The sequence below is a fragment of the Papaver somniferum genome, chromosome 2 (assembly GCF_003573695.1).
Source record: "Papaver somniferum cultivar HN1 chromosome 2, ASM357369v1, whole genome shotgun sequence".
NCBI lineage: Eukaryota > Viridiplantae > Streptophyta > Magnoliopsida > Ranunculales > Papaveraceae > Papaver > Papaver somniferum.
The window spans coordinates 126,449,720-126,521,808 of record NC_039359.1 but is presented as its reverse complement, the minus strand read 5'-3'; the positions used below and the strand labels follow the sequence as shown (position 1 = coordinate 126,521,808).

Genomic DNA, 72,089 nt, shown 5'->3' with positions numbered 1-72,089 from the left:
AGTAGCAGTAGGTGGAGATACGATACCATGTGAGTTAGGGTATAACTCAGGGTTCACAGATTCAAGCAAAGGAACTGATGATGGGTAATGTGAATTAGATTGATCTCCACTGAAGGAACGTGGTATGACAGACCGAGATGGAAAATTGATGTCAGAGGATGAAAATTGTATTGAAGACAAGGTACCTTGTGAATCACTTTGAATGTCAGGGAGTGGTGCAGCGGAAATATCAACAGGTATTGCAGGATTCGATTGTCCAGAATGATTCATTGGACAAGAAGATGATGGATTAGGGTGAGAAGTATCACTACGGAACCTTGGGGAGTCAAGTATAGAATCATACTTGGTATAGTCAGGGTGATCGTCTGACAGAGAGACTGACTTAGGAAGAGACATAGATAAGTCATTAAAAGGGAAAAAATTCTCATGAAATACCACATCTCGGGAAACATATGTGGTTTTGGATTCGATATCATAAATTGTGTAAGCCTTTTTTCCATAAGGATATCCAATAAAGATGACCGGCTTGGCATGTTGATCAAATTTGTGAATTGGTCTAGGATTCCTACCAAAACATAAACAGCCGAAGACTCGTAAAGAAGAGTAATCCGGAGGAGCATTTAAAAGAACTTCATGCGGAGATTTATTGGATAAAACTGGCGTAGGAAGTTTATTGATGAGATATGTTGCAGCTAATATGCATTCACCCCAGAATTGAATAGGTAGATTTGCTTGAAATCTAAGGCACGCGCCACATTGAGTAAATGGCGATGCTTTCTTTCAACGATGCCATTCTGTTGTGGAGTATATACACAACTTGTTTGATGTAAAATTCCATGTTCATGGAACCAAGATTGAAGAGCATTGGATTTGAATTCTGAGCCATTGTCAGACCTAAAGGTTTGAAGTTGTGGAATAAGCAATGTATTGATACCAGAGGAGATTCTGGTGATTTTGTGTCCAAATTGTTTGACAACAAAAACAAAGAAATATTTGAGAAACTTTAAATTTTCGGATTTGACTTGCATCAAAAGCACCCAAGTACAGCGAGAATAGTCATCTACTATGGTGAGAAAATAATTAGCATTAGTTAAAGATGTAGTAGAAAATGGTCCCCAAATGTCAGCATGAACCAATTGAAATGGATGTTTAGATAAAGAAACACTTTTATTAAATTTCAGGCGAGATTTTTTAGCCCGAGGGCATACATCACACAAGTGCTTAAACGAAGAACTAATGTAAGCAAAATTGCGAGCTAAAAAATGAAAACAATCCACATGTGGATGGCCTAGACGACAATGCCATTTGTCGAATGGCTTATTTGCAGCTAAAGAAGAAACAGATGGCTGAAAAGTGAAATGGTATAGGCCAGCAATTCGCTTACTCCATCCAATCTCCATTCTCGTGTGAAGGTCCTGGAAGACACAAGATGCATGTGAGAAGGTAATACAGCAGTTTGCTGAGCTTGTAAGTTGACTGACTGAAATCAAGTTGAATTTGAAACTTGGAATGTAAAATACATTGAGCAACGTAATAGTTGGAGAGAGTTTAACAATCCCAGTATGTGTTACTGAGATGTTAGAGCCATCAGGAAGTTGAACCATTATAGGGTTCATGACAGATGTGTAAGTTGTAAAACAGGATAAACTAGAACAAATGTGATGTGTAGCACCACTGTCAATGATCCAAGTAAGGGAAGTGCAGGAGAGAATCATACCTGCGCAGTTGGAATATGATGTTATGTTGGGTCCAGCATTGTCAGGATCAAGTAATGACATAATACGAGCATACTGTGCAGGGGAAATAGATGGAGCTGCTGGAATAGGTTCAACAGCGTGCATTGCAGGAGCAACAACAGCATAAAAGTGTGCTTGGTTTCTCGGCTTTGGTTGATTACTTGGATATCCATTCAACTTCCAGCAGGTCTAACGAGTATGACCATGTTTAGAGCAGTGATCACAGAATGGACGGAGGCGTTAGTTGTTGCTATTCCCATTGCCAGAGTTGTGGGAAGAAGACTGCTGAGATCTATACGAGTCACTGCGAGAAACATTCAACGTAGCGGAATCAACCTGAGGAATAGAGGAGGAGTTTATACCTTGTTGCTCTTCCTCCTGGCGTACAAGACTGTAGAGCTTAGCAGCAGATGGCATGGGTTCCATCAACAAATATTGACTGCGAAGGGATGAGAATCGATCATGCAATCCCTGAAGGAACTCCATAGACCGATCTTGATTGTGGTGATCAACGAAGTCCTTCCCAGCACCACAGATGCATGGTACCAAAGGTCTGAAGGAATCTAGCTGATCCTAGAGAGTTTTCAAGTGAGTGAAATAGATAGCTACACTAAGGGTTTCCTGCTTCAGAGAAGAGATGGACTGTTTCAGGGAAAATAACTTAGGGGCATTCTTATGAGAGAACCGGTGTTTGATTTCCAACCATTGAGCCCTTGCAGAGGGAAAATCCATGACGCTATATCGGATTACTGGGTCCACAGAATTTGCAACCCAGCTACCAACTAGGTCGTCTGCACGAGTCCAATCAAGGAGATCAGTTGGATCTTAGGGTTTTTTGATTGAGCCATCGATGTAGCCGAGTTTAGCCTTAGCACTTAGGTCTTTTGTGACTCCTCTTTCCCAGATGCAGTAGTTTCACTGTTGAGGAGGGGTGTGAAGATAACAGTTGTGGGGTTGTCAGCCGGATGCACATAATAGGGAGACGATGGAGATGAAGTTGAATCCTTCGATGTGTTGGAATCCTTCTTGGGTGAAGAAGATTTTGAATGAGAGGTTTGGGTTTCATCATCAAGTGCCATGATTGATCAGTTGGAGAAAAAAAAATTACCTAGCTCTTGATTACCATAAAGCAATCTGGTTTTGGGTTTTGTGTCTCGTACAACTGTATTGAGATTCTCTTCATTGATATGTATTTATACAATTACAAGGGAGTCAAGATATGTTGACATAACAGAAATACCAATGGAAAGTAAAATGGAAGAATAGAATGACTACAACTAAAGGCTAAAGAATAGAAAAGAATAGGGAATTACAGACTGTACAGTGGTTGAATATGTCGACATACAGTCTGTACAATGGTTGGATATGTCGACAGCTATACAATAGGATATGTACGTGTGAAGTTTAATAGTAATCTTGAAGCCAATTATATGTTGCCAGGCGTTCTCACCTAAGAATTTAGTTTCCTTTGGTTTCCTTTGTTTTACTCTTTTTCTATTCTTTTTAAACCAATCATACGTTACCAAATGTCCTTACCAAAACGCTCGTTTCACATACTAAAAAAAAGCCTATTGCCTACAAACAATCTTGAGCACATGAGAGTATCAAGCATGCAAAAGTATTTTAAGAACTCTAATGACGATATATGCAGTGTGAAATTGAAAGATACGTTTCTTTTAGCACCAATAATATACCTGATAAGTAAACACAATCATGTTTTTCTTTGTCCGTACTGAGATAACCACATTAGTTTTGACTTCTGATATTCAGAAAATGAACAAAAAAAGACTAACAAAAGAATGCAGCGGTATCTCGTACTACTATGTTCACCTTAAAATGCTTCAGAAGCAACACAAGATCATCACCAGCAGTAGATTTCTTTCGTCTTCTTCTTCTTCATGTCCTAAATTGAAAGACTGATGCTAATTTTTAGAGTAGTGGTGAGCTTGATAATAGAAGTATTCGAATCCCTGGCTCAGCACATGTGATCCTATTCAAGGAAAATACAAAAATTCAAAACATCACGAAAGAGATACTTCCCACACATTTGAAATCCCATTACAAATGCCTAACGTCAATCTTTTATAGATGTATTACCGACCAAGTACCAAAGTGTACCATTTTTTTTTTAGTTGTATGTAATTAATCCATTCAAAAGTGTTTCTAAGCATCTCCATAGATACTACTCTCATTGTCCTGCACAAAACACTCAACGATAGCATCCATAGCTGAAAAAACTAACCTATACTGAACTTTAGCTGTAGTTTTTCGGTGTACATATAGTCAAGTGCAGATAAAAATGGGCGCTAATATTGACTGAAGTTTGAAAGTGTGCTTGTTTGCAAGTGTGCCTGATAAGCAGACGCAATTTCAGTTTGTGCTTGGTCAGTCCGTTGTGGGAAGCAGTGTTTGAGAGTGTGCCTCATGACATGGCAGGAATATTGATGCAATCGACATATGGTTGGCTGCAGATGCCTGTTGCTAGGCTCAGCTTTGCAAATAAAATTAGCTCATTTTCTAAACATGTCTTGTTGCGTTTTACTTCAAATAGAAAAACACACAATTATATTCTTGGTACGTGTTGGGTTTACTTTCCAAATTTCTGCTTGCTCTACCACTGATAATCCTTCATATATCCTCTTTGAAGTCTGCAAATTAAATAAAACTTTTTTAGGCAGTCCTTAATCGTCTAGCTCATGAAAAAATCAGTCAAAGTTAACATGGAATGTATATCAAGGAAATTGTATTCAACGCAAACGATTTCTCAAAGCATTTTCATGAGGACAACTGCATAGAATGCAAACTATTAGACCTCTACGTACCAATGAGTTTCCCATTTATTGCAGTTTACTATCGTAATTTTTGGGACCTATGTAGTAGTACTCAACTATTTGTAGATTTAAATATCCTTAATCAAGGTTAGAGACTTGAGATTAGTGTGTTCAGAATTACACATGCACCTGTTTTTTCCAGCAAATTCTAGGTACACTATGAATGCAAACTATTGGAGATGTACATACCAGTAAGTTCCCCCTTTTGTTGTTGTTTACTGTCGTAATTTAAAAAAAAAAACAAATTCTAGGGTTTCACGAGAGGAAGCTCTGGTTTTTTCTCCCTCCCTTTTCTCTTTTGCGTTCTTTAGGTTTTCTTTTGATTTTGCGCTCTAATGGCGCAAAATCAAAATAACAATCCGCCTGTTTTAAGCGACCAGTTTGATGATCAAGTAAGAAGAAATCATACACGCAACAGGCGTGTCTATGTTCCAAAAACTAATGTTGCAAACCCTAGTTCATCCGCGAATAGGAATCAGCTTGAAGATGGCAACCGCGTGAATGGGAATTTGCTTGAAGATGGAAATCATGGCGTGCATAAGGAAGGCACATATGCGGCTATATTAAAGAATATATCACATGTTTTATCAAAGACTGATGCTGAGACGCTCTCTCACCCCCCAGTTCGTTCTACAACGAACAATGATGTTTTGATTAAAATCTCGCGGGAGACTCATGCTAGAATTAAGGTTGTGTGGAGGTTTAGTTTGGTTGGGCGTTTGATTTTTTTCAAAACCCTAAAATTCGAGGATGTTAAAAAAGAATTATTGAATCAATGGAAGCTATCAGGTTCGGTTCAATTTATTCCATGCAAGAAGGGATATTTTGTTATTAAGTTGGACAATGAAGATGATCGAAAACGAGTAAGCTATGATGGCTCGTGGAAGATTAAATCTGAAACTGGGTTCCAACAGCTTAAAATTCATCCATGGACGCCTATGTTTGATCCAGGGAAGGATAAGATTACTAGAGTTGCAGTTTGGGTTCGTTTCACGGCTTTGCCAATGGAGTTTTGGGATGAAGAGACGATTTTTCGAATGGCAAGGGGGCTTGGAAAGCCGGTTTCTGTTGATCCACGAACTCTGCGTCATGAATATGGTTACTTTGCTGCTACTTTGATTGACATAGATTTCTCTCAACCTTTGGGAAGGATTTTGATAGATGGTGAAGAGAATGAAGAATTTTTGTTCAAGATTATGAAATTTTAAACAGGCCAAGTTTTGGTGATTATTGCAAATCTATTGGCCATAAGAAATCCGATTGTAGAACAAAAAAGTATGATGATTTGAAAGACAAGGATGATGAAGAAACTGATCCTGAGATCAAAAAATCAATTGAAGCTGATATGGATGATCTTAAGAATTTCTGGCAAAAAGAAAGAATTCCTAAAAATAATGGTAAGAAGAACATGCCAGAAGATCCACCGCTACAACCAATTCTGGAGAAAGACCAAGCAAACAAACCTGGAGATGATCCAAAAACAATGAAGAATCTATCAATCCTTGAGATGGCTACTGGAAAACATACAATTTTCCCTGAGAATAGTGCTAGTAATGGTGAAAAATCGGGTGAAGAAGGTAACAGATCAGAAATGCACAATGATGGTGCGTCATTGTCCGTGCCGCACAATGATGGTGCGTCATTATCTTAGGTTCGCAATGATGGTGTTGTCCATTCTGTGCAACACAATGATGGTGTTGTTCATTCTGTGCAGCGCAATGATGGTGCCAACAATGATGGTGCGTCTCAGCCTGAGATGCACAATGATGGTGCGAAATCAGTTTTGCGCAATGATGGTGCAGAACTGCGGAAACCGTGCAAGATAATTTTCGCAAGGAGGATGATGCTAATCTGGAGATGCAAGAGATGGAAGCTTATAATATTTATGAGGCCATAAAAGAGGCAGCACGGCAACGTGAGGTTGATGCTGAGGTTTCTAGAATTCAACAAGAGATGGCTAAGACAAGGCTAGAGAATTTGAGAAAGAAGGTTTTAGAATTGCAACAGGCCGCAACTCAACCAAGTTTGGTTAATGTCATTGAAAGTGAACCTGTAGATAATATGGTAGCAGATTGTTCTCCAGCTGCTAGCCCAACTCCTATGGATGATCATGATGATGCTAGTTTTAGTGATGCCACTAAAACTTCAAGAAGATCTACTCCGGCTAAATCTTTAGAGAACCTAATAGATTTGAAACTGGGACCGAAGAAACTGATGAGGTAGTTATTGAAACTGATGATGAAGTTGCAGATACAGTGGATAAGGTATCAACAAATACTTCCAAAGCAGTTTAAGATAATGCAAGAAATTTGGAGTTACTTGCTAAAAAAGAACTGGATGAGCGTGAGAAGAAAGAATTGGCTGACAAGAAGAAAAAACCAAAAGTTACTAAAAAGAAGACTATTACTGTGGCAAATGTTAGTCAAATTCAAACACGAGGCGATAGATCTTCCAGACAGGGTTCGGCAAGCGCTTCGAAGAACAGAGTTAATTAATGCGTTCTTTTATTGGAATGCTCAAGGCTTGGCTAAAGATGGTGCAAGGGCCAAGTTGAGTGAGCTTTACCGCTTGCACAATCCTGATGTAATATGTATTGCGGAGCCGCAGGTTCTTTGCACTACACGTTTTGTTAGGAATTCAAATTTGCTTGATTTTTGTGAAGATGTTATTACTAATGAGATGAATGGTGAGAGAGGTAACATCTGGGTCTTTTGGAAGAATTTTCTGGCAAGGCCGAATGTTCTATCCTCTTCAAAACAAGCTATCACTTTGGATTTTTCTGGTGATTATATCACAGTTGTGCATGATTCTTCTGACGCGGTGGCAAGGAGATCTCTTTGGCGTCAACTGGGGTTGGGATTTATTTCTATTCTGTGGTTGGTGTTGGGTGATTTTAATTGTGTTCTTCACTTGGATGAAAAGAAGGGTGGAAGGCCGATTAAATAAATTTATATGAATGAATTTCGAAGTTGGATCTCTGACAATGGTTTGGTGGAAGTAGATGCTATTGGGAAGAAATATACTTGGTCTAATTGCCGGAGTGGCATACATAGAATCGTTTCTAAACATGATAGGGATGTTATTAATGATGCTTGGTATGATAAGTATGTTAATTGGAGATGCAAAGCTATGCCAAGAATTTTCTCTAATTATTCCCCTCTTTTTGGTTTTGCTTTTGACAGTCCAAGGCCAAATAGAGCTCCTTTTAGAATTCAGAAAATGTGGCTTTCTCATCCATCTTTTTTGGATTATGTAAAGGAAAATTGGAGTGCTAGGCTGGATGGTGCGCCTCCTTTTGTTTTCACGTCTAAGTTGAAGAGACTGAAGGATGCATTGAAGATTTGGAATAGAACTGTGTTTGAGGATGTCCAGTTTCGCTTAAAACAAGCGGAATTGAATCTTGATAAGGAGAATGATATTCTGGATCAAAATGTTAGGTGTGAGTTGCAATTTTTGAAGGTTGCCGATGCTAGAAAGGCTGTTGATGAGGTGCGAACTGAGTTGGCAGTTATGCTTAAGCAAAAATCGAGAACTAGTTTTTTGGAAGACGGTGATCAAAATACTCGATTTTTCCACAACATCATACATATGAGGAGAAGCCAAAACATAATCTCTGAATTGAAGATTTCTACTAACTCTACTTTGTTTTTGCAGGATGAAATAAAAGATTACATTGTTGATCACTACCGTGCAAAATTCAATGCTGGAGGTGTGCATATTGATCCAAAGTTGTTTGAATATGAGCATGAAAGCATCTCAGCTGCTGAAAGTGCTTTTATGGATGCTATTCCATCTTTGGATGAAGTTAAGGAAGAAGTTTTCGATTTGCGCGCGGACTCTGCACCTGGCCCTAATGGATTTACAGGTTCTTTCTGTAGAGTCTGTTGGAACATTATTTCTAGAGATCTTTTTAATGCTATTGCAAACTGTTGGGCGATGCGGAAAATTCCTAATGGCATTAACTCTAGTTTTATTGTTCTAATCCCAAAAAATAACAAATCTGATGCTATTAAGGATTATAGGCCAATTGGTTTAAGTAACTTTTTCTTCAAAATCATTACAAAGATTATGGCTACCAGACTTGGTACAGTACTGAATAAATTGATTTCTGAGGAGCAAGTGGCGTTTATGAAGGGAAGAAACATTCATGAAAACATAGCTTTGGCGTCGGAACTGATCAATGAGATTAGTGTGGAAAGGAAGCATGGTAATGTTGGCCTCAAACTGGATATAGCCCAAGATTTTGACACAGTTAGTTGGAAATTTGTTGTTGAGGTTTTTCGACAATATGGTTTTTATGATGCATGGTGTTCGTGGCTGCTTAATATTCTTAACTCTGCTCGGATTTCTATTATGATTAACGGTAGCCCTGAAGGTTTTTTCAGTATCACTAGAGGTCTGCGTCAAGGTGATCCTCTTTCACCTTTGATTTTTGTTCTTATTGAAGATGTTTTGAGCCGCAATCTCTCTAAGTTGTTTGCAGCAAGAAGTATGCACCATATGGTGAGCAATAAAGGTGTTGCACCAACTCATTTACTCTTTGGGGATGATATTCTTATTTTCTGTAAGGGTAATATTCACAGTTTGCAGCATTTGAAGGAGATGCTTGGTATGTACCGACTTGCTTCTGGACAATACGTTAGTTATGCCAAAAGCAAGTTCTATTATGGTGGTGACAAACATTCTCGTGTTGTTGCTATTGCAAATTTTATGGGCATGGAAAGGGCGCTATTCCCAGATAAATATTTGGGAATCCAATTAAAACCTGGTATTGTGCGTCATATTCATGTTCGGCAAGTAATGGAGAAGATTATGGATAAACTGGCAGGTTGGAAGGGTAAGCTCTTGTCTTTTCAGGCTCGGCTAGTTTTGATTAAATCAGTGATTTCTAGTTATTTGCTTCATTCCATGGCTGTGTATAAGTGGCCATGCACGGCTATCAAATCAGTTGAGAGGGTCATTCGAAATTTCTTGTGGTCTGGAGATGCTGAGAAACGTAAATACTTTACGGTTCTTTATGGTGATTTATGTCGTCATAGGCGCGAAGGAGGTTTTGGTCTTAAGAAATTGATTGATGTTAATAGGTCCATGCTTATGAAGTTGTGGGTTTCGATTCGTGACTCTGATAAGACTTGGGCCAGATTTTTGAAGGCGAAGTATTTCAAGATAAATGGAAACTTGATCGATTATAAATTGGGTTTTTCGGTTTTTCCAGGAATCAGATTGGTGTATAACTTCGTGCAAAGGCATACGCGCTCAATTATAGGTAATGGTGCTAATACTTCCTTATTTTTTGATAATTGGTGTGCTGATTTTTCAATTGGGCAAAGACTTGGCATTACTAAAAAGGGTCCTAATGATTTTAAGGCCAAGGTTAGTGATATTATTGTTGATGGCTCTTGCGTTATTCCTCCAAAGACTAAGGAATTGATGTTAAGATGCAATATTGATGTTGATAATTTGCCTCTTATTGGTGGTGGAGATGATTACAAAATTTGGGACTTGGACTGCAAGGGCGTATTCTCTGTCAAGTCGGCTAAGGCTGTCATTAGGGCACCTGCAGAAGTTTCACCAACTGCAGCTCTTTTCTCTAGAAGTGTTGTGCATCCTACCTTAAGCGTACAGTACTGAAAGTTATTTAATAAACAATGTTGCGCTACTGATGATAACATCATTAACAAGACAGGTAGGGAGATTCCTTCTATGTGTCGCTTGTATAGGGAAGATTGCGAAGATGTCAGCCATATCACTTGGATTGCAAAATTGCTAAGAAGATTTGGAATTGGGCGGCTGATATTTTTAAACTGAAACCAAATGAAGATGTTGTGGCCTCTTACAAGGTTGCAAAAGGGCGTAGTAGGATGATAAAGGATCTGTGGCTTGTTGCAAATCTTGCAATAGTTACGGAATTATGGAAGCTGCGAAATAAGGCTTATTATGAGAACATGCGTGTTCGATGGCTTGAATTTAAGGGACGGGTTCATCAGGTAATTAGTGATAATTCAATTAGAATGAAGGGCCACATGTACAACACCTTAGATGATTTGCGCATTTTGAATTTCTTTAGAGTGAAGCATAGATCTTGCAAGCACTCTGTTCCAATTGAAGTTACTTGGACGCCGCCTAATCCAGGTGAGCTTATGATCTGTTGTGATGGTGCATCACTTTGCAACCCGGGCCAAGCTGGTTCTGGTGTAGTTTTTCGTGATTCTAACTCGACAGTTTTGGGAGTTTTGTGCGTTGGACTGGGCTGGCAGACCAATTACTATGCTGAAGTTTGTGCGGTTATCTATGGCGCAGTTGTTGCTCAAAGGTGGAATGTCAAAAATCTATGCGTCAGATCGGATTCGATGAGTTGCATATTAGATATCCAGAAAGGGGAGTTGCCGTGGCAGCTAATGCAGAAGTGGAGAATGGCGAAGAGTTTTTACAACAATATTAGTTATGTTCATAGCTACAGAGAGGCTAATTTTTCAGCTGATGCCTCGGCCAAACAAGCATGTTTGTTGGCTGAGGAAAATTATGAGTTTTATGAGGGTAGGCCAGGTTTCATTCAGTCTGTTGAATGGCCTGGAGAGGTTTATTTTCGTTTCAAATAGGTCTTATTGGCGTGCAGCCTAACGGCTTAGCGCTAATATAGCCTAGTCCCTGTACAGTTTCGCTTTTTATTTTATTTTTTGTTGACCGAGTAAAAAAAAATACTGTCGTAATCTTTGGGACTCATGTAGAAGTACTCAGCTGCTTGTAGATTTAAATATCCTCCATCATGCTTAGTGACTCGATATCACTATGTTAAGAATTACAAATTGCATTTGTATTTTCCAGCATATCCCAGGTACACCATGAGTATGATTTTATACTCAGAATACCAATACACCGTACTTATATTTCTTTTTTTTCACTAATTATTTCCATACTGCAACATTGAAAAATACAAACCTTTTATGCAAGGCTCTGGTGCCATGACAGCACTTTTTTCACCCTTTCAGCCTTTCTTATCGGTGTTTCTCCATTGTCAATCTTGATCTTAATGCCACATAAAAAGGCTTGTTGATATAGTCTCAAGCTCCTAGCAATTCTACATGTTTCTTTTTGAAACTCTTTATTCGTTTTTAAATGGATATGTAACATATGTTTGAATTATGTCCGGCGAAGTAGTTTGTTTCTGATCTTAAAAAGAGAAATAAAGAACTTAAAAGAGGAGGTATTCATACGCTGAACTTATATCTTGGTATCTAATACGCTTTAGTATTATATAGTTTCAAAATTCCGTTTTTAGTTAGGTTTTCTACACTTTCCCGGTAAAGTTTTTGGTTCCTAGCGTAATATTGAGTCCTAATACGGTAGGTTATCGACTTCCAAATGCAATCTTTTTCAACGTTTTCCTTTGTTTACTCTGTTAATTAACCAATCATACGTTGCCAAATGTCCTCACCAAACTCTCGCTTCACAAAACTCAAAAAAGCCTTATTTCGGCCAATAGGAATAGAGGGTTTCCTCACCGTTTAATGTGGGAGCTTTATTTATCTAGGCCTTTAAGTCTTTAGATAATAATAACAACAAAACTAGTCATAAAAACCCGAGGTGACCAAACTTGTGGTACAAAAACCCCACTCAAATGTTGGGATTCATTAAAACTCCATCTTAAACAAAATTGATACAAAAACCTCAAATTTTTAAAAATTGATACAAAAACCCCAAATTTCAAAATTGGTTTCATCAAATTTTATGATGAAACCAAAATTTGGTATCATCAAATTTTATGATGAAACCAAATTTTGGTTTCATCAACCGCGAGTTACTTTTGTTTTGTTGGGTTTTTTGTGTTACTTTTGTTTTGATGAGTTTTTTGTGGACGTATAGTGACACCTTTGAGGTTATAACTTGCGGACCGTAATAACAATAGTAATATTATTTGTTTATATTTACCACATTAATAATAGTTGGGTTTTGTTTTGAGAGCAGCTTGTAGGTGGAGGTGATAAATTGCGAATTTGGATCTAATAATTTTAGTTATTGCTTGTTTTTATGGATTTATTTTTACAATTTTTGGTTAACGAATTAAAACCCTAAAATCCCGATTATAAAGTAGAGGCCAAGTTTCGTCTTGGACAGGCTAGGTGCCTCACACCTTCCTAGCTCGTATTTTGATTCCCGGACTCTTTCTCTGTTTTTGGACCAGTGTTTTTATTGGGTCTCAACTCCCTAAGTTGGATGGCGGCTTCCTTTATTAATAATTTTCCACGTAATTCCCATTTCGGATATTTAGAGATCCTAACCCATTTCGACGGCATTTACATGAAGACGAGTTTGATGATGCTAAAGTTTTTGAACTTCACGAAGAACTGATCATGAAAAAGATCTTCTAGTTCAAATGTCTCTTCAATTGGTTGGGAATCTTCTTCAAGATTTTGAGGTCATATTTGAACAACTTGATATTGATTCAAAGAAACTTGTGTTTCTGAAAAATGAGCTAAAGAAAGCATTTGATGAAATCGCCCTTGTCCGTTCTTTGGTTACTGATAGTGTTTAAGTTTGTTTTAGTTGTTCTTTCGTTTTTGTCTAGGAAACTTCTTATGAGAATTTATTCTTGTGTTTTTAAGCATGATAACTAGGGTTTGAAATAACCATTATTGTGAGTACACATAGCTTTGCCAACGTTTTCGTCTTTCCATGTTTTAAAGATTTATTTGTTTAAATTCTAAGTTATTTCAAAGATGATTTTTGCAGTATTAATCTTGATGATTTTACATATTGCAAATTGTTATGGGATATGTTATTTACGTCCGTGAACCTTGATTGTCCCATGTTTGTTCAAAAATTAACTCTATTATATTTCGGTATGAAAGTATTGATAAAAGATAGAATGAACTTTTGACTACAAAAGTTAAGCCTATTATGTCATTATGCAAATATTGTTGGAAGATAAGATGAACTTTTGTTTACAAAGATTAAGTCTATTATATGTCATTGTACAAATAGTGATGACAAATAGAATGAATCTTTGATTATTCTGCAGTATTGGTCTTTCCCTGATCGACATCTTTGTGTATGTACTGTGTTGCTCTGTAAGTTCTCTTATGTTGAGCATGACCAATTGAATTGATCATTTTCCTGGTGGTTAATTCAATTAAGATTTTTGGATACGAATTCATATGCTTATGTGATTTGTTAATGTCCAAAGAAATCCTTCTTTTCTTATAAAAGTAAGGTCGCTCTTGTTGTTCTTAAGGGAATGACATATTATGGGGAGAGTTTTTAATTGAACTTATACTTAATTGCCAACTTTTTGTGGGGAGTGCGGCTATGGAATATTGTAGGAGTTATCTTGTATCTTTATAAACTCCTTGATGAATAAACTAAGTTTCGACTATGTGAAATCATCGAAACAAGTTGGTATGTTGTTCTCTTTTGGTCATTAAGTATCTCTATGAAAATTTCACGAGGATCCCACTAGTTTTCGTACCTTTGCCAATTTATATTGACAAAAATGGGGAGAGTTAATGTGTAGTCCACACTTCAAATACATATGGTTTACGGATCATTATGTAAAGGGGATCAGTTTTCATTGTGAGATGAAGTATTGACTAAGGGGGAGTGATACATATCACCATAGTATTGTTGTCAAAGTTGTGATACAATTGAACTTTGATGATGTGTAATAATACTACGACACTGTATAACAATGATCAAGAGCAATTTTTTTCTCATTGTTATTTCTACGGATCTTCAACAACTATGATGATGAGTGGAACACATTTGGAATAATTGGAGTACTTGTAAGTGACGAAGATTTCGAGTAATGTTGAAGAACCATGGAGATCAAGCATTTGGATAAGAAGATACAAAGTTTATTTATTTTGTAATCCATATGTATTGATAGTTTTGTCACTAAAATTGACAAAGGGGGAGATTGTTAGAGCACTGCTCGGTCGAACTCGCAAGTGTTGCTATCTCAAGCTTTTTTTATCAATGTAGGTGATCAAAACTATAAGTCTTGATTTATATTATACTTATGGTGATGTCTCGGACTAGGATAGATTGTGTAGTTGAGCATTAGACTTCACGACGTTCATCAATTGAAGACGAAGAACTACTAAGGAGAGCTTTTGGAACTTCATCAACAAAAGGTATGTGGAGACTAAAACTCATCTATCACTTGGAAAGTATATTTCTACTTTATATCCTACATTGAGACAAAAGTCGTATTATTATATAGTATTCGATTATGCACATTTGAGATTTCGATCTAAGTTTTACTCGCTTACATATTTCTCGAAATATGTGTTGGTAAGCTTTCGATTCAACCAAGTTCATCTTATATTCTTGATGAAAGTCAAAAGATGATCATGTGAAAATCATCGAGTAACATCTTACATGGTTTGCGTGATACAATCATTTGGTGTAGACTTGGAATGTTTCGTTATGATCTTTTCAATAACTTGAAAATTGCTTTGATGCTAATATGTGTGAAAACGGCTATTGCCATCCTCTAAGAAAGTTTCAATGACTGAAATAGAGTTTAGAACCATTGGATTATGAACATAGTGTGCATTCTTGCATGTATGAAATCCATGACCGAAACTAGAGTATGCAGACACGTATGCGTACTTGTAGTTGTGAAATTCCGTGTACCAAGTACATATAGACGTACGCATACTTGCGTAAGGTATAGGTCCGGGAATTTTTGTTGGGTTTTGGAAGTGTACTTAGGTATGCGTACCCGTTCGCATACTGGCGAACCCAAACTCAGACCGGCTACTTAGGTATGCGTACCCGTATGCACACTTGAGTGATTAAAGCACTAAAATCGGTTTGCTCATGAACTAATACATTTATATATTAAGGAATGCATTATTTGCAAACCGTGGCTATAATGATCATGAATTGACTCGATTGAATCAAATCTATTTTTCTTCAATTGTGTTCTTGTATGCTTCTATGAGAATATAGCAATTGAGCAACTCTTTAACTAGTTTCATTTGAGTCATTTGAACTAGTTATGGTTAAGATGAATAAGGTTGATATGAGAGTGTTCATATAGCTAACCTCGGTTAACTACTATTGAGCCAACATGGTGTACACGTTCAGGTACGGTTACTAAACCTAAATGAAGGTACATTTCATTTGTGTATAACAAGCTAAGTTCAATCTAACAGTTGAAACATATTAGCTTGAATCTAATCAGGTTTTCATCTAACGGTGAATATTAAATGCTTTGTTACCAAGGTAACTTAGATTGCAATCCCTGATTTGAAAACTATATAAAGGAGAACTTTACCAACTAGGAAACCTAATCCCCATACCTCATGTGTGATAATAGTTGTAAAAGCTAGAGTCGATTCTCTTTAACCTTAGGTTTTTCACGAAACCCTGTAGGTTAACGACTTAAAGACTTCATTGGGATTGTGAAGCCAGACCCAACTATTTTCTATGTATTTGCGTGTTCTGGTCTTGTTTTTTTATCTTATTGAGTACTATATTCTCTAAGATTTTCTCGAGATTTAATCTCCGATAGGAAAAATAAAAAGTAGTCACAAACATATTCGTCTTATCGTTTGTGATTCCACAATATCTTGTTTCGCTACCATACGATTAAGATTATTGTGAGGTGATTGATTATACTAGGTTGTTCTTCGGGAATATAAGTCTGGTTTATCGATTGGTTCGTGTGCACCATAATTTATCAAAAGACTGAACAAAACTCGTAGGTATTTCTGTGGGAGACAGATTTATCCATTCCAATATACTTTTTTGTGTGAGACATATTTGTTTATCTGAAAAAGCGGGGGTATAACAACCACACCCAATATTTCTATTAGCAATCTGAATGGACAAACTCCAATATACTTTCTAGAGAATCAACTAGACATCCAGACTCAATCTAGATAACAAGTATATCAAAGAGTTTATATCTCAATCTCTCGATTTGATATATACTCAAGCAAATAGAAATCTGCGAGTCTTTATCAAATACTAGAGAGATAACTTGGATGGTACCAAAGACCAATATCCAAGTGTCAATCAATTTAAATCAACAACCAAAAGGTCGGATATTCTAATTGATTGAACAACGCACAACCTGTTATATTTCAATTATATAACCAAATATAATGCGGCAAAGAAATAAAACAGACACCAGAATTTTGTTAACGAGGAAACCGCAAATGTAGAAAAACCCCAGGACCTAGTCCAGATTGAACACACACTGTATTAAGCCGCTACATACGCTAGCCTACTCCAAAATAACTTCGGTCTGGACTGTAGTTGAACCCCAATCAATCTCACACTGATCCAAGGTACAGTTATGCTCCGACGCCTCTGATCCCAGCAGGATGCTACGTACTTGATTCCCTTAGCTGATCTCACCCACAACTAAGAGTTGCTACGACCCAAAGTCGAAGAATTTAATAAACAAATTTGTATCACACAGAATAGTCTATGGTAATAGATAAATCCGTCTCCCACGAATATACCTACGAGTTTTCTTCCGTCTTTTGATAAATCAAGGTGAACATGAACCAATTGATTACCCAGACTAATATTCCCGAAGAACAGCCTGGTATTATCAATCACCTCACAATAATCTTAATCGACGCAGCGAAAAAAAATATTGCGGAATCACAAACGATGAGACAAATATGTTTGTGACTACTTTTCTATCTTGCATATCGGAGGTATAAATCTCAAGACAATCGTTACGATCGTACTCAAAACGATAGAATCAGCAAGATCAGATCACACAACTACGAGAAAGTAGTATCGGTCTGGCTTCACAATCCCAATGAAGTCTTTAAGTAGTTAACCTGGTTTAGAGAAGAAAACCCAAGGTTAAAGGAGAATCGACTATAGCTTATGCAACTAGTATCACACGTAAGGTGTGGGGATTAGGTTTCCCAGTTGCTAGAGTTCTCCCTTATATAGTCTTTCAAATCAGGGTTTGCAATCATTGTTAGCTTGGTAACAAAGCATTCAATATTCACCGTTAGATGAAAACCTGATTAGATTCAAGCTAATATTTCTCAACCGTTGGAACGAAAACTTAGCTTGTTACACGCAAATGAAATGTCCTATTTTGGGTTTATGTAATCGTTCCCAAACATGAACATTTGTTGGTTCAACAATAGTTAACCAAATGGTTAGCCATATGAGCAATTTCATATCAACCATATTCTTCTTCACCATAACTAGTTCAAATGACTCAAATGAACTAGTTAGAGAGTTGTTCAATTGCTTAGATCTTATGTAACTACAAAAGACACAATTGAAGCAAAAACGGCTTGATTCACCTGAATCGGTTCATGAACTTTATAGCCACGGTTTGCAAAAGAATTCCTTAGTTTATTTAAACATGAGTTCAAGAACAACCGTTTTTAGATATAACCTACTCAAGTTCGCGGACTGGGTTCGCGGACTTAAGTTCACGGAAGGAGTTCAAAAACTCCAGCAGAAATTCTCGGGTTGAGAACTTCCGCTAGTTCACGGACTGAGTTCGCGGACTTGGATCACGCTACATTCCGTTTCTCTTGATCAACAAAGTTCGCAAAATTTGGTTCAAGGAATAAGGACTTATACATATATGTGTTTCCACAACAATACTTATATCCATCAATGGTTATATAATCTAAACTCTCATTTCAATCATTGAAACATTCTCATAGGACGTTATATAGCCATTATTCGTCAGAGCAATTTTCAAAGTGACTGAAACATAACATGACATTCGTCACTAGGTAAAAATGAATTTGGCTAAAGCGAAAGCTTACCAACACATATTTCGAGAAATAGACAGGCGAGTTAAACTCGGCTCGAAGTAGCAAATGTGTATAAACAAAGTTTATATATCAAAACAACTTTTGTCTCAAGAATAGGAGATAGAGTAGATATACTTTTGAATGATAGATAAGTTCAAGTCTCCACATACCGTTTAGTCGATGAAGTTCCACCAGTTCCTTGGGTAGTCCTTCGTCTTGTATGATGATTGCCATGGAGTTCTTGAGCTCAACTACACTTTTTATCCTATTCCGAGACCTTTAGCTATAATAGGCTAGAAATCAAAACTTATAGTTTTGATCACTAACATTGAAAAACATGCTTGAGATAGCAACGCATGCGAGTTCGACCGAGCAATGCTCTAACAATCTCCCCCTTTGTCAATTTTAGTGACAAAACTATTAATACATATGGAATACAAAAAATAAATAAATTAACTTTTGTAGGTCCTATTCCACATGTCTAATCTTCAACATTACTCGAAATCTTCGTCACTTCCAAGTACTCCAATGATCCCAAAGGTTGTAAGTTCAGCATCATCGTTGTTGAAAATCCGTATCTATAAAAACGAGAAAACAATAGTTCTCAATCATTGTTATACAGTGTCATATTATCATTATACAACGTCAAAGTTCAATTGTATCACAACTTCAACAACAATACTATGGTGATATGTATCACTCCCCCTTAGTCAATACTCCATCTCACATGGAAACCACTCCCCCTTATATAATGATCCGAAAACCATATGTATTTGTAGTGTGAATTACATATTAATTCTCCCCCTTTTTGTCAATAAAATTAGCAAAGGTACAAGAACGGGATCCTAATGAAATTTCCGAAAGAGATATTTCTTAACCAAAAGAAAGCAAAAATATCAACTTATTTAGATGCAATCATAAAGCCGAAGCTAAATGCATTCATCAAGGAGTTTAAAGATACAAGATAACCCCTATAATATTACACAGCCGCACTCCCCACAAATATTTGGCAATTAAGCACAAGTTCAAAGAGAACTCTCCCCCATAGTATGTCATTCCCGAAAGAACAACAAGAGCGACCTTAATTTCGAAAGAAAAGAAGGATTTATTTTGGACATAACAAATCACATACAAATATGAATTTGAATCCAATATACTCAATTAAATTAACCACAAGTGAATTCATGATTAATTTAACCGAAATTGCTCAACATAAGTGAACTTATGGAGACTCAAAAAGTCAATTAGATTAATCACAAGAGAACCCATAATTAATCTAATCGGAATACACAATCAAACTAATCACAAAAAGTAATCAATTTAATTGGGCATGCTCAACATAAGAAAACTTACGGAGAAACAACTAAATAACCAAACAAGATGATTACTTTAGTTGAAAATGCTCGACATAAAGTACCTCACGAAGCAATAACTAAGCCAAAACAATAACTCAGTCGATAAAGCTTAACATAAGACACTTTATGGAACAACACAGTATACACACAAAAACTGTGGATCGGAGATCGACCTAATACCGTGGAATAAGCAAGGACTCATTCTATTTTCCATCAACATTTGCACAATGACATACAATAGACATAATCCTTGAAAACAAAAGATTTTAACCTATCTTCCATCAAAAATTGACATAATAGGTTTAACTTTTGTATTTTTCAAAAGTCCATTCATTCTTTTATCAATATATGAATATCGACTTACGAAAGACTTTACTTCTGACAAGATATGGGACAATCATAGTTCAAGGACGCAAACATACATATCCCATAAACAATTGCAATATATAAAACCATAAAGATTAATACTGCAAAAATCATCTTCCAAACAAATTTAGAATTTACACCAATAAATCTAAAAACATGAAGATGAAAACGTTGGACATAGCTATGTTTAATCACAATAATGGCTATTCCAAACTCTAGTTATTCTTCTAACAGAAAAATAGAAGATTTACTAGACAAATAAAACTCCTATAGAGAATCATGATCTGAGAAACCCTAAACCCGATCAGCAACCAAAGATTGAACATGGACGAGCTCATCAGTTGCTATTTTCAATTCGTTTTTTCAAAAACTCAAGATTACTTGTTGCGATTCCGAGTTTTTCACGTACGACCTCAAAATATCGAATAAGATTTCCTACCAGTTATGACGACATCTGAACTGGTAGTTTTTTTTCATGATCAATGGCATGATGGCATGTTATGAAAAAAAAGATTCTTGTGAAACTTGATAGTCTTTCCCTTCTTGACTTCATCATCTTTGTTTCCTCCATTCATTGCACACACCAAAAATTGATAAAACCCTTTGACCTTTCAGAACAGTGTAACAAGAGATGACACACAAGTGTATAAATAAGTTCCACGGACAACCCTAGGAGGACTTATACACGTTCGTGTGGGTCAGAAGTTCGTGCAGTGGTGGTCATGGCTCTAAAGTGTGACCAAGGGGAAAGAAGGATGAGATAGAGTTTCAAGAAAGTTGGGAATCAACAATTTAGAGGAAGTACACACAACATGAATATTTCTCAATGGAGGATGACCATATCATCTTCAAGAGAAGGTCTGGAGCGAAGCTCAACAGATTTTCAGATCATAATAAACAAGAAGGAAAGTAAAACATACAACCTTGACAACACTTCTCAAGACACTTCTTGAGACTATGAGCATCCTTCTCTACTTACAAGAAGAATGCAGCATTGTGCAGTAATCATGTTGTGTTTAGATGAGCATTTTGCTCACCAATACTGACTGCTTCTTTTTCTCCTTCAAGAGGATTTACAGAAAAATCACAGGACATTGTTGAAGGAGTTTTATCAAGAGAGGAACTAGGAGTACCTGAGCCAGCTGCTTTCCATGAATTTTTGATGCCCCGTTTGAGTCTGTTTATGCTGACCTTAAGTTCTGAGACTCGATTATTGATATGTATGAAATCTGGAGCAAGAGTTTCGGATCTGCATTTTTTTCCAGGACGAGACAAGAAACTCATCCTTTCCTTTTTACTCCTATGCCTTTTTCTCTTTTCAGAGTTATTTAAGAAGTCGGTTTCTCTACTGCCGCTCTTCCTTCTACCATTGTTGGCACTTTTCATTGTCAAATCACAATTACGAAAAGACTTATCAAGGTATTTTTCTTGATTGTTGAAAATGCCTTTTACTCCAACAATATGAGAAACAGGTTTAATAACTTCTTTAGACACCCATGCAAGAATGTTGTGAGATTTTTCATTCCTTAAACAAAAACGGCATTTCCGCTCAGAATGTCCTTTATTTCCGCAGTAATAGCAGTTAAAGTAATTATTCTTAGTTGTTCTCATGTGAGATTTAGAAGGATTATAATCCTTGTCCTTAGGAACATTACAAGCTGCAAAAGTTTTTTCACATGAAGATTTATCAAATAGCTTTGACGAAATTGATCTTACTAGTTTTTGGAGCGTCTAGCCCAGACCACGTGTATCCCGATGTTCTTTACATGCTCCAATAATAGAAGACAATTTTGTAGAGCTGGAATTGAACCTTCTCAGACTCTCTTCTAGTGAATTTACTTTATCAAGAGCAATTGTAAGGTCAGTCTCCAAGGATTTTTCTTTGGAAAGAAGACTGAGTTCTTTGTCATTAAAACATTTTTGTTGAGAGTCATATCTTGCTTCAGCTTCTGCAAGTCTTTCTTTCAACACAAAGAGATTTCGGAGAAGATTATCACATTCAGACCTTTTTGTGCGAACATCTTCTTCACGATCTTTAACAATGGATTGTAAGAGTTTATATCCACCATCATATCCTTTAAAGAGTTTTCTCAATTTTCTGCTTTTTGACAAAAAGGAGCCATGTATTTACTCAAGCAAGATGTTGACTTCTTTTCTTTCAAATCACGGTCAAACAACTTGATATATTGATCAACTTCCTTATCAATACTGTGTCCTTCTTCTGAATCACTGTCATCTGAAAGATCATCCAACTGTTCATCAAGGGATTTTTCCCAGTTGAATGCGGATTCAGTCACGAGACAAGACACAGAGTTTTTCTCGTAAGTTTCAGGACTTTGAGACTTACATGAGCGATTCTGAACTAATGTTGCGTTATCAGAGATAATATTGCCCATCCTCAGATCGCTACAAACACAGACTTTTGAGGTCTTAAATGTGTTTGCCTGCTCTGATACCAATTGAAAAAGAGGGGGTACAACAACCACACCCAATATTTCTATTAGCAATCTGTATGGAAAAACTCCAATATACTTTCTAGAGAATGAACTAGACAGTCAGACTCAATCTAGATAAAAAGTATATCAAAGAGTTTATATCTCAGTCTCTCGATTTGATATATACTCAAGCAAATAGAAATCTGCGAGTTTTTATCAAATACTAGAGAGATGACTTGGATGGTACCAAAGACCAATATCCAAGTGTCAATCAATTTAAATAAACAACCAAAAGGTCGGATATTCTAATTGATTGAACAACGCACAACCTGTGATATTTCAATTTTATAACCAAATATAATGCGGAAAAAAAAATAATACAAACACCAGAATTTTGTTAACGAAGAAACCGCAAATGCAGAAAAACCCCGGTACCTAGTCCAGATTGAACACACACTGTATTAAGCCGCTACAGACACTATCCAACTCCAAACTAACTTCGGTCTGGAATGTAGTTGAACCCCAATCAATCTCACACTGATCCAATGAACAGTTATGCTCATACGCCTTTGATCCCGACAAGATACTACGTACTTGATTTTCTTAGCTGATCTCACCCACAACTAAGAGTTGCTACGACCCAAAGTCGAACACTTTAATAAACAAATTTGTATCACACAGAAAAGTCTATGGTAATAGATAAATCCGTCTCCCACGAATATAGCTACGAGTTTTGTTTCTTTTTTTGATAAATCAAGGTGAACATGAACCAATTGATAACCCGGACTTATATTCCCGAAGAACATCCTAGTATTATCAATCAACTCACAACAACCTTAATCAACGCAGAGAAAAAAGATATTGTGGAATCACAAACGATGAGACGAAGATGTTTGTGACTACTTTTCTATCTTGCCTATCGGAGATATAAATCTCAAGCCAATCGTTACGATCGTACTCAAAACGATAGAATTAGCAAGATCAGATCACACAACTACGAGAAAGTAGTATCGGTCTGGCTTCACAATCCCAATGAAGTCGTTCACTTGGTTTAGAGAAGAAAACCCAAGGTTAAAGGAGAATCGACTCTAGCTTATGCAACTAGTATCACACGTAAGGTGTGGGGATTAGGTCCAGTTGCTAGAGTTCCCCTTATATAATCTTTCAAATCAGGGTTTGCAATCAATGTTATCTTGGTAACAAATCATTCAATATTCATCGTTAGATGAAAACCTTATTATATTCAAGCTAATATTTCTCAACCGTTGGATCGAAAACTTAGCTTGTTACACGCAAATGAAATGTCCTATTTTGGGTTTATATAACCCTTTCCCAAACATGAACATTTGTTGGTTCAACAATAGTTAACCAAATGGTTAGCCATATGAGCAATTTCATATCAACCATATTCTTCTTCACCATAACTAGTTCAAATGACTCAAATGAACTAGTTAGAGAGTTGTTCAATTGCTTAGATCTTATGTAACTACACAAGACACAATCGAAGCAAAAACGGCTTGATTCACTCGAATTATGAAATGAACTTTATAGGCACGGTTTGCAAAAGCATTCCTTAGTTTATTTAAACATGAGTTCAAGAACAACCGTTTTTAGATATAACCTACTCAAGTTCGCGGACTGGGTTCGCAGACTTAAGTTCACGGAAGGAGTTCATAAACTCCAGCAGAAATTCTCGGGTCGAGAACTCCCGTCAGTTCGCGGACTGAGTTCGTGGACTTGGCTCACGCCACATTCCGTTTCTCTTGATCAAAAAAGTTGGCAAACTTTGGTTCAAGGAATAAGGACTTATACATATATGTGTTTCCACAACAATGCTTATATCCATCAATGGTTATATAATCTAAACTCTCATTTCAATCATTAAAACATTCTCAGAGGACGTTATATAGCCGTTATTCACAGACCATTTTTCGTCAGAGCAATTTTCAAAATGATTGAAACATAACATGACATTCGTCAATAGGTAAAGATGAATTTGGCTAAAGCGAAAGCTTACCAACACATATTTCGAGAAATATACAGGCGAGTTAAACTCGGCTCGAAGTAGCAAATGTGTATAAACAAAGTTTATATATCAAAACAACTTTTGTCTCAAGAATAGGAGATAGAGTAGATAGACTTTTGAATGATAGATAAGTTCAAGTCTCCACATACCGTTTAGTTGATGAAGTTCCACCAGTTCCTTGGGTAGTCCTTCGTCTTGTATGATGATTGCCATGGAGTTCTTGAGCTCAACTACACTTTTTATCCTATTCCGAGACCTTTAGCTATAATAGGCTAGAAATCAAAACTTATAGTTTTGATCACTAACATTGACAAACATGCTTGAGATAGCAACGCATGCGAGTTCGACCGAGCAATGCTCTAACATTATCAAGTCTTCGACTTTGGGTCATAGCAACTCTTGGTTGTGGGTGAAATCAGCTAAGGGAATCAAGTGCGTAGAATCCTGCTGGGGTTCAGAGACGTATGGAGGGAAACTGTACCTTGATCAGTGTGAGATTGATTAGTGATAGACGAATTTACGTGTCTATTTTGTTCTCAATTTTCTGTATTGTTAGACTCGATTAAGTACTTATTGTGTTATTTTGTGTTCTTGTAGGAAATTTTAGAGAAATAAGTCCTTGCGGCGAAATGGGCTCAAAAAGCAGTGTTTTACACCCCGGAGAAATGTACCGTATGCACCCCAGAAATGCACCGGAAGCGTCCCAGAAATGTCCCAGAGGAACCCATAAAAATTACTATTTCCACCCCAATTGATATTCGCACCCCCAGCACTCTGGATAAGGGGCACCCTCTTCAACAATTTGAATTTGTGTTTTTGGCGGGAAATGAAGTTTTCAACTGGCAGAATTTTGATTGTCAAAATGAATGGTTAGAGTGTGATTCAATCGCTGAAAATTGGCAGAAAGATGTGATTTGGCATAAGGAACAAAGTTTGGGTGTCGAATTTGATCGGAATTGGCTGGAAATATCGATTTGATTCTCGATCTCAAAACAGAGCTACACGGACTGAACACACCCTGTACACGCTGTTGTGTGTGTTTTGGCTATGCATGGAAGTGATTAAGGGACGTTCGACGACTTACTAGGCGTGTGTTTTGGCTCCAATTCACTATAAATACAAGGAAAAACAGTTTGGGAAAGGTTGTCGAGAGTTTTGGGAGCTAGGGAGAGCTAGAGAAGACGAAATCAGAGTTTAACAAAACTCTGCTGCTGCTGCTAATGAACACCAAGAACACGAAGAACGGACTCGCGAGGGCAGTCGTTTATGAACAGTGTCTAAGACGCGCATCCGTGGGTCGCAGCGCAGTCTAAATATCAGCAGCACTTGTCTCTTATCGTTCTTTTTGTGACGCCTTCTGTTGGTCGTACATTCACTGTTTTACTCATTTTTATCATTTTAATCAACTTTTGAGCAACATACATGTATTTTGAGATTATGATTAATATGAGAAGCTAAATCCCAACACTGGGGCGATGGAGGAATCCTTATTTCACACTTGGGTAATTATATTTAATTCTTTTCATGACTTTTACATTAATTTTAATTGAAATTATGATTTAAATTAATTAGTTGTGATTTGATTTGATGGGTCATGCTTAGCTTAGATGATTTGATGTCCCATGCTTAACATTTACACCTAATATTTTGAGAATCTATCTTGGAAATAAATTAGAGTCGATATATTTAATATATTTTTCGAGCTATTATTGATAAAAGAATTATTATTTGAACCTTAAGAAATGAATTTGGCGGAATCCTAGTCCCAGTACCTCTCGCCCATTGTTAATATTTTTGTATATATTTTTGTTTTAAAAATCTTTTCAAGTCCGAGCAACGAATTCTTATTTACCGCAAAACCAAAACTACAACAAAATGGCGCCGCCGACGCGGACTTGTATATAGATTTATTATTTTTTTTTAGGTTTATCTTTTTTATTATTTTTTCCTTTTTACTTTGTTTTTTTTTTCTTTGATTTACAGGTTCGAAGTGGAGCACTAAGGACTTGGAGAGGAAAAAGCTTAAAGCGAAAAGAGAAGAAAAAAAAGACAATTTTAGGATTTAATTTTTAATTTTTAATTTTTTTATAGTGTGTGAGGAAAACTGTAATTTTTTATTTATTTATTTTGGACTTTGGAATTTAAACAATTGGACTTTATTTTTTTAACCCTACGGAAGGGTATTATTAAAAAAAATTATATAAACTGTGTGCAGGGAAGGACGACGATTACTATATCGTCTCGGCCCCTCGGGTTCGTACATGACATAGGAGTCGTGGCCCGAATCCACTTCAACGGTTCATCCCCCTTCTGGTACGAGAGGTAAGTCCATCGAAACACTCGCGAATCTCCTGTAAGCGAGTTACTGTATTCCTTAAGGTGATTCATTGATTGAGGACGAATTTGGACTGTTTTTAAATTCCTAGTAAAGGGCAAGGCCTGGCCAATACAAGATAAGGGTTTGGATTTCATCACCGCTCCCTTCTTTCCCGCCTTAGGAAAACGAAACCTAACGCGAACCCAAGCTTAAAATTTGGAATAGAACGAGACCGATAGGGTAACGAGCTTAATAGGAAACTCATTCGAAAAATATTGGTTGCTCTTTAAGCACACTCCAAAGTTCATGATGGTTTCTGTGAGTTGAATGCGTGACTGCGCCGCCTTGTGATAGCGGTGAGGCCTTGGGTATCAAAGCTCCACTGAGATTCCCTCTCCTCAATTCAACTTACTTTGACTTGGATTGATTCCAGAGGGGTTTGCTCAAATTGCAACGAATTCCCTTTCGAAAGATAGAAGCTGGTATAGAAACAATCTAAGTGGAGCCATCATGCTTTTTGTTTGCTAGAAATCTTTAGGTTTGTTTTGGTGGAGTCGAGTCGGCCTTGTTTGCGGTTGTGTAGAATTCCCTTGCATTTAAGAATGTCGAACTGGTATGATAGAAGCCAATACAATGAGTATCGACCTGAATTTGAATATGGACATCATCAGTTTTATGACCATGGTGGGAATAGTAGTTGGGAACGCCAACCTTTTCAAGGTTATGGTTCATACCATAGTGAGCCCAATTACTATCCACACACGAATTGGTCTTACGAGCAAGAAAATCAGGAATATTATAGTACTAGTCATGCGTTTTTGGAAAATTACTTAAAAACTAGTCCTGATTATGACATTTCTAAACCTGTTCAATCTCTAGAAGAAACCTACCAACAAATTCGAAGGGAGTATGAATGTGCAGTTAGTTCAAGAGAAGAGAGTACACAACGGTCTAAGATATTCAATGATACTTGTGAACGTATAAGTGTTACGCTCAGTGAAATTCAAGCACGTATAGAGGCAGAAAATGAACAGTTAGCTAATGCTGCTCGAAATAATCTAAATTTTCAAAATAGTGTTTCTAATTCTACCCTTGATATCAATAGTGAATATTTGCCCAATCTAGAGGATGAGGTTAGAATAAAAGACACTACTTATTTAGATAAGGTTCAATCATCTTTGTACTATTATGATGATGAGGATAGTAGTAATGAAGAATCTGAAATATGTAGGCATAGTGATCGGGAATCTATTAATCCAATTGAGATTTATAATGATTATATTATTTCTAGTTCAAATCCAAATAATTTTTATGATTATTCACCTATTCAAAAGGACGAGGATTTGATTAGGGATACCACCGTTTTAGACGATGTAGTTTTTCCTTTTGATTACGAAGCCGATAGTGGTTTAGAGGAACGGGTTTATTCCGAAAATTCTGTTTTAGAGTCTAGCGACTTAGAAACAATAGTATTAGATGAAGAAGATATACCCGTAGAGATGAGTAAAGATGCACTAACTGATAATAAATTAGAAGAATCAATTGACCATTTTCAAGAATCTAATGATCCAGAAATTAGGGAGATTGTAACTAGTCTATCTAGAGACACTAAAAACTCTAAGTTTGGGGGTGATTATCACCTTCATAGTGCCTTACCTTTAACTCTCAGAAAGTCCCTTCACTTAGGACTTGATATCTCTGCCTCGACAATTTTACAAGATTACCTTCATACTCGTTTTCCCGAACCTAATGATGTCCAGGAAGAAGTTCAGTCGTTAGAAACCCATCCTCTGGTTGATGTGGTTTTCCCAGGCTATGATCCCCAGATTGACTTTGTTTTCCCACAAAATAGTTTTCTTCCAACTGTGGGAACGTTTATATTCCAAATGTGTCGAATATTAAGTTGTGAGACTAAACCTAAATGCCTTAGGAAATTAGAATAGACACATTTGCTTAAGAATGACCACTATTCTCACTGTGGTCAATTATGTAAGTCATATCTGATTGACTTAGAGGATCCGCAATTATTTAGGTTATTACTTTGTGATTCGAAGTTCTTATTTGAGTTTTTCCAGACTCTAGGACCTAATAATTTGGATCCAATCTATGAAGAAACGCAGCCAATGAAAATATTTTATTTAGACCCTTTCATAGAACCTGAGCCTGAACCGCATTTAGCGATAGTTTTCAGAAAACTAGGTAAGGGCGTGCTTTTCTTGTCCATTTTCTTGGTTCACTGCAGTTTCCTATGGTCAGCTCTTTTTGGTTTTGAAGACCCACAGTTATTTCGACTGTTACTTTATGGTTCGAGTTGACCAATCCTTTTCTAAGTCTGGCTGAAGACTTTAAACTTAGCACTTCTTGGGAGGTATCCCATGCTCATGCAACACGGTAATATCTTTCCTTAAATCTTTCGCTTTAAATGGTAACAGTTTCTCCTTGTTCATGCTTTTAGTTTCATATTTAGAACATTGAGGACAATGTTAGATTTAAGTTTGGGGGTATGGGAGAAACTTTTTAGTTGCAATAAATAAACTCCAAAGCCTAGAAATTTATGCGTATTGAGGTAGGAACTAACTAATCTAAGTGGATGGAAGCATGTTGGTTGTAGGAGTTGAGGAACCAATCTGATTAGATGGAAACATCTAGAAGAGTCTATTCATAAAAGCACAGAGCTCAGGTGTTAGAAATAACATGATAGTTTCACCATATTTCGTTGAGTCCTTTTCACTTTTATTTTTATTTTATTTTTTCATTTTAAACTATGTTTCTCTAAGTGAATAGGTGGGGCACACGATTCAAGTTGTTACCACTGCTAGGGTGAATTAGAGTGATTGAGTTACTATAAAAAAAATAAAATAAAAAAAGTTAAGACCGGACCAGTTAGACCAATCGGAATAAGTATTAACACTTGGATAGCAATATGCGTGTGTTCTCCCTGTTTCCGTCGCTTAAGCAAGCGTGGAATGCAGGACCCGTGGGAACTATCGTGTAATCTACTGACAAGAAGCATGCGCTTGGATCAAAAAGATCTATTCATGCCGTTAAGTTAAAAAAAATGGTTATTGTTCTGTGTAGTCAACTGCTGGTTCCCTTGTATTTGCCAGTTTGTTGATCTAGATTTAAGTTATTGACCGCTGGTTCCCTTGTATATGCCAGCAGTGTTGATATTAGTCAGACCGGTATCTCAGTCCATTAGGATAGGTTCATTTTGGCAGAGGCCTTCAGACAGATATGGGAAACGCCGTTCACTTAGTAAACATCAAAACCATCTATGTTTTTCTATATCCATCTTCTTGATATATCCATATGATTAGTTTGACTCCGAATATGATGTCCATAGTGCAACTATCTGAGTAGAGCTCTGTCACTTATATATGAATTTTAGTATGCTTGAGTGCAAACTCGTGTACATCAATTGGAATTTCGCATCAGGGTACTTCCTCTTGTAGTCAATAAGTATGCCAACCAAGGAGATTCTTTAGTACCTTCCAAGGTTCGTTGTAGATACCTAGGGTCTGGAGTAAAGGTTTTTTGGGTACACCTCTGGTGAACCCTCCGGAGACAACACTCCGTCACTAGGGCCACCTAGGGGTTCAAATGATTTTCCTTTCTAGAATAAATTTGCTCGAGGACTAGCAAATAATAAGTTTGGGGGTATTTGATAGACGCATTTATGTGTCTATTTTGTTCTCAATTTTCTGTATTGTTAGACTCGATTAAGTACTTATTGTGTTATTTTGTGTTCTTGCAGGAAATTTTAGAGAAATAAGCCCTTGCGGCGAAATGGGCTCAAAAAGCAGTGTTTTACACCCCGGAGAAATGTACCGTAGGCTCCCCAGAAATGCACCGGAAGCGTCCCAGAAATGTCCCGGAGGAACCCATAAAAATTACTATTTCCACCCCAATTGATATTCGCACCCCAGCACTCTGGATAAGGGGCACCTTCTTCAACAATTTGAATTTGTGTTTTTGGCGGGAAATGAAGTTTTCAACTGGCAGAATTTTGATTGTCAAAATGAATGGGTTAGAGTGCGATTCAATCGCTGAAAATTGGCAGAAAGATGTGATTTGGCATAAGGAAGAAAGTTTGGGTGTCGAATTTGATCGGAATTGGCTGGAAATATCGATTTGATTCTCGATCTCAAAACAGAGCTACACGGACTGAACACACCCTGTACACGCTGTTGTGTGTGTTATGGCTATGCATGGAAGTGATTAAGGGACGTTCGACGACTTACTAGGCGTGGGAGAGCTGAATTGGAGTGTGCAGAACCAATTCTAACGTGTGGCAGAGTTAATTTTGGAAATTTTCGTTATTATTGGCAGCCGAGAATATTTGGATTAAATGGAGAATATATGCAATCAATGGTCGGATTTTTGGCTCCAATTCACTATAAATACAAGGCAAAACGGTTTGGGAAAGGTTGTCGAGAGTTTTGGGAGCTAGGGAGAGCTAGAGAAGACGAAATCAGAGTTTAACAAAACTCTGATGCTGCTGCTGATGAACATCAAGAACACGAAGAACGGACTCGCGAGGGCAGTCGTTTATGAATAGAGTCTAAGATGCGCATCCGTGGGTCGCAGCGCAGTCTAAATATCAGCAGCACCTGTCTCTTATCGTTCTTTTTGTGACGCCTTATGTTGGTCGTACATTCACTGTTTTACTCATTTTTATCATTTTAATCAACTTTTGAGCAACATACATGTATTTTGAGATTATGATTAATATGAGAAGCTAAATCCCAACACTGGGGCGACGGAGGAAGCCTTATTTCACACTTGGGTAATTATATTTAATTCTTTTCATGACTTTTGCAGTAATTTTAATTGAAATTATGATTTAAATTAATTAGTTGTGGTATGATTTGATGGGTCATGCTTAGCTTAGATGATTTGATGTCCCATGCTTAACATTTACACCTAATATTTTGAGAATCTATCTTGGCAATAAATTAGATTCGATATATTTAATATATTTTTCGAGCTATTATTGATAAAAGAATTCTTATTTGAACCTTAAGAAATGAATTTGGCGGAATCCTAGTCCCAGTACCTCTCGCCCATTGTTAATATTTTTGTACATATTTTTGTTTTAAAAATCTTTTCAAGTCCGAGCAACGAATTCTTATTTACTGCAAAACCAAAACTACAACAATTAGGGCTCAACTACATTCCAATTCGAAGTTCATTGGTAGTAGGCTAGTGTCTGTAGAGGCTAATATAGTGTGGTGTTCAAAGATGGACTGGGTCCCGAGAGTTTTTTGCATTTGCGGCTTTCCTCGTTAACAAAATTCCGGTGTTTGTGTTATTTCTTTTCCGCATTATATTTTGTTATATAATTGAAATATCAAAGGTTGTGCGTTGAATCGATCAATTGGTAAATCCAACCTTTGGTTGTTGATTGAGATTGATTGATCCTTGAACATTGGTATTTGGTACCGTTCAAGTTATTTCTCTTATATTCAATCGGGCTCGCAAATTCCTATTTGCTGATTGCAGATTGAATTGAGAGATAAAGATATAAAACTCTTTGATATACTTTTATCTTGATTGAGTCTGACTGTCTAGTTGATTCTCTTGAAAGTATATTGGAGTTTGTCTATTCAGATTGTCAAACGAAATATTGGGTGTGGTTGTTGTACCCGCGCTTTTTCAGGTTCACTATTTCAATTGGAAACTATTAGAATCAGCTCTAGCCTATGATTAAAAAAACTAAAAAGGTGTTTATTTTTTGCTGATTTGGTGTTTGCACCTGACTCAACCAACTGGCTTGTGCAGAGTCCGTTGTCAGACTATTTGTTTTTAGATTAAGTTAGATCTGATTCGCGACCTGGCTTAGACCTAAGTCACATAGCCTTGACTCCGACCCATTTGAGTCAGGAAACAAATCCAACTTACTCATGGGACGCAGCCACTGACTTATATTTTCGAGTCAGTCGAGCCAGATTTGACTTTAAAAACAAACACATTGAGTCGGATCTAAATGAGTCACTTCATTGCATTCATATCCAGCTGAGTCATATTTAGACGATGCACATCCGGATAAAAAAACATGACGTAAGAATTGGCGGCTTCGCTTTAGCGCCGAAAACAGTATATATTGCATAATTTGGCCTCATCAATCCCTTCACTTTGGGAAGTTCTGTATTTAAACTCCACCTTTAAAAGTCATGCAAATCACAAATGACCAAACAGACAGTGATAAGGTTTATATGATTATGATCTCAAGATTCGTGGTCCAAGTCTAGTATCTCGTACCTGCAGTGTGGTTGTGAGTTTAAGAATGATTGTAGCATGTCCAGCTTCCTAACATTAAATTCAAAAAAAAAAAAAAACTGAACTTTTTTATATATAAATCAAGTAGGGAGTCAAGTATTATCATATTATGACCCACATTGGCACATTAACAGGATTGCCGCATTTTTTTCCTGTTAGGATCCTTTTTCTTACTACCACTAGATTTGTGAATAAATCTCTTCTTCCTCCTACAACTAGATTTGTGAATAGAACCCATTTAGAGCATCCACAATGTATGAGTTAATACGGTAAATTTACCATATCAAGTGCGGCAACGCAAATGGTATAATTCTATACATACCATATATGCTGACACAAATAGTATATGTACTATCTTGGTTTAGTATTTCTCGAACTTAGCAAGCGTAGTTTTAAATAGAGCGCGATGTTATCCTGTTTACTGCAACAGTAGTGTTAGGATATATATACCAGTCATGTTTACTTGACTATAGCTGTCATATGGTATTAGAGGTGGTCGGGGATACTTCTCAACAATAATTTTTAACATTTTTGTAATAATATTACTTTTTCACTATATCTGTATCTATCACCGAAAATTATACTATCTTTGTAATAATTTTACCTTTCAATATCTTTCACATGGTATCAATGAGGTGGTCGGGATACTTCTCAACAATAATTTTTAACATTTTTCACTTCAACTCACAAATTTTCAGATCAAATACGTATTCAATAAATTTATAATCTTGTTTTCCACGTCTTGATTTTTCTTACAACAATATTCTAACTTTGGCTTCTTGAAATCTTGAACTTTTTTAATCAATTGTTTCACTATCAAATCTCAAAATCAATGTTGAATACTAGAGGTATGATGAATAATACTCTGAGTTCATCAAAATACTGGTAGCTTTTCCACTGTTGATGCTTCTGGTAATGGCTACCTTCCTTTACCTTTTAATAGTATAGGTAGTTTCATCTCATAAAACTGGATCATACTTGTTTTGGCGTGACCAATTTGAGTTTGTATTGATCTCTATTGATTTTTATGGCTACGTTAACGGTGAAATTATTGAACCTCCATATGAAGATTCAATTAATGGTGTTACGAGTGTTAATACGAGATGGATTTATTGGCGAAATGCAGATAGATTTGTACTTGAGTTGTTTAAAAGCAACTTTTACACCAGCAATCTCAGAGGATGTTCTTGGAACGTCTCCTGCTAGAAAATATGGCAATATCTTGAATCTAGTTTTAGATTTCAACTTGGAGCTATAAGAAATATGCTACACAATCAATTACGTGGGTTAATAAGAGGTAATCGGTCGATTTGTACTTACTTACACAATCTAAAATCTAGTATTGATTGTCTATCAGCAATAAATGTTAGAGTTTCTGATGCAAATTTTATGACGTATGCCATAAATGGATTTGGTCGAGATTATGACACTTTTGTGGTAGTAGCTCAAAATCGTGAAACTCCATATTCTTTAGGTGAATTGGAGGCTCGATTATTAACTCATGAGCAATAGCTCAATGATCAGGAACAAAATACTAGTGTTAGTTTTGATAATTCTTCTAATCCTACAACACTCTTTGAAAGGAATACTCACAATAGAAGTAAAAATGGTAAGAATGAATCCAAGAATTCCAAGGGTGGTGGTAATTCTTACAAGGGTGGTTGTACTTTCAAGAGTGGTTCTGGATCTACTAACTCTAATAAAGATATTTCAGATGGTGTTACAGGAAAACCATTTGTTGACTTCTTCATAGTGAAGTATCAAATTTGTAAGAAGAAAAGATATTGGGCTGGTAGATGCTTCTTTAGGTATCACCCACAAGTGACTAATGAATCTTATAATGTTGCAAGAGTTCAAAATGTTCAGAATGAAGAACAAGATTTTAGTGGCATTCACAGTTTTGTTGATATTTGTGAAGATCCTTCTAGTTCTTCTTCTACAATTTGGATTTTTGACTTAGGGGCTTCTCATCACATGACTGGAGATAAAGCAATACTTCACCATACTTCTACTTACAATGGTTCAGACAAGATCGTGATTGCAATGGTAAGAAAATTTCCATATCTCAGACTGATAGCTCTACATTACACACATCTACTGTTGACTTTAAGTTAGATAACATTCTGCTAGTTCCTGAAATTGCTCAGAACTTATTATCAGTTGCTCAATTTACTAGAGACAATTGTTGTTATTTTGTGTTTGGTCCATGCAGCTATGAGATTAAGGATTTGAGTTCACAAGATATTTTGGCTCAGGGTAGAATGGTTAAATAACTTGTATCCAATTCGTAATTCGTCTTTCCACTCGAATACTTGTTTTACATCATTTTCTACTGTCATTGTTTCTCGATCTATTTGGCATAACATATTAGGACATCCAACTAAGAAAATTATGCATCACTAATTCTCCATGTCAGATTGTAAAAATTAAGAATCTTCTATTTCATCTTTTAAAATCTCATGAATCTAATGTTTATTATATATATATTGTTTAAAATCTCATCTTGTGATGTCCAGGGCCCATCTCCAATATATTCTTATGTTGGATATAGATATTATATATATAGTGTTTATTGATGATGCCAATAGGTTTAACTGAATTTATCCTATGAAACTGAAAATTGATGCTTTACAGTCTTTTACACATTTCAAAACACTTAATAAAAACATGTTCTCTACTAAATTTTTTTAGTTTCAAACTGATAATGTCCGTGAGCTTGTTAAAGGTGTTTTTAAACAAGTCCCTGACTCTAGTGGTATTCATCTTAGACTCTCATGTCCAAATACACCAGAACAAAATGGGTTAGCAAAAAGAAAACATGGGCATATCACTAAAATAAGTATTAATCTTTTTGTCCAAAATCATTTTAGTATGATGCCTTTTTCACTGCAATTTTTCTTATTAATAGTAATCCTACACATGTTTTATCCATGAAATCTCCTTTTTGAGGTTCTGATTCAAGCACATTCACTCCAACTCTTGTTAAGTAGGGGTGGGACTTGGGTTGGGTTAACCCACCAAACCCATACCCAACCCGAATGTTGGGCGGGCATGGACAACATATTTCAAAACTTCGTGCAAACTTGAGCATAGACTTTATAAGCCCGAGTTAAATTTGGGCAAGCATGTGCAAAAAATATTTTTAACCCAAGAAACCCGCCCAACCCGAAGAACAATGATATAGTATGTAAAATTACTTTTATAATTTGTATTATTATCTATTTAGAGTAATTTTAGATATTATCTCCAAATCTGATAATGAAAATATAAATTATATATATATCTAATTAATCATTTAATATGAAAAAAAATTATATTATTGTAAATAATCTTCAGCTAATTGAAAATTTAAGATAAATATCACAATTAAATCTTATTACTACTAAAATTTGTCATTATCATACTAACAAACTCGTATGTCTAGCGAAACTTGGCCAACACAAGGAACCCGAGGAATATAATTTGGGCGGACTTGGACAGTACCTATATGGAATCCGCGGGTTCGATAGACAATTTGGGAAAAGGATTATTAACTCGGGTCTGCCTCGGCTAAGCCTTCTAACCCGCCCAACCGATCCAAGTCCCACCCCTATTGTTAAGCAATAACTATTTATCTTTTTCAAACGGTTACATTGTCTGCTTGTAAGGTTTGAGGCTTGAGGGGATGTACTAGTATATATGTGATAGTCAACACATGTTGACTTGACTACAACTGTCTATTGGTATAAAATCTCTCTTGCGTGTCTTTCACAAATGGCAAGAAGCTTGATATTCCAGTTTCAAATCCATCATGATTTAGGTTTTGGCGGTCCCATGACAAAAAGAAAAATCGGTGTTAAATCCAATGAGGAAAATAAAAGTTGAAGTATCTTACTTGATCAGAGAGTGATTCTAAAAAAGAGAGAAGAGTTGAGATTTGTGTGACGACTATGAAGCATAGGCCAACTGGAAATATGTATAAAACGGTTTCTGAATTCTAGATGGTTCTATCGAGAATTTACAAAAGAACTTACGTTGATACTTGTTGTTAACTAAAACGGATCCATTCACAATTCTGGTTGTGAACAGGAAAGGAAGGAGACGGTTCTGTCAAGGTAGGTCATAAACTCCTTGACTCCCCTACTTGATTCATATTCAAGAAAGTTCACTTTTGCTGCATCTAATGTTATAAAGCTGGACAGATAAGAGACTTGGTGCATGAATTTTGAGATCACAGTCATATGAAAACTTCTGAATATTCAGAACTTAATTGACATCAGAAAGATAGAACTTCATGGTAAAAAACCTAAAATGCAACAAACATAAATCTACGACAATGCTACATTTCCAAATTTCGCAGAACAAACTAAACAATTCGACAGTTTTAGTGCATATGGTCTGTTTAAGAACATGAAAGACACAGAACAATAATTCAATTATTCTAATTGTAGTTCTGATTACCCTCCTCTAATGCACCATATATGATCACAATGTGGAGGAACAATTGACTCGAATCTGTCCCATTAAAGATCCTGTGAGTACTCCATTGTTTGAAAGCTTTATCATTGCAATGGAGAAATCCTTTATGAACAAGAAATTGTTTGACGCGTATGCTCTTACCCAGGTTGCAGTTTTTTCCTCACTCATAAGCTGTTGATCTGATCTAAGGACACTTTTATTCTGCACCAGTCCCTGAAAGAAATGTGTCCCAAATCCCGCCTCAGCTGCACCCTCATTCTTCAGATCGATAAATTCACGTTCATCGCTGCATTTGGCTTGCATCACTTTCAGGAAATCGATCTCTATTGTTGGGTCTGGTGCGCCAGTACCAGAGAAGTTGTTTACACGTCCCAAGATGAATTTGCAGTTAACTGCACCAATGTTGTGAGCATTTGTATGAGAATAAGCAAACAATCAGTCTCCTCTTTCATTTCATCAAATTCACATTCATAAAACCAACATTTGTTGGATGACACATAAAGAACTGGATTTTTTTGTCAAGCGAAACCCCATACCGAAATTTCATTTAGAATTACAAACTAAACATTAATCACTAGGACAAGAAAACCAGTATTGCGGTTGACACATTAAGAACTGCATTACTTTTTCTAGTGAAACCCGCACACAAATTTCATTCAGAATTACAAACTAAAACATTATTCGGAAAAAACTTGACTACAGAAGTAGAACAACAAGGCCAAAAACATGAACAAGAATCATAAATACTGAAAACAAATCCCAAGTGGAACCCCATACACAAATTGCATTCAGAACTACAAACTTAACCTTATTGCAAGCATAAACAAACTCCAGCTGAAATTCAAGAAATACGATTATAAGAGGAAGATTGTCAATTAGGTTTTAGTGAATTTACCCAACTGACTGACTGTTTCTTGTTCGTTGAAGTTTCTAAGGAGAAACTTTGAGAGGATGACAGAAAGATCATCAGTTGGTGCTGGAAGCTCCATTAGAGAAATTTCAGGGAAAGATACAAGACTATCTCTCCTTCCTGTAGGAACTGGATAAAAAGGTCCATCACCCTGTATTCCAACAATCCACAAAAACCAAACTCAAAACCCAAGAAGATGAAACCAAAACCAAACCCAAAATTGGAGAAGATGAAACCAAAATCGAAGTCAAAATTGAAGACAATGAAACCGAGAAGCAGTTGGAAAAAAAAAAAATGAAAAACAAGAAAAGAAAAAGAAGAGCAAAAATATTATTATTGTGTTGAATAAAATCGATCACTGGTTCCCTTGTATATGCCAGTGAATTGATCTAGAATTAAGTTTGTCGACCGCTGGTTCCCTTGTATATGCCAGTCGTGTTGATATTAGTATTCAGACCAGTAGCTCAATCCAATAGGATTTTTAGGTTTGTCTTAGCAGTGACCTTCAGACAGATATGGGAAACACCGTTCACCTTAGTCAACAGTCCGCCACCATCTACTTTCTATATCCATCTTCTTAATCTTTTCATGTGATTGTGGTTGATTAGATTCCGAGTATTGTGGTTGTGTTTAACTTTCTGATAAAGCTATATTACTAATTTATGAATTGGATTCAAAAGTGGGTAGTTCCTCTTGTAATCGTTGATAATATGCCAATTAATAAAAATATTTAGTGTCATTCTTAAATTGTGACAGGTGGCTGGAGTTAGAAATATAGGTTTTGTAGGTATACCTCTTGTAAACCTTCGCGAGACTAAAACTCATTCACTAGGGACACCTAGGGGTTCAAAGGCTTGTTATACGTGCTAAGTGTGACCGTATCCTCGACGACACGGAGTTGTATTTATGTTTTAGAATTGTTTTCTTTGATTTGCTCGAGGACTAGCAAAGTCTAAGTGTGGGGGAATTTGATAGGTGTCTAAAACACCTAATTTTATATCTAGTATTTATGCTTTCTTTGCTATTGTCTTTATGAATTGTGTGTCTTATGTTTGATTTTGAGTTTATTAGGTGCAATGGTGTCATTATGAGCAAAAGAAGGAGAAAACATCCATTTGGAGCGTAAGGAGCAGAAAGATCAAGTCGCAGGCAAAGAATGAGCTCTCAGTTTCCCGCAACTGACGGGTGAGCGAAGAAACAGATTAGGCAGTCAGTTTGCTGAAACTGACAAGACAAATAACTTCATGGGGCCCTTATCCGGCCATTGTATGTCTTTATCATGTCCTATATATTGCCTGAATCTGGTCGAGGAGAAGACAATTTCTCCCCCAATTATTTCATTTCTTTTCGTTCTCCCATTTCCTCTCTGCTGCTGCTGATTTTCATGGCGATGAGAAATTAGAACAAGGGAAATTATTATTTGTTGATCTCGGTGATGGATGAGAAGAAACAATAGAGAAATGGGTTTGTGATGTTCTTGAGAGAAGGCGATGGAGAAATTCAGGGCGAGAAGGAATTTAGGGTTTGATAGGGTTTCTCTGGAATTGAAACGAATTGAAGAAATGGGTGTTTGTGAAGAGTTGTTGCCGTTGATTTTCATGGGTTTTGTGGCTGTACAGTTGGGAAAATGGAATTGTTGCTGCAATTGAAGATGGGAAGAAGTTCAGGGGAGTGGTGATATGAAACAGGAACTGGTGATTGAGAAGAAAGAATTGCAGCTACAGTTTTAGATGATGTTGTTGATGTTAAAGATGAAGTGAACCTGGGGTTTGAGCTGAATTTCTCTATGGGTTTGAAATTGTGAGCTAATGGGTACTGGTGCTGTATAGATGAATGTTAGGACAAGTCTTTGAGATACAATGGAAGGATATGTTGTAGCAGGAGTCAAGCCATGGTGTTAGCAGATGCGGTTTCAGATTGGTGCTGATTGCAGGTGCAGGCAGTTGGAGCTGCTAATCTAGTGAAGATTACAGGGAATCTGAGAGGAACAAGGCAGTGGTGATGTTGTCGATGCTTTGAGCTAAAGGAGGAGATTCCAATGGATATGTTGGTGGTGATAAAACAAGATGGAGGCAGTACCGATGGATCTGTAATTCAGATTTGGATGAAGACTGTTGATGTTGTTCGATGTTGAAAACTCAGGTGCAGCGAAGTGTCTCGTCAGGGAGCAAGGAGATGGCAGTGTCGTTGTGGTGCAGGACAACCGAATGCGGGGATGTTGTCGAAAAATCTGATGCTGCAGGAATTGGTTGAGTGTGCAGCTGGTGCCGAGAAGATCTGAGATGTGAACTGATGGTGGATGGAAGAGTTGATGGTAGTGCAGCTGAACAACAAGAATTGGCATGAATTGTCAAGACAGTGAAGTATGGCCTGAGATAGTTTCGAAACTGCAGAAGCGGGGCGAGAAGTGAATGTGCTAGGCAGAAGGAGTTTGGTACTGTATGGCTGTGACAATGGGACCTGCAGGTGCACAGGTGATGCTGCAATGGTTGCAAATGCAAGATGTTGCTGGTGGTGAAGCTGTAGAGTTCATGACAGGTGCAGATGTGGGTTGTGACTGAATGCTATGGAATGAATGAAACTGTTACAAGAATGGAGCTGAGTTGGTGCTAGTGACAGTGTTGCTGAGAATGGTTGCCGTGGTGGTCATAAAGGGTTGCAGCTGCTAACCAGGTGGTTGATTCTGTTGGGCACTTGCAAGGAGCTGTTTGTAAGCTCGTAACTGTGTTGCAGTTACAAGGAAGCATAAGATGAGAGACTGCAGGTGACAATGTGAGCTGAGATAGAGCAAAGCTGAGTTGAATTGAAGCTGCTGTATGTATACATGTTGTGATTGAATGTGTATTGGAATTCGATATTGCAGCTTGTGTTGGAATTCAATATTGCAGGGAATGGATTTTGAAGCTGTAGAAACTGTGCGGAAATGCAGTGAGAATGGTCAGTTGGTGGTACCAGTTCTGGTTATCGGATTTCTGAATTGAAAGTGGGGATCATAATATTTCAGTGAATCATAAAGGTAGAGTGTGTTGGATGCAATAGTTTGGCGCGGGACATATGAGCTACGAGTCACGCTTTTAGGCACGTTTTCGCAAGAAATAACAAGAAAGGTTTAAGAGCTCATTTTTGAGCTGAGAAGATACAGGCAGTGTGTAACTGCAGTCAATGGAGATGTTGTTGCCATGGTGTTTTCTGGTTGTGTCAGGATGGAAATAGTGGTGTTGCAGTTGTGTTAAAAATGATGGTTTGAATGAGTTACAGGTATTTGGTATGTTGGCTGAGAAATTGCAATTAAGCAACGTATGGCGCAGCTGAAATGAGCTGGTTGATGTGTGGATAGAATGGAGTGGCAGCAGTGGTTAGAGAATTCAGTGCTTGATATCCCAGATGACTGGTGGAGCTGAATAGCTTGTCAGTTTCGCAAAACTGACAGGCATATCTGATGGGCTCTTGAAGATGGGCTTGTTTTAATTATTTTGGGCCAAGCTTCAGCCGAGCAAATAGCCTATGTTTAGACAGGGAAGGAAAGAAAGGGTATAAAGGAATCTCTTCTTCTACTTTGTGTTTTAGGGTTTAGAAACATGAAACCTTTTCTCTTTCTTCTTGTTATGAACTCCTTAAGCATGAGTACTTAATTTTATTATTGGTTATGGAATAGTTGGATTTCACATAACATGGTTTTGGGTTTAATGAATTAGTTTTGTAGTATTATAACATGATTTGATTGTTTGTTTTGTCAAGTTGCAAATTGGTAGAACTTGTAATCACATCTATTGCTAGTTTAGGATTAATCTTCGAGCGATGATCCTTGAACACAAGTAGCATAAATATGATTGTAGGTTATAGTGATATATCCTTGTAATCATATGAGAATCATGACCTTTGTTCGAATTGTTTGCGCAATGTATTTCAATTGCATTGATTTGCATAATTTCATGAATCTTAATTCTTCATGGGAATTGAACTTGATTTGCGCAAGGTGTTAGGTTATTCTTTTGGTAGAATTCATACTTGCATCGTTTTACATGTATCAGTGATGATAAGAGGAAATTGCAGGATATTCTTTCGACAAGGTATCCTAGGACTTTTAATAAATTGAGATTAAATATCAATTCTAGTTATTGTTTCAAATACATGTTTGTGAATGAAAACCAATCCTTGACCAATATTATAATCTTATTGATTTTGTTTTATTTATTTTTTTTGCTATTATTTTATTTTAGTATATAAAAATCAGAAAATCCTCCCTAGCTTTACATAAGAAACCGAAACATATTGGCAACCTAAGACCTCTTTGTGGGAACGATCCTTTCTTGCCCTTGCTTCATAATATATTTTGAGTAGTAAGAAAGTGTAATTGTTTTTGACGCCTACGACAGCGATCAAAAACGAAATCAAAAACAACAAAACCAAAATCACGAAATACATCAAAATCAAAATTACCCTAAAATCCAAGTCAAAATCAAAAGCATGGTTAGTTAAGAATCTTATCCCAATGAAGCAATCATGGAATAATAATCGAACAAGTGCAGGAGCAACAGTAGATTGATTCCGGAAGAGTTGAGAAGTAGTAAATCTTATTATCTGTTCCGCTTGTGGACATGAATTTCGGTAGAAATCGAATTCAAGAGATTGATTAGCAGAGAAACTGAAACTTTGGTCTCCAATCAATGAATTAGACCAAAATGATGATGACGGTGTCGATGATGATGAAGTTACAGTAATCAATGATAGGGTTAGAGATGCAACAAAGAAAATCAAACTCCATTTCTTCTTGAGATTTAACATCTCTTCTTTCTCTCTAATTTCCCTTTTCTTCTTTCTCTTTTTCTTTTGTTTGCAGAAGAAGAGACTTATAAGGGTTCTATTTTTTCCAATAGGATGTAAATGTCCTCTAACTGATTCGTACGGAGGGATGCAGGGGCGGGATTTCCTCGTTTTTCCCACCTTTGGGAGTTGTCACCAATGTGCAACACGCGTTTTACAGGCTTTGGCTCGAATCCTATTTCGATAGGAGCAGTTGACAATTGAATCCAATTTTCCCATTATTTTCGTATCCGCAATTGTGCGAAAAGAAGGCCCGGTTCCAAGTTTTTCAGCAGATGCTAGACTGACCGATATATTCTCCTGATACACAATCCCACTATTTTGTGTGTTGCTGGAGAATTTTGGGGAGAAAATTTCCGGGTCACTAATCGTTTTTGCATGCGTAACGCGTGAACTCTGATTTTTCTTTTTCTCGTCTTGGAAAAAGATGCAAGCTTGGTTGGAAAAGAGTCGCATCTTTAAGACTCAACCCTGACTAATTATGATCAATCAATTGAGAACAGGGGCGGAACTACAGCCAGGGCCACCCCCAAAATAAAATAAAAAAACAATTTTGCAAAGCCTAATTCTAGTTGGATCATAAAACTCATAGGAATTTTAGGCTTAAGTCCGGGATAAGAAAAATGTCAAGCTCGGGGTAAGGATTATTTCTAGTTCCGTTCCTGATTGAGAAATATAAACCACACTACAAGACCAATTTTGGGTATTAAGAGTAGTGAGAATAAATGGAATCCATCTATTTTTCCAGATATGATTTGAGCATATCTGAGCAAGACAACTTCCACCCATCTATAATCTCTGCATCATTACTTATATCTACTTTATTTGTTAACTTTTTTCTTCAGTTTTAGTTCAAAATTTGATCTTTAAGACTCAACCCTTACTAACGTATATATCTTAGATCAATTGTTCTTAGTTATTAAAGTTTGATCAATCGTACCCTTCTTTCATTTTTAGTTTTAGTTTACTTGTTTCATATGGGTTGTACAAGAGTCCATCTCCTTTATTGTTAAGTTTTACTTTTATTTGGGATTTATCTGGTTTTTATGGGTTTCAATCATGGGAATGAAATTCAAAAATTGGATTTGGCTTATGTCTAAAAGAAATCCATCTTTAGTGGTAACATCATCAACATCATCAACAAAATCAAAATTTCCGACAGCAACTTCGATCTCAGCAAAACTAGAAGCAGCAACAAACATCAAGACCCATACAACAACAATAACCAAAAAGACACCAAAAACAATCACCGAGACTCTGATATATATACATATTCAGACCGATTCATACCGATTCACCCCAATTCCTATCGATCCAGGATACTTGTGTTACTTTAGCCTAGTTAATTTATATAGTTACGTTTCGAGAAAACCTTGATTAACGGTTGGATCATTTAATGATCCATGCACTTCTGAAATTTCTAGTACTGTGTAGTTTGTTTTTGTTTCAGACAAAACAAGTAAGGAATTTAACCTGTTAAATGTTCTTGAATTCCTGGATTTGTGGAATTGATAGAAAAAATATCAATATTTGTGGAGAAACCGAAGTTAACAGAAGTGAAGAATCTTACCCCAATGAAGCAATCATGGAAGAGTAATCGAAAAAGTACAGGAGCAACAGTCTATTGATTCTTATAAAGTTGAAAGAGAGTAGTTCTTAAAATCCTCTCAGCATCTGCACATGAATTGCGGTAGATATCAAATTCAAGAGATTGATTAGAAGAGAGAGTGAATGTTTGGTCTCCAATCAATGAATTAGACCAAAATGATGATGATGATGTTGATGAAGAAGAAGAAGAAGAAGAAGAAGAAAAAGAAGAAGAAAAAGAAAAAGTAGAAACCATGGTGGTAATGATGATAATAAAACTCCATTTCTTCAACATCTCTTCTTCTTCCCTCTCTAATTTTTTTTTTATTTTTTGTTTTGATGATGATGAAGAGACTCTTAATAAGGGTATTGATAAATTTTTTCTCTTTTATTTCACCGGACGGGATTGCCCTCCAACTGATTCTTTCTTTCACGCACAAAAGAAGTTTCTAGACTAGTTTTTTCTTTTTTTCTTCCAATGTGAAGGAAAAGCACTCTAACCAAATGGTGAGTGCTGGGGATTCTCTAATTTCGGGATTCAGCGAGTGAGTGGCCGATTTTATCGTTTTCCCTACTTCTTTGGATGGTGTGTAAAAGGCTTTTTCTCTCTTTTTTTTTCTTTTTTTTTAATAGAAAATTATTTTCATTGCATCCCTTGATGGGAAAGAGGATTCGCTTAGCACTCAACGGTGCAATATGAAATTGAGTTCCCGTCCAGGTCAAAGAAAAACTTAGGTCAAAGTATTGATCATGCCCAAACAAAAATCCAATTTTTTATTCTACTTATAAACATTCGGGAGAAGCATGAGTTTGCATTTATACTCATTCACCTCATGTTCTTATCAGATATGTTAACACAATATATCAATTTATGGCTTGATCTGATAGTTGATCTTTGTCCGCAAATTGCTTAGTTTTAGGTTTAAGTAGTGATTCTCGGTTTATCTCTGAGTGAGTCATTGATTACAGTTACGTTCTGGCGAAAGTAGGGGAGAAAACAGAGAAAATATAGTTCTTATTGATTAAGTTAGATTAGTGACCAAATTTTACCTTCTCATTTTTCTTCTCGTTTTCTGTCTTACAAACCGTTAGCTGAATTCCATGTTGACAATGGTAATTATGCGTGAGTGATTATGAAATGAATTTTACATGTGTTTTTTTTTTAAGAAAAGAAAATTCGGATTAAATTTCGTCACTCTAGCCAAAACCGGAACAACATATTTCCAATAAAGAGTAAGTTCTCATCATCGAAAATCAAGTCATTAATGCACTCTCTGCGGATGTGGTTATGAAGGATGCAACATGCAAGTACAATTTTCACTTGTGATTCGAATGGATATTGAGGCTGCATTTGCAAAATAGTGAAGCGTCTTTTAAGTATATCGATAGCACGTTCAATTGCATTCCGTAACGATGCATGTCGGAGATTGAATAATTCCTTTGCACATTTTGGACGATTTCCACCAAATTCCTTCAAGTGATAACGGACACCACGATATGGAGTAATAAACTGCGGCATATTGGCGAATCCTGCATCAGCGAGATAAAATTTACCTGTACAAACAAAAAAAGGCTAAGTTATCAATCAAGCTCTCCGTGGATATAACATAAATGTGATTATAGACTCTACTGCATATAGGATCTTCTTCCCCATTCTAAAATGAAGTACAAACATTGTACAATTTTCCCTGCAACAGTAGGAATAGGAATGGCATCTATTGCAATGCAGTGCTAAAACCAACAGTAACTACCAAAACCCTTGTTACTGCCCGTATTTTACTCGTTTACCATTTGGAAGACCACTGAACTGAGAGCCACCCATGAGTTATTAGCTCTTTTCTGAGAGCCACCCGTGAGTATCAATGAAATGGATTCACAGATGAGATTAAGTGGGTCTCGGAAGACCACTGAACTGAGACATGGGAAGTGTAAAAAAACAGACAAATAGTTCCCAATAATCATTAAAATGTCATGCTCACAGATGAGATTAAATATCATGCTCTAGGAATAATCATTAAAAAAACAGAAAAATAGTTCACAGATGAGATTAAATGTCATGCTCTAGGAATTTCAAACACATAATTCAACTGGAGGGTTTCTTTGATAGTAAATGATGAATTGAACAAATGATGAAAAATATATGATAGCACGTTATACCTTCGGGCACAATTAATCTATCGCATCTTGTTAGAGCTGAATCTAGTATGCGTGAATCAGCAGCCGAGCCTTCCCAACCAGCTAGAACATACGGAAACTGTAAGTCAAAGGAACAAGCTACTAAAACATTTTGCGAAATGAACCCTTTTCTGCACCAAAAAGGGACTTGTTCGTCGAGACCAACCATTGCTGGTATTTGTGTTCCATCAATGGCTCCTATACAATCCTATAATGAAAAGAATACGAGTAAAAAGTAGTTGGCTGTGGATACAAACATATTTATATATACAACAAAAACTAATTGAGTTTATGTGATAAAGCTTGGTTGAAGATATGCAATACCTTGAAGTATGGATAAAATCTTGGGTTTTCTAAGATTTCAGTGGGGGTATCAGGCCCTGCTGGTACAAGAAAATCATCTGCCAATGCAACAATAGCATCCAAGCCTGCATTAAAATGTCTACTAATTTTCTCACCTGAATGCTGAAAACGCTCTTGAAGTATCCTGTTACGTTCATTATGTCCAACATCAAGCATAAAAATTGCTACTTTTTCTTCAACACGAACTCCATTACTATGACGAAGTAACTCCTTTTCTTTCAACATATCACATAATCTTAAGAAAACATGTTTTTTCATACGAAAACTATCCTGACATCGTGCATCATGACCATTTAAGACTTCATCTACATGAGCTGCACCACTAAGAATTGAATCATGGCATATTGTTTTCTCCACAAAATATTGGCAATAAACAGCAATTAGTGTTGTTGTGGATGCTGTTACAACTACTACCAAATCTTCTTCATCGTCAGAACTCGCCATATTATGATATCTTATATGTACCTACCAACAGAAAGAATATAGAAGATTAAAAATCATTATATCAATAGAAAACACACAGAAAATTAAAAATCAACATGGAAACTTTAAAAATAAAAACATTTCAATTTAATTCATAGAGCAGGAACATAGTTCATGAAAAATGAAAGGAAAACTACTATTACAGTACCATAACAACACTAAACTTAAACATTAACCAAATTAAATCTCTGACACAAACTACTAAATGAAAAGAAACTTAAATATAACCTAGCAATTCGAAATCCCTGAGAATACTATATGGCCAAACTTCACCCTATCAGACACCTAGTCACTTAAATTGGAAGGATAATATGCGGGAATATTGAGCTTCGATAACAACCACTGTCGTTTCCTGTTCCCAGTCAATGCGATGAAAATCTTAGCTTTCTTTTCATCTTCCAATAAATCTAGCGCCTGCACAAAAGTATCATCATCCAAATTTGGTACATCCTCGAGTGCGGACACTAAACTTGCCTCTAAAGATGATGAAATTTTGTTTTCTTCTTTCTTAGTCGCAACATTGTTCACAGCCGCTGCCATTACCTGAATTGCATCTACCATTCCTTCTCCTGTACTCTTTTTGGTCTTTCTAAAAGGACGTGAATTCAGACCTGTTGAAGCTCGAGCCCTTTTTTGAGTGTCAGATGTACGCAAGTCCTCATCCTTATATTTATATCCATTCTCATTCTGTTCTTGAGGGGTATCCGGAGATTGCGTGTTATCTAAATTTTCATTATCATGGTCATCATCATCTTGCACAGTATTGTCATTCCTACAACGGCTATACCTTCCATTGGCCCTATTATCCCCAAATATAATAGCTAACTCATCAAAGTGAGCAAGGGTCTTTGTCCCACAGCATTTGACATCAGGATGCTTCTGCAAGTGGAATTATAAAATTTTCCTATTAGCATATCTTCTAAATACAAAACGAAAATCAAAATTCATTCAATTGTTAAAGAATAACATAAATTACAAACCTTGATATAATCATCCCATACAGCATCATCAGCAATCACAATTTCTCGCGACTGATCCCATCCAAATCCAATTTGACCTCTAAGAGTACTCACAGCAACATAGTTCTTCTTCTAAGTTTTCATACGATTTTTCAACACATCCTTGGTAAAAGAAGAACCAAAACTCTGCTTGAAATTATCAACAAAGTGTGTCCAAGCATATTTGCTGAATTGACCATCGAGTAGTTGTCCTTTCTGCACTTGGTCTTCCATTAGACCTATGAACTGTCTATCCATGGGAGGAGTCCAAGTTGTCCTTCCAGTTTGGGGGTTGGATGATTGATCACTCTCCATATTCTATAATCAACTGAATATGTAAGCTATTGCTAAACAAACTTTTCAGGAAACTTGGCCACACAACAAAGCTTAACCCTGTGAACTTGGGAAGCTAGTAATTACTCAAACAAAGCTTGTCATAAACAAAATGAATTACCTACTGATTCAATCAAATCTACTAAAAAATCTTTCCCAAATTTAAGTAATACCAACCTACTATAAACAAACAACCTAAATCATTATAATTGCGATGATACTAGCAACATGCAATTGATAAAAACAAAAGAAAATATATGTAGTAATGAGAAGAAAAACCACTATCAACAGAAAAACCAAATCATTAATCTATGAAGATGATATCAGCAACATGCAATTGAAAAAAAACAAAAGACAACATACACAATAATAAGAAGATGGATAAATATTCATGCATCAACAAAGATGATAAGAAAAAGAAAGAGGATGAATATGGTACCAGTAACTTGCAATTGATTCCTAGCAGATATGATATGAAAACCCTCTGTAAAAAAAAAACAAATTGAATCAGATTTTATAGCAACTTGCAAATCAGATTTGCATGATAAGAAATTGAATCATAGAAATTACTAGGATGAATTGAATCATAGAAATTGAATCAGATGTAAAAAATTACCTACTAATTTAATCAAATTTAAAAAATTCCTTTCCCAAATTTAAGTCATACCAACCACTATCAACAGACAACCTAAATCATTAATCTGATTACGATGATACCACCAACATGCAATTGATAAAAACAAAAGAAAACATATGTAGTAATGAGAAGAAAAAAAGAGGATGAAGATGATACCAGTAACTTGCAATTGATCTGTTGCAGATTTGATATGAAAGCGCTCTGTAAGAAAAACCAAATCAGATTTGTAACAAACTGAATCGTATAAATTACTGGGATGAATTTGTTAAGAAATTGGAAACAATAAGCTTGTGCCAATTTTATGTGGAAACAATAGCTTTGCATCAGTATATATAAGAAATTGGAAAATTCACAAAGGTATGAAAAACCCTATCGTGGGTTTAGTAATGGTGATACAGGTATCATGGGTTCGTGGGAATGGTAATGGGATTGTGGAGTTCTACCCTTGGCGAGGAAATTGGAAAAACAGGTATCTGAGAGAATACCTTAATCACACCTCATACGAAAATCACGGTGGGTTTTCTTATTCTTATCGCAAGTTGGGAATTGAGGAAAGACAAACACGATATAACCATTTTATCTAGATAACCCATCCTAGGATAAGGATATCCAAGCGGCCAAACACGACCTTAGTGATTCCGACCCTACAAGATTAGCACTAAATGGTTTTATGATACTCAATTTACGCCTCTAATCCACTTTGAGCCTTTAGAGCGACTGCAATGGTACGACTAAACTCAAAGATCAAAGACCAAAAAAAAAGACTAAATATGAGTTTAATCTGTATTGTGACGTTATGGGGAGAAGACCAAATTTGGTCGCGCGTAAAACAGTTTTACGCATGAAGACGGGCGGAAGTATTAGTTACGTTTCATTTCTGGGCGGAATTATAAATTACGTTTCAAACGGGCGTAAATATAAATCACGTTTGTTATCAAGCGTAAATAAAAATTACGTTTGGTAAGGGGCGGAATCTTAAATTCCGCCCGTTGATCAGACGGATTCCAAATGACCGCTCGAAGAAACGTAAAACTAAATTCCGTCCGAGTTAAACACGGTCACACAGCACGTGTGAGATCAGACGGGCGGAATTTTGGTGTCCGCGTGATGAGTTGTACGGACGGACATCTTCTGTCCGCGTGATGAATTTGTCAGGCGTAAAAAATTATTACGCCTGATACGGGCGTAACCAAAATTTCCGTTTCATTAGGGTTTAGGGTTATGGCGTACTCTCCTGTCCGTCCGATCAAATCGGGCGTAATCTTAATGAACCGCACCTTCCACCAATACCGCCTCTCCTTCCCAACCACAACCCATCTCTTCTACACGAGCCTTCTTCTTCTCAGTTCATTTTCTTCCACAGTTCATATTCTTACACAGTTCATATTCTTGTTTGCTTCACGGCTCCTCTTCAGTTCATATTCTTCTTCTCCATTCCCATCTACCAACCGTACAGATACCCTAAAAACTCCACAAAAACCCTAAAAACTCCATTATAAGGTATGTATTTTCTACTTTCTTTATTCAATTTGTGTAATAATAATATCATGTATTGTATTTTTTGTTCGAATTTATTTCAATTTGTGTAATAATATGCGCAGGTAATGTATTTTTTGTTCGAATTTATTTAGGGTTTTTACGTTGAAAATTGAATCATACTTTATTACTAATTGGATATTCATATTGGGTTAATCAAATCTTATTAAAATTGGGTTAATCGTAATTTAATTTAATTTTTTTTTTATTTAATAGTTATAAATATTAATAATTGGATAATTATTTTTTGTTAATTTAGTTACGTGATTTAATTTAATATATTTTTTTGTTAATTTAATTTCGTAATTTAATTTATTTTTTTGTTAATTATAAATAGTTATAAATATAGTTAATTGGATAATTATTTTTTGTTAATTTAGTTACGTGATTTAATTTAATTTATCTTTTTGTTAATTTAGTTTCGTATTTTAATTGAATTTTTTGTTAATTATAAATATTTATAAATATAGTTAATTGGATAATTATTTTTTTGGTTAAATTTATGTTTATGGAATTTTATGATGTTGAAATTTTGTTCGGTTAAATTTATGTCTATTATGGTTCGTGGATTGGTCTTTTAATTATGAAATTGTATTTAACATGTTTGTGCGTAGAATGAACAAGTTTATATCGAGGTTTAGTGGTCGCCAAAAGACCAACAAGAGACAAAAATCTACCGAAGCTGATTACAACTTAATCTCTACCGGTCAAATTGAGGAGGTCGACGTCCCCGGGTTAGGGAGGTTTCCTATAGTGGAAGATGATAAGCCGCACGCTACTGAAGACATTACATTTTCAGACGCACCAACATTTAAGTTTAAACATCGTGGATGTCTCTCGCCCGGTTTTCTTCAGTCGTTTAGCTGCTTTTTTTCCCATCTGACGAAGGTATGTATTCTCTATGTCTCCTTTATCTGTGTCGTTACCGGACTCGACTTGAGTGCCATCTTCCTCGGTATTCACGCTACTATCCAAATCGTGCGTCGTATCAAAAACAAAAGTCGATCGACGATTATATTTTATATTTTCTATGACAATTGGGTAGCACTCTTCGTGCCTAAATTTTCTTCCATGATTGCATTCCTTAAACCGTTTGTTTACTTCTTCGAGCTGTTAATGTTTTTAAAAACAATTAGGTTCATGGGCATCTCAATATTAGAAAATAATTGTTTCAAAACAGAGAGAATACTCACGGTCATTTCCGGACCCCATCCCGTATGATATTCACCTTCCACTTCCGCCTGTTTTGCCGAAAACAACGCCACTTCTTTACTTATTCCCTGAAATCGTTTTTGCCAGGAACTCCAAGACCGCTCTGGTTTATCCGGTAAATGAGCTTCAATATCATCCTTGATACGAGTCCACAACGCAATCTCTGATTGATCGGCTCCAACGCCGGGATCTTGAGATATTGATAAATGAATTTTACACATCGTGACATCTTCGATTGTCGTAAAATTTGGACCTCTTGCTATTCGTGGTGTTGACATTAAAAACGATTCGATGAAAATTCTCAAAATGATTTGAAATATGGAAAACTATTTTTTCTTCGTGATACTATTTTTTTGTTGCCGAATACAAACGAATGATATGAAAATGTGAAAGGAATTCATCTGGTATATATAGGTATAAAATAAACCCGTTATTAACATTCAATTTCAAACGTTCGAAAGATAAAAATATCTTACCAACGGTCAAAAATCTGCTACGCAATCTCCAACGCCAACGTTCGAAAAATTTATCATTCTAACGTTCGAAAATTTTCATTTCATGTTTCATAACTTTGATGAGGCGTAAATAAAATGTCCGTTTGAGAGGGGCGGAATTTTGGTGTCCGCCCCAGAGAGGCGTAATTTTGGTGTCCGCCCCAGAGAGACGGAATTTTGGTGTCCGCCCCAGACAGGCGGAATTTTGGTGTCCGCCTGGCAACGTGCGGAATTCTTCTGTCCGTCTCATCAGGCGTAAATTTATGTTACGCCCGCAACAAACGTAAATTTAAATTCTGCCCCACCAACATACGTAAATTTGGTTTACGCCCGTTAACAAGCGTAAATTTATGTTACGCCCAGCATCAAACGTACTTTAAGTTTACGCCCGACTATATCAGAATTTGGGATTTGGTCGCGACCATATTTGGTCTGGAATTTGATCTTTGGTCCAAATTTGATCTTTACTCCGTCCCACTGTGTTAGGATCTCATCCCATAAATTTGGTTATACTCGCCCACTGTGGATGCTCTTAACGGCTTAACCCCAGTACCCCACTTCCTCCACCACTTAACATCAATTGACAACAATCCCAAAAAAGAAAAAAAAAAACAAAAACAACTGAACTTACAAACTAATTCCTACTCTGTTCGTTTTCTCCGCTTTAATATAGCTTCATGTATTTAGTAAGCACTTCTTGACAAGAAATCTTCAATCAAAACCAATTATGCAGAGAAGGAATCACAATTTTAACGTAAGTTTTGATCAATTAAAATCTTACATTACATGGTTTTGGATTTTTTCCTCAATTTTTATTTTCAATTATTCGTACCAATTGATTGAATGAAACTCTTTGAATGTACACATTTTCCGTTTCACTGTTTTTGGGTTTATAAATTTGATTCTCAATTGAGATTTTTGGATTATTTCTTGATGCAGTCTCACTGTTTGTGGAAATGCCAGCAGAAATGAGTCAAATGTGTATAAAGAGTTGTAGTTCACTGCCACAGGGGTGTTTTCTCTTCTGTTATTATCAATGACCAAATAAAGGTAATTTAATGTGGTGCCTTATTTTTTATAACTGCAGGTGGTGTTGATTCTCATTTCATACCTGATTCTAAAGATTCTCGAATTCGTATTCAAGAAATCAAAAGAAAAGTTAGTTGTTTAACTAGCCAATTATGCATACATATGTGTTTTTCCTTATTTTTGTATTGCTTTGCAAGGTGGACGAAGTTATGGATGTTTCGACTTTCAACCAGTGATGAATTGGATGTACCCACCTTCGGAGATAAACCGGTGATGGAAATTGCAAAGCAGCATGGAGGTTATCAACTACAGGTCTATTTTTAAAATTTGTAATTACTATCTTTTAAATGAATCCCTACTCTTATGGAAGAGAGTGAGGGTAGAAGACTACAATCTGTTATGTTTCATGGAAGAGGATGAGGGTTTATTCTTGCAACCTCACCTGGTACTGTTTCCCATTCAGGTGTCCCTTTTCAGCTTTTGGGTGTTGGTAAGTTCCCCAATGCACAATTTCTTTGAGTTCTTTTTCCCTTTTCCTCCATACGTTTATAAGTTCCATGTATGGTGCAGAAATCTCTTCCTATCAGTAAAGCATTTAGTCTGAACTTGAGTTTTCAAGGCAGCTGTTAGCATATATAGATACTGACAGAGCAAGCTGAAGTCTCTACATGATATGATCACTTGAATTACTGGTATACATCTTTGTTGGGTTTCCTTAGATAGGTATCTTAGAAAAAATAGCATGTTTTAGCAATAGGTCGTAGACCACCTAACTTAATTTTTGATTATTAATTACAGGCACACTTTATCTAAAAGACTAATGACAGTGACCATAACGCCGGACGTAGCCTGTTTGACCCATAATGGGGATGAAGCATCTAGAGTCACGATAGCTTCTTCTCTTATCTCAAATGTGACTACCCATATATTTTACACAAATGTCTATTTTCTTATGTATACGTTAAATTTAACATGTCGTAAACTAGCTTTGTCTCATAAGTACGTCTTGCATATAAAGTGGAGTATCTTAGTCGTGACCTTATGAAAAATAGGTCAGTTTCACAGATCAAGTACTGCCACCTATTTGAGAACCAGAGCTGTACCAAATGAAAGCACAATATGTTTCTGTCGTTTTGGTTCCCTTCGTTACTCTAAATGTATATTTTCGTTTTAAATTTTCTTTTCAAATGATATGGTGGTATGATTTCTACTCTATGATGTTGCAGGGTGAATATCAAAGTTTTCGTTGGGTGTGGCACATCAACTGAACTGTTGGGGTGGTCTCAGTCGCATAATCCATCACTAGGAAATTTGTTGGTTGTCATTGTAGGAATTACTCTGGGAATGTTCTTGGAAATCTTTAATTTCCCTCCTTACAAAGGATTTTCATGAAACATAATGCCCAGTTTTAGAGTTCAAACTTCATGAATAGGGTAAAGAACAAAAGCTCAAGTGATGCACACAGGTAAAGAAAACATTCAGTCAAACGGTTAATGTTTTTTTTTTCTTTTGGTGAGAACCTCTAATTAAAATATTACTTTTAAACAATGCAGGGAGAAACTGAAAATGCTAGAAATGCTATTGGAGCCAAAACAAACATGAGCAAGAGATCAAGCTTTGGTAATACTTCTGTTGATGACGCGGTCTGCACTACAGGTGAAACAGGGTGCAACAGCGATGAAATTCACAGCCTATGAAACAGGTGCAACTCAATTAACATGACTTGAGTTGATAAATTCACATATCTCCAGACTTACAACAGCAATTTGCGCACCTTATATGATCAAGCAAACTTAACAGGCAACTTAACATTGGCTCACAGCTCAGACAATTCACCCAAACCAAAAGACTATACTCCCGGTGCGTAGCACGGGTTACTATCTAGTCTTTTTGAACGGGGTTCTTAAATTACTGGTGCAAAAGCTATATGCCTTTTCTTTGTCTTTTTTAGCTATGTCGTAGCGTAGTTATTTTAGTCCATCCACACTCGAACGTGTAGAAATGGATACAAGTATCATTTTCTTGATTATGGAAATTAGTAGTAAAAATGATTTATCACGTTTCACGGATGCATTGGCGTAAGAGCATCGCTCAGTCAAACTCACAAGGTTTGATATGCCAAATTTAGTTGATCAAAACTATATTTTGATTTATAGAGAATGGTAGTTGAGTATCATAATTGACCTTGAAGATTGAAGGCTTGATAACAATGGAGATATTTATAAGAACTTCATAAACAAAGGTATGTGAAGACTGATTTTTCTATTTACTCATATTTTATACCATTCTATCTACTGACACAATGTCGTATGACTTCAGTACTATAATGAATACCGCAAAGAAAAAAAAATTGAGATCAAGATAGTACTTCAAAATATATATCCAAGCAATGAATAATTTATCGCATAATAGGTTGAGAACAATTAGAAGCAGCTCTAGCCTATTATCAACAAAACTAACAGGGTGTTTATTTTTTGCTAACTCGGCGTGTGGATCAGACTTGTCCCTTGGAACGGCAGGAGTCCGATGTCAGACCGTGTGTTTTCTAGTTTGAGTTATATCTAACTTAAAAAAAACATATCGATTCAAAGCTAGATGATTCAGGTCATTCATTCAAATCCAGATGAATCATATCCATATGAGTCAGATCGGCAAACGGAAAAAGAAAAAAAAAACTAATTAAGAATGAGTTGCTTAATTAAGGCTTCACCTCTGGTGATATGGTTCTAGTGCCACGAACAGTAGATATTGAATAAATTTACCCCATCCATCACTACACTTTTGGAAGCTATGTATTTTAACTCCATCTCTAAAAGTCATACAAATTACAAATGATCAAACAAATGACGAAGACGGTTTATATGATTGTAATCTCAAAACTCACGGTTCAAGTCTAGCTAGTATCTTTTACCTAGAGTGTGGTTGTGAGGCGAAGAAGAATTATAGCCTGTCCAGCTTCCTAACATTAGGTGCAACAAAAGTGAACTTTTTTGAATATGAATAAGTAGGGAGCCAAGTATTATCAGATTATGACCCACACTGACAGAATCGTCGCCTTTCTTTATTATTATAATCCTTCTTCTTACTACAACTATATATACCATATTAAGGACAGCAGCGAAATGGTATAATGTTATATATACCAGATATGGTAAACACAATTAGTGTATATACCATTTTGGTTCATCGTTTTCTCAAATTTACTAAGGGAAGTTTCAAAAACACCGCGCGGTGTTTTAGTCAAAAATATCTTGTAAAAAGAGAAGGAGACGGAAAATAGGGAGAAGAAAAGAAATAGATTTTTTATTGATGTGTATATTAGACAAACAACCTCTGTTTATAGGACTAGACACAAGGGCATCCTATTAATAAACGAAATTCACCCTAAATATTTTTAACATAATTACATGTTTATAACAAAACAAACGTACAATGCAGTTTAAAACCCGAAGTGGTGTTTGAAACTCTTTTTAAAAAGCACATTTGGTATTAAGAGAGGTTTGAATCACCTCCAAATATATTAGGCTCGGTTTAAAGTGAGCTTGAATACTAAGATTGGTTTTATTGCGGTTGAATTATAGGCTCGGTTTTAAACTAAGCTTGAATATTAGGCTCGATTTTAACCTGACCTTGAATTATAGGCTCGGTTTTAAACTGAGCTTAAACATTAGGCTTGGTTTTAAACTTCCTTGAACTATTGGCTAAGTTTTAAACATCGTTTAGAAATTAAGTTTGGTTTTAAACTGCGCTTGAATTTTATGCAAAGTTTTAGACATCGTGGATATAGGAAATTACTAAATTGTTTCAAACACCATGTACAAAAACGGAAGTGTTTTAAACTTCGTTGTTCTATAACATATCATTTCTCCACGGCCACAAACACAAAAAATGGTATTTTCAAATGCTATTTATACCATATTAAGTGTTATTTACCATTTTAACTATGACTTTTACCTTACGCACTTGTGGATGCTCTTACTAGTATCAAAGTAACATGTTTTCTAATATTCTATATATATTCTTGGAAAAATTGTGAGTCTGCGCTTTGTAGTACAACAACAAAAATCATATCAAATACAAGATTTATGATAGGTGTTTAATTCCATGACAAAAAGAAGAAGTTGAACTATCTAAATTAATCAGAGTAATTCTAAAGATAGGAGAAGAGAAAATAGTTGAACTATCTAAATTAATTAGAGCATAGCTCGGTTGAACTCACCAAGCGTTGGTATGTCAAGTTTGGTTGTCATATTTTAGTATCAAAACTCATCTAGAATCGCTTGATTAAATACTAGAGTCAACTTCGTTTAGGTTAGACTAGAAAATCTAGGAATGTTGACACATACAAGAATTACTCCGAAGACCTGAAGAATGTGAAGAAGTAACGAACTACAACGACAATATCATCATTCCATCTGAGGTTAGTAATATTGACTTGAAATGTTTCATTCCTAACATATCTTTCAAGTCGTGCTATATTAAAAATATCACTATAAAGATGTATATACAGTACATATTATATATAATACTCTACTGATGATACATGATCATAATAGTATGATCATAATATTAAGGATTTAGACTACGAAGTGTAACGTTTATCTTTTGAACTTCGTAGATATGACATCGACATAATCTTGTAGATTTCATCCTTGGAAACAATGTTTTACATTTTTTTAAAGGAAGTACATTCATGAACTTGTTTCGTGAATCGAATGGGAAATCAATAGGTTTATTGGTCCGGTTATTCATTGCATATTCCTTGATGACCAATATGTGTGAGTTGGTATAACCGATCACAATACCTAGACTTATGAGTGGTATGACCGGTCCTGGTAACTGGTGTAATCGATACTAAGTAATCACCATTAGATGGTATGATCGATCCTTGTAATTAGCTTGACCGATCCTGGTAGTTGGTGTGACTGTTCATAAGTGTTGTGTGACTGATCCTTATGATTGGTGTAACCGATTCTCGTGACTGGTGCGACCAATCACAAGCAGATACCGTTTTTAGGTAGAATTGATCCTATTGATTGGTATAACCGATCTGAACCCATGTATGTGACTTGGTAGGACCGATCACAACTAACCATTGTGACTTGGTAGGACCGATTACAACTAACGATTGTGACTTGGTAGGACCGGTTACAACTAACGATTGTAACTTGGTATGACCAATCACATAGTAGCCTTGGAAACTGACAAACCAATTTCAAACTTGTTTGGAAGTGTGGGAGAACCGATTCCAAGAAGAAAATCCATGTAAATATGAAATAAGTATTTGCAGCGAAAAAGATGTCAACATAGTTTGAACACGAGCAATAACTCTTATCATTTATTGTTCAAAGATATTCCTTGGTACTCAAGGTGATCCTGTGCCGAAATAAATTAAGAATATTTTAATTAAGGATTTTGGTTTTATATGCTTTAATTACCAGCAATTAATGCATAGCTATAGAGAATGTAAATTAGCAATGTGCACTTACTAATTTGAGATTTTCTATTGAGATATTTCATAAATATTGGACCGACATTTATTGGAATTATGAAAACCGAATTTGGGCATTCATTGCATATCTTGAGAACATTTTTCGGTTTTGGAAATTCCTTGGTGTCCAAACATCCTTGGTATATAAATACCCAAGTTCGCATTTCTAGCAAACTATCCTAAGAGCCATGCAAACTTCATTTCTTGTTGTTTCTGGTGGAGCCGTAAAATCGGAGAGGAAAGTATCCTAACTAGGTGAAATCTCTTACGACCGCTCGTTTAAAGACTTATGTAGGATCAACAAGCTCTACGAGTACCGTTGGTGGGAAACTAGATAGTTGAAGTGTTACTAGTTTTCTATTTAATTTGATTGACTAATGGTTGTTGGAACTTTGGCACCTAGTTTGTTTATGCTTGAGAATCTTCTCTTCTGATATAAGATTCACTCAGACTAGACCAAAGTATTGACGGGAACTTTAGAACTATTGTTAAATCTAAAGACATCTTGTGATAATCCATTATTAACAGACTCCATTATGTGTGTGATTCATCACAAGAGATTCAAGTGGTGTAGTGCAGGTATTTGAAGATAATAGAAGATATGAAGACAAAGAAGAATTATTATTAGTTTTCGTATCTTGTGGATTTACTGACAAATCTTGATCAGTTGGTATCCAACTTGAATCGATTTATCTTTGATAGATATGATTGATTAGTTGCGTGAGTTGGGCATTATCTATATTTCTCTTTGAGATCTATATTGATTGAGTATGACTCTATACTTGACTATTTCGGTAGTTATAGTTAGATTGATCTAACCGGAAAAAGGAGTTTATTAGATTAAACGGAAGAGCCTTTGTCAACGACTCATCTATATCTTGTAGCAAGATTGATTAAAGTGGTTACAAGCAGATTATTCTTTTGTTGTTTGGAATACAATCCAAAGGACTTTTTATTCACGTACGTGACTCTAGAAGTCGAAGGCGCAGGGATACTGAGGGAACTAAGTAGCTAGGGGTAGTCTGCTTGGTCTCAACCATACGAAGTTGGTATTATGTTTTGTATAGCGGCTTAATTGTGAGAGTATTCACAACTGGACTAGGTCCCGGGGTTTTTCTGCATTTGTCGTTTCCTCGCTAACAAAATCTTGATGTGTCATTTACTTTTCTATTCCACAATTATAATTGAAAAATCGGGGGTCTAACAACCACATTCAATATTTCGCTTAGCAATCTGTATGGACTAACTTCAATATACTTTCAAGAGAATCAACCATACAGTCAGACTCAATCTTGAGAAAAGTATATCAAAGAGTTATATCTCAATTTCTCAATTCACTCTTTGATCAAAAAAATAGGAATTTGAGAGCCCGATTGAATATAAAATATAACTTGGAAGGTATCAAAAACCAATATCCAAGTGTCAATCAATTTAATCAACAACCAAAGGTTGGATTCTCAATTGATTGAACTTACGCAGAACCTGTGATAGAAAATAGCAAGATCAGAACATGCAACTACAGAGAAAATAATTGGGTCTGGCTTCACAATCCCAATGAAGTCTTCAGGTTGTTAACCTACAGGGTTTTGGAAAAACCTAAGGTTAAAGGAGAATCGACTCTAGTCGCAACTAGTATCACATGGGAGGTGTGTGGATTAGGTTTCCCGGTTGCTAGAGTTCTCCGATATATAGTCTTCAAATCAGGGATTGCAATCAATGTTACCTTGGTAACAAAGTATAGCTTTGTCTTTCAACTGTTATATCGAACTTAGCTTGTTACACACAAGTGAAAAGTGACTTTATTTAGATATGAGTAACCGTACCTAAATGTGTGCACCTTTGTTGGCTCAATAATGGTTAATCGAAGTAAGCCATATGAAAAATCTCATATCAACCGTGTTCATCATAACCACAACTAGTTCAAATGACTCAAATAAAACTAGTTCTGGAGTTGTTCGATTGTTTATATTCTCATAGAAGGTATACAAAACACAATTGAAGCAAAATCGATTTTGATTCACTCGAATCAATTTATGAACATTATAGCATATAAATGTATTAGTTCATGAAAAAAACGATTTTAGAACATAATACCTACTCTAGTATGCAAACGGGTACGCATACCTAAGTGGCCGGACTAAGTTTGGGATCGTCAGTATGCAAAATGGTACGCATACCACCAAACTCAGTAAAGTCCCGGAACTTGAAATTCACGCCAGTACGCATAGGCATACTTAGTTCCCGGACCTTAACTAAATCAATCAATACGTATACGGGTATGTATACCATGGTTCCCGGACTTAGATTACACATATGCAAGTACGCATACTGTGCTTATATCCAATTGTTCTAAACTTTCATTTCAACTATTGAAACATTCTTAGAAGACAACAATAACTGTCTCACACAAACTATTAACTTCAAAGCAATCTTCAAGTGATCGAATGATCAATACGAAATATTCCAAGTCTAAATCAAATGATTGTCTCACACAAATCATGTAAGATGTTACCAGGTGATTTTCCTTTCTTCAAGAATATAAGATGAACTTGGTTAAAGCGAAAACTTACCAACACATATTTCGAGAAATATGTAAGCGAGTTAAACTCAGCTCGAAATATCAAATGTGTATAATCTAAGTCTATATAGTTATACGACTTTTGTATAAAATATGAGATAAAGTAGATAGAATTTTGAGTGATAGATGAGTTCAAGTCTCCACATACCTTTTGTTTATAAAGTTCCATAATCTCCCCTTAGTAGTTCTTCCTCTTCAATCGATGAACGCCGTGAAGTCTAATGTGCAACTACATTTTTTATCCTAATCTGAGGCTTAGCTATAAGTAGACTAGAAATCAAGACTTATAGTGTTAGCAACTAAACTTGACAAACAAGCTTGAGATAGAAACGCTTGCAAGTTCGACCGAACAGTGCTCTAACAATAATTTTTTTTGTTATAATTAAAAGCAAACTACACTTTTACGTTAACTCTATAATACTTGATAATGATCCTATAAAGTTTGGTTTATTCTGAACCCATTATCAAGTACACACTTTGTTGTAGTATTGTCTAGATCTTGTATCCATAATCAATCACACAAGTTATCTTGTTGTTGTATTGTCTCTATCTCGTATCCATAGATGATCACACGAAGTTTGAAACAAATTGTCGTATTGTCTCGACTTTGTCCATAGGCGATCACATTCGGTAGAGGACTTATAGGTTGAAAAAAAAGATTGTGGTGTATTTAGGAATCCTCGTCTTTTCAGATATGTCTACCATCACCAACCTCCCAACACCAATTCTTCCTTATCAAATCCAGACTCGTGCACACCCTTTTCCAGACCAAATAACCATTAATTTTAGTAAAATGAAGAGGGTTATAGTCAAGATAGTACTTATGCTTCAGAACCTGAGCCCAAAGTGAGTCAGACTCATTAAGTGTTATACATGCTATTTAGAAAGGAGTACTTCATTCAACACCACATTTTTCAAATACTCATACTCCTTGAGCCTTAGGTTTGGTGGCAGAGACCCATCTCGTAAGGTACAATCACATCTATCTTTGTTTCTTATTCCACCAGAAATTCCTTTGTGTTCCATCTAACATGTGAGACAGTTTCTTTGGTCTAGGGAAAACAACAAAATGTGAGAAGCAAGAGTACCTAAAACATATTGAATATTATGGTTAAACATCATTAATACAAAGATTTTCTCTAATGAGAGAGAAAAAAAACTCCCAATAATGTGCAAAAGAAAATCCTATTAGATTTTTTTGCTAGATGATGAGGTACACTGTTTGTTTCTATAGGAACAAGAGAAAAAAAATCCCTAATTAAAAAATTTAAGAGTTGCACGACAATCTCTGATAAATTAATTAGTTATCCACGTAATACACCCTTCTTTGTCATTCAGTGCATCGACAACATTTAGACAATCTCGTTCCAGCCGAAAATTTGTGATATTTTTTTCTGATCTAGTTTCATTGCATCATATGTTGCTGATGCTTCTCATCCTTTTCTACTGCTGGACTACAACAGGCTCCGGTTTTTTGTGACCAGAAAGTTGTTTCACAATTTAGTGGGAAATTTGGGTTAAGAGAAATGGAAAATATTTTAATGGGAAGCATAAATATCAAGACAATGTCACTAATAATGTTAAAGTACTGATTTTAAATTGGTGTTTAAGTACAATTGCAAATTGGAAAAGCTGTTATGGGGATATGTAATGAGTAGTTTGTGTAAGATATCTCTATTACAGTTGAGCAACGGTTTGTTTCTTTTTTCTTGTAGCCTTCATACCTTATTGATAGGTGCAATATTTTCACTAGTTAGGTACTCAAATACTTTGCTTTTTTGATAGTTTTTGTATCATTATGTTTTGATTTTGTTTGCTTTTGAGTTTCTTAGGTGCTTAAGGCTATCTAAACCAAAAGGAAGTGGAACTAGCTCAAATCCAAGATTTCTTCACATCACCTTAAAGAGGACGAAAAGACGAAGGAAACGACGAAAGAATGAGGTCATTCTGACCTCGTATGAAAAAGTTATGCGCGATTGAAGCAAGCCAAATTTGTGGAAGTTTGAGAATGCACAGAATTGATAAGGGGCATCCATTCTGTTATGGGGAAGCCACGTTTAATAGGAACTGCTAAGGTACGATCCGATATTTTACTTGGGGGAAACTTGGATTTTACAACTGAGTTACGTTCATGGCATGTGGTTAACAACCAAGGTTTGATGGCTGCTGTTGGAGACTGACGATTCATGCGTGTTTGGACTGGTCGTGACGCTGGTGATGGAGTCAGTAGTTGAGCTCGACATAGTTGGATGCTGAGCTTGGCAAAAGAAAGAGGTACATGCAGTGATAGCTCGACTTAGGGCATGACAGTGAAGGTGTTGTAGTTGTTGTGGTAGAAAAAGAAGGAATGGCAGTGATTGAGATACACTTTCGTTGATTGTTGGAGCTTCTCATGATCTATGCATGGAAGTTACGGGTAGTTTGAGAATAAAAACAAAGCAAGATATTGGCAGTGCTCGATGATGGGAGCTTATCTATAGTCTACAGGGGCGAGTTTTGAAAAGATGAGATATCTTTTATCATACTTTGGAGAGAAGAACAAGAGCTAGGGCTTGGAGTTGGAGTTGCTATTTCTATCACAACCTAGGGTTTGGTTTATTCATTCTCTTTTCATATTATTTTTCATGGGGTTTAAGAAATCCATGAGTAGATAAACACTCCACATTGGTTAAGGATGTAGTCGGATTTCATAAACATGTAACTAAATTAATATATTGGTTTTGTTATCTCAATCAAATTATTATTGTCTTGTTCTACGATTTATTATCGCCATGTATGATTGTATGATTGTTTGTTTAGGAGCGCTACTAAATGAGCATGAATCAATTTCTAAACCTAGACTAGGGTTTTGAGATACATAATTGTTGATAAACCTTGTCATAAGTAGCATATTGTGATTACCAATTGTATTCAAAACCTTTGTGTGATTGCAAGTAGAAGATTGACCTATATTAAATAGCTTACTCGTAGTATTTCTATTGCATAGATTAGTATAATTCATAGAACTTAAGGCTCTTGGATGATTAAACCTTTTAACACGTTGCATTAGGTTGTTCGATGAGAAGAATTCATATAGTCATCTTTATGGTATGTGATGATATAAGGAATTTACCAGAGTATGCTCTCGATGGGGTACTTTAGGACTCTTGATAATGAATGATTGAGTAACAACACCAATTATTAGTCGAAGTGCATGTATTATGATTGATGATGAACCCTTAACCAGTAATCTCAACTTATTGATTCTCTTTATTCATTCTTTGCTATTATTATTAGTTTAATTACTTTTGACCTAAATCAAAAATCCCCCCAGGTTACTTAAGTTTTCAATTACGAATAACAACCCATATCTCCTTGTGGAACGAATCTGTTCTTATTACTATACTATTATTTATAATTGTTAAGTGAAAGAACTTAAATTATTTTTGCGTCGGCTGACAACCGACCAGTGAAGGGATACATGTTTTAACGTATTGACCACTTTTTGAGTAACAAAAAAAAAAGAACATACATCACTATGAATCAATAATAATTCAATAATATCAATAGTATTAATTTATGTTATTATTTTTATTGTGGTTACCATCTATAATTACGATTAACTTAGTGAATCGATCTATTTTAATATTATTGTAGAAATACTGTCTACTCAAACTTTCGTATCATATAAGGAAGCAACTATCGGGATCTCAAAATGGCCAAACAAAGAGGGTGAAAAGACTTGATACGTATGATCTCTGTACCTTGGTAGCTATTACTATAAAGGAGTAATTCAGAATAATAATAGACGAGAAACTTAAAAAAAAGAACACAAGTAATGATTCGAAGAAATATATCTTCTCTAGATTATGAACAAGAAAAAGATTACAATTCTCTCTTTGTTACGCTCACAATCTTCTCTAACAGTGGATTAACCTTAAACAGTTTGCTAAGCTTGCACAAGAATTTTCGCAAGCTTTTTCTAGGTTTTCTGTACCTAATATTTGTGTGTCCTTAGATGTTAGACAAAACCCTCTATTTATAGCCTTCATCATACTCATCCGACCAAAGACTTCTATTAGGAATATATTTCCTAAACTAAGAGTATTGCCTAAAACAAAACTCTTCCCTAACTAGGAATTCTACCTAAACAAGGATTCCTGCCTAGAATAGGATTCTCCCCTCAACTTAGCTTGAGGTTAACTAAGTTCCCTAAAGGAGTACGGATACACCTGTATCATGGGTCCCTCTTTTAAGAACTTGAACTCTTGTGAGAGTTAAAAATGAAGGTTAGGGAACTCGAAAGTCCCTTTTGCTTTGTTAAACCACCTGGCCTTGCTAGGAACTTGACCTTTACATCCAATTAGGAAAGCTTCCTTCTCTTCTTGTCGTGTTTTAGTCACTCTTCGCTCCAATATGCAGTCTACCTTGAGTGATTCTTCTCTATCAAACCATAAGTCTTCTACTCGTGGTAAGATCATAGTGTCGTCGCCGTCATCATCAAGTAATGGTGGTTCAAACAACTTCAAGTATTCAGCATTTATAACCAAATACATTCCTAGATAAGGTGGCAGATCCAGACGAAATGCATTGTCACCAATCTGGTCGAGTATACGAAACGGTCCATACCTCAATGGCTTCAATTTCTTACCTTCCCCCTTCAGTCGTTCCTTACCTAACTTTAACCATACCAAGTTACCAACACCAAAATTACAAGGCACAGAATGCTTGTCATGCTTTGCTTTGTATATGTCTTGTGACTTCTTTAATTGTGCTTCAACAGTTGCATGAATCTGAGATATCTTCTCCAAGAACTTTTGTGACTTTTGTCGTTCACTTCCTTCCTTTCCCCCCAATATAGGTGTCACTAGAAAATACTAGATCAAAAAGGTTAGGTGGTAAGTAACCATATCACGTCTCGAAAGGAGATTTTCCCGAAGAACTGTGAACTACTCTATTGAAAGCAAACTGTAGATATGGTAAACTCTCATCCCAAGTTTTAGGATGCTTAGAATTATATCCCCTTAACATGTGAACCATAGTCCTGTTGACCACTTCTGTTTGTCCATCTGTTTGTGGATGAAAAGTTGTACTCTTCTTCAACCTAGTGTCCATCATCTTCCATAAAGAATCCCAAACATGACTAAGGAATCGACTATCCCTATCAGAAATAATCGAAGTAGGTAAACCAAAATGCTTCCACACATGCTCAAAGAAGAGCTTTACTGCACCGGCTCCCGTTACCGTCTTTGTACATGGAATTAATGCGATCATCTTGCTGAATCGGTCGACAAAAACGAACAAATAATCATGACCATACTTGGTCTTCGGTAACCCACCAAGAAAATCCATAGAAATACTTTCCCAAGGCCTTGATGGTATCGGTAATGGTAGATATAACCCACGTTTTCTGTTGGAAGGTTTAGATGTGTTACACAACTTACACCCTCTAACTAACTTAGCCACATCATCTTGCATCTTCGGCCAAAAGACATAACGTCGGAGGTTAAGTAGAGTTTTATTCATCCCAAAGTGTCCAGCAACTCGGGAAGTGTGTGCCTCTCTCAACCACTGTAAACGATCTCCATCTTCTGGTATGCAAAGTAACTGACCTTTGTATAACAATCCATCTCGGAGTTCATACTCGTTTTTCAGACCACTCTTTACACCTTCTAACACCTTCTTTAAGTCTTTGCTGGATGTGTATGACTCTGCATACTCTTGAGGAACAATTGTCTGAATTCTCATGGCCACTATTAATGCTCGAATTGGAGGTCGAGATAACATATCTTCCAACTTGTTTGTTACTCCCTTCTTGTACCTGATGAGAATATTGAAAGCCATCAAGTAAGACATCCACTTCATGTGCCAGGCTTGTTGTAGTTTCGTCTGTGCATGTAGATACTCCAATGGTTTGTGATCTGAATGTACCACTACTTATTTACCTAAGAGATACACTCGCCAATGCTTGATACATTGATATAAAGCATAAAATTCTTTGTCATAAGGTGCGTAGTTTTTAATAGCACCTGAGAACAATTATGAATGGTACTCCACTGATTTACCATCTTGTAACAACACTCCTCCCAATGCATAGTTAGAAGCGTCGGTCTCAACTTCAAAAGTACGTTGTAAGTTAGGCAATGCCAACACTGGTGCTTCTGAAATCTTCCTTTTTAGTAACTGAAAAGGCTTCACGGGTTTGCTGCCATTCAAACTTTGCCTTAGTTCCCGTCAAACCATGTAATGGTCCTGCAATATTCTAAAAATGCCGGATAAACTTACGCAAGTAGGTGCAAGCCCCTAAGAAACTCCTGACTTCAGTTACGGTACTAGGTCTAGGCCACTTAGTGATCACTTCAACCTTCCTTGGATCAATCTTCCGTTGTCCACCACCAACAATGAATCCGAGATATACTAACTCCTCCTTACCAAACTCACACTTCTTTGCGTTCAACTTCAGTTGGTCTTTATGTAACACTTTAAACACCTTCTCAACGTGAATAAGATGCTCTTCCAAATTTCTGATGTATATTAGGATATCATCCAAGTAAACAATCACAAAATCTTCTATAAAAGGTCGTAACAAATCATTCATCAAACACATAAACGTCGCTGGAGCATTACACAAACCAAAAGGCATCACCAACCATTCGAACAAGCCTTGTTTGGTTTTGAAATCAGTCTTCCATGTATCATCTTCTCGAACTCTCATCTGGTGGTATCCGAATTTGAAATCCAATTTTGTAAAGACTCGAGCTTTTTCCAACTGATCCATCATGTCGTCTATCCTAGGTAGAGGGTAACGATTCTTGATTGTGATCTTGTTTAATGCTCTATAATCAATACACATACGCCAGCCTCCATCTTTCTTTGGTACCAAAAACACCGCTGATCCACAAGGTGAAGCACTTGGCACTATCATTCCTAATTCTAGAAGTTCCTGGACTTGTTTCTTGATCTCATTGGATTCCTCTACGGTCGTGCGATAAAGACCTACATTAGGTAGAGAACCCTCCCCAGTCAACATGATCGCATGCTCCACACTCCTCTTTGGCGGTAATCCCGTGACATCCGAAAATAAATTCTTGTACTTCAACTTCAACCTTTCTATGTCATCTTCTTGTTGTGCAGACAAGGCTGCCAAACAAATTCTACTCGGCTTCTCCTCAAGAGAACGGATCACAAGGAGAATGAACTTTGTGCTAGCATTCACTAACCGCTTAGCCTGAGTGGCTGTGATTAAGCTTTCTTCCTCAAGAGGAGAATCTATAGCCCGAATCACAAAACTTTCCCCATCTTTGGTAAAGGTATACTTTTGTTCCCTCCTGTGTAGAGTTGCATCTATATCCCATAGGTAAGAAATACCTAGTACTACCTGGCAGACATCCAAAGGAACTACGTCGCATGTAACTTCGTCAATATATGACTCATCTAGATCAAATTTGAACGTGCAATGTTGTGAAACTTGTAAGCCTCCTTCCTTTTGAAGCCATCCTAAAGGGTATGGTCTTGGATGTTTGATAGTCTTCAATCCTAACTTCTGTACCCAAGAATTTGAAAGTAAGTTCTTCTGACTTCCCGGGTCAATAACAACATCAACTAGTGATGTTTTGACTTGCATTTTCACTGTGAAGAGTCTCTCCCTAAGATCATCTTTTGAAGGTCTTTCTTTTTTCCCTGTCATAAGAGAAAGCTTTGAATTGGGTTCCGTTAGTCTGTGGACTTCTTTTGGAGTTTGAGCGACTAGTGTTTCCTTCTTGGCTTCTTTCCTCTACAACCCTTTAGGCTTTAGATGAGGGTTCTTAACCCAAACTTGTCGACTACGTCACATGTTTGCTTGCAATGAGTTCAAGTAAAACTTTCCTTGTCACTATACTTCCCTTCTTCTTTGCTCCTTTCACCTCCTTTCACAGTGGTACCTCCAGATTTCACCTTAGTATTTCCCTTTGAATCAGATTTCTTAAGCCTGCCTTCAATGGCATTAGCTTTTATACTTGCTTCGGAGATAGTATCCACTGAAAACATCTTCAACTGCTCCCGTATATACTCATGGAACCCGGAAATATACTTCATATAGATAACATGATCTTCCAAGTCTAAATCCAAAACCATAGCTTGATTCTGAAATTCCGAAGTATATTCTTGCACGGTTTGGTTGTAAGTCTGCTTCAAGTTGTACCACTTGAACCATCTCTCCTAAAGGTAGCCAACCGGATAAAACTGTTTCCTTACAACTGCCTTGAATCTTTTCCACGACAATGCTCCCTTACCTAGGTTTTGTCTTTGATAATCTTTCCACCAGGTTAGAGCATGCTTTGTAGCTCCAATGCCGCGAAAGCAATATTTTCCTTTGAACCATATTCAAAGAAAGAAAAATACGTCTCTATACGTTCAATCCAGTCATCCAATTTTTCTACATCGACACTTCCATCGTAAAGTGTAATATCAACACGAAAATCAATTTTCAGACTCTTACCATGAGGTTTAGTTGATGTAGGACTTTTAAGAAATCACTTTTCTTCTTCTCATCCTCATCATCTTCTTCTTCTTCTTCTTCTTCTTCTTCTTCTTTTTCTTCTTCATCCTCATCCTCTTCTTCCGAAGCTACAGGTGAAGGTATAATCTTTTTCTTCTCCTTCGGCTTGGGTGTATGAGAACGAAATACATTCAGTAAATTATGCAAGGGTGGTTTGAATCGACTTCATGTCTGTTTGCAGCGTAGACACCTTTTCTTCCATAGTTTGTGGTTCGCTTTCCTTAGGATCATCATCTGACTTTGTCATCCCTGATCCCCTTGTTTTCTTAACGTCTTCTAGCTTCTCGAGTACCTCACCAAGCTTTATGTAGAGAGATCTAGTGAAAACCATAAACCACAGGGATTTACCCTAGAAACTAACCTTGCTCGTGATGCCAACTTGATACGTATGATCTCTGTACCTTGGTAGCTATTACTATAAAGGCAGAATTCAGAATAATAATAGACGAGAAACTTAGAAAACAGAACACAAGTAATGATTCAAAGAAATATATCTTCTCTAAATTATGAACAAGAAAACGATTACAATTCTCTCTTTGTTACACTCACAATCTTCTCTAACAGTGGATTAACCTTAAACTGTTTGCTAAGCTTGCACAAGAATTGTCGCAAGATTTTTCTAGGTTTTCTGTACCTAATATCTGTGTGTCCTTAGCTGTTAGCCAAAGCCCCATATTTATAGCCTTCATCGTACTCAGCCGACCAAGGACTTCTATTAGGAATCTATTTCCTAAACTAAGAGTATTGCCTAAAACAAAACTCTTCCCTAACTAGGAATTCTTCCTAAACAAGGATTCCTACCTAGAATAGGATTCTCCCTTCAACTTAGCTTGAGGTTAACTAAGTTCCCTAAAGGAGTACGGATACACCTGTATCAAGACGGGTTCGCACAATCTGTTTGAGCAATATTAGTGAAATTTGAGTAACTTGTGGAATACCTTTATTTTTCATAGGGAATGCTAAAATAACTTGGGGCAAAGCTGATTTTTTGTCAAGTACTAGATCTAGAGTTATCAAGGGGTGAAATAGAAACTGGTCTAATCTTTGGTGTGTGTGTTTTTCTCTCTCTTTTACCACCACCATCACTTACCATTAGATAGGTTCATCGATATCTAACAAGATCACCCTGGTTTTCATCATTTATGAATTATATTGTACCAAAAGGATACTCTTCAAATATCATTATTTTCACGATCAACTCTTTTTTATGATAATAATTTGGAAAGAAATACTCAAATTTTTGCCATGAACATAATTATTTACTAATGGATTGGTTTCTTTACATGAATTTTATTAACGTATAATCAAGATAATTGGTTAGTTCCAAAGTTTATCCAATATTGAGGTCAATGATACTGAAATTT

At 36.3% G+C, this 72,089-nt stretch overlaps 2 protein-coding genes across 2 annotated transcripts; both read right to left on the bottom strand.

Moving 5' to 3' along the window:
• Positions 1–37,563: 37,563 nt before the first annotated feature.
• On the bottom strand, positions 37,564–46,700 carry LOC113351909 (putative Peroxidase 48). The gene is made up of 6 exons (XM_026595816.1): positions 46,667–46,700; positions 46,552–46,566; positions 46,191–46,432; positions 44,862–44,912; positions 38,453–38,618; positions 37,564–37,949 (listed from the first exon to the last, which is right to left on the bottom strand). Exons 1-6 carry the CDS (start codon positions 46,698–46,700, stop codon positions 37,564–37,566), a joined length of 894 nt encoding a protein of 297 aa, XP_026451601.1.
• A 1,484-nt stretch (positions 46,701–48,184) lies between these two features.
• Positions 48,185–49,212, bottom strand: LOC113351908 (uncharacterized protein At2g29880-like). Its single transcript, XM_026595815.1, has 3 exons — positions 49,120–49,212; positions 48,880–48,990; positions 48,185–48,778 (listed from the first exon to the last, which is right to left on the bottom strand). The coding sequence occupies exons 1-3, from the start codon at positions 49,210–49,212 to the stop codon at positions 48,185–48,187; spliced, it is 798 nt and encodes a 265-aa protein (XP_026451600.1).
• Positions 49,213–72,089: the final 22,877 nt, after the last annotated feature.

Coding starts and splice junctions, on each gene's coding strand:
- LOC113351909 (XM_026595816.1), bottom strand. CDS start 46,700: ATGGGTGGCTCTCAGTTCAGTGGTCTTCCAAATG. Junction 38,619..44,861: donor TCCATGATTGCTTCATTGGG/GTAAGATTCTTC, acceptor GTTGGAATACAG/GGTGATGGACCTTTTTATCC. Junction 37,950..38,452: donor AGAAACAGTCAGTCAGTTGG/GTAAATTCACTA, acceptor ACATTGGTGCAG/TTAACTGCAAATTCATCTTG.
- LOC113351908 (XM_026595815.1), bottom strand. CDS start 49,212: ATGGAGAGTGATCAATCATCCAACCCCCAAACTGGAAGGACAACTTGG. Junction 48,991..49,119: donor TAGGTCTAATGGAAGACCAA/GTGCAGAAAGGA, acceptor ATGAAAACTTAG/AAGAAGAACTATGTTGCTGT. Junction 48,779..48,879: donor TATGGGATGATTATATCAAG/GTTTGTAATTTA, acceptor TTCCACTTGCAG/AAGCATCCTGATGTCAAATG.